General features: G+C 35.1%; 1 protein-coding gene across 2 annotated transcripts; it reads left to right on the top strand.

Annotated features, from left to right (window-relative positions):
• The first annotated feature begins 18,413 nt into the window (after positions 1–18,413).
• On the top strand, positions 18,414–67,346 carry LOC149567559 (Ribosomal L18p/L5e family protein). Of its 2 annotated transcripts, none has more exons than XM_089820772.1 (3): positions 18,414–18,549; positions 18,746–18,890; positions 66,919–67,346. In XM_089820772.1, exon 3 carries the CDS (start codon positions 66,961–66,963, stop codon positions 67,303–67,305), a length of 345 nt encoding a protein of 114 aa, XP_089676898.1. In that variant the 5' UTR covers positions 18,414–18,549; positions 18,746–18,890; positions 66,919–66,960; the 3' UTR covers positions 67,306–67,346. The 2 variants fall into 2 exon arrangements, with proteins under 2 accessions (XP_089676898.1, XP_089676900.1); XM_089820774.1 differs by having other exon boundaries at positions 18,426–18,549; positions 18,736–18,890.
• Positions 67,347–72,089: the final 4,743 nt, after the last annotated feature.

The following is a 72,089-nucleotide window of genomic DNA, read 5'->3' as shown; positions in this document are numbered from 1 at the left end:
CTCTCCATCATAGCAGAAATTGCACACTAGCTTCCATTCTGGGCCATTCTTGGTAGAAGAGGATATTATCTTAGATGACCAAGGTATGGTGCCTAGGTACAATTACGAGCTCAAAGCCCGGTTGATGTGCCATGTAGGCTTCCAACAGGGGGATTTTAAGTTTCTCGTCAATACTGAAGACCACTTGTTCTAGACCTACCAACCAACTAGGGTCAAATAAGTTATAGCAAAGACTGATTATGTCCCATTTCTCTACTTTGGCCCTAGCTAGGCATTCAATCCAGGTACCAAGAATGTCACTATTGGTGCACCATGAAAAATCATAATTGAAGACACCTTCACCAATAAACCTACTAATGACAACCCTACTCATGTCGTCTATGAGCTTGAGTAAATGATTCCATCTCTTAGGTTTGACTATTCCATGGAAAGCCATGGTTCAAACTTCAAAGGCATGGCACATATAGATATTAGTATCCATGAAGAAAACCACCCTAGACAAATTTCCAGACATAATGAGGGAAAATGTAATGAGAAGGGGACCTAGCTTGCATTTATAAAATAACAATAGAGTAGGGAAGGATCTAGAAAACTGGGTGATGACATCATCTCAATGCAACTGGATGATTATTCATACCACTCGAAATCATAATTAAAGTAATGCAAAAGATCACAAGATCTCAGGGTGATAAACTCATATATGCTGAAAAAAGTGAGCCGAGATTCACACCAATTGGGAAAATCATGGGACCAAGTGTTAGGAGAGATTTCAATAGAGATCTAAAACTTATGATTACCACTGCTAACTAATTATGTTTAACAATAAAAAGTTTTCTCCATCCGTTCCTTTATTTGCTAAAAGGTTTGCTTCTGTATTACCTTCTCTAAATATATGTGTAAATCTTACTTCAAATTTATCCAAAAGTTTGATAGTTTTTTCTAGTCTAGAGTTTAGTATCCAATTAGGAGTCCTTCCTTTTCTAAGCACATTAAGGACAATTTGTGAATCTCCTTTGATTATAATTTTCTTGATTTTCAAGCTTATGCATTGTTTTAGACCTTCATGTACTGCTTTTAATTCTACCATACAGACTATTCCCAAGGGCTTAGCTCTTTTTATGAGCCAGTTTCCAGATTCCTCCTTGATTATGTACCCTAGTCCTACTACTCCTAGATTACCTCTAGAGGCTCCATCAAAGTTGAGTTTCTTCTAACCTTTTGGTGGAGGTTCCCATTTACATTCTTTTCTGGCCAAGCTATTGTTACTTTTGTAAATGAGGGGTGGATTAATTAGATGTTTCCAATTCTTTTTATTTTTGGCATCCCAATCTAACAAGGAGCCTTCTTCTTTTGAGGTTATAGTTTATGACCTCTATAATACTAACTTCAATCTTATTGTGGAGAGATGTTAGATTGAGTTCTTCATTCTTGAAGATTCGTATATATCTTTCCTTCCATATCTCCCATGCTAGGATTGCTGGAGTAATGTTCTAGAGTTTCTTGTGTACTTTATTATGTGATTTTTTTGGCCACCCTATTAGATGGTCTTGCCATTTTTTCGATAGAGGAGTTGTCTAGTTCAGTTTGGATTTGAGTCATTTCCAACATTCGTTAGCCAATTTGCATTGGTATAGGTGATGCTTTGTAGTTTATGATTCTTCTTTACAGAGGATGCATCTTGATGACCCTTCAAATCCCATTTTCCTAGTTATATCTACTGTTAGGATTCTATTTTGGGAGGCTGCCCAAAGAATGATACCTACCTTGGGTAGACCTGCTAGATCCTAACAAAGATTTACAAGGATATTTATTACTTCCCATCTTTGTGAATTTATAATTTGATTGTATCCCTCCTTTACTTTGTAGATTCCATCTTTAGCAGTCGTCGATAAGTTTGTCCTCCCTATTGTATTTGTTAATTGGGCGCTCTCTAAGGATATTTTCTAAGATCTCCTGGTCTATAGGGTCGAGATCTCTATTTTCTAAGAATTCCTATTTCCAAGGGGTTTCTTCATTAGACGCATCAAATTGGATGTAATCTTCTACCATAGTTCCCCAAATTGTTTGTAATTGAATTTTTGCATTGTAGGTTATGTTAGATTGGTTGAGAGGGGGATACCCATTTCAAGAATCTTCCCAAAATAAGGATTTATCTCCTCTACCTATATCCCATGTAGTGTATTTAGTTATTAAGGGGCAACATTTTAGTTTAAACTTTCATGTTGCAGAGCCTCTAGGGGGTTCCTGGTTCTTAATAATGACGTGTTATCTGATGTATTCAGATATTTATTATACATAATTCTAGCCCATTTGTTGTCTTTTTCTTGATACATTCTCCAGACTTATTTTGCACCTAATGCTTCATTCTGCCAATCTATATTTTTTATTCCTAGTCCAGCTACTTCTTTAGGCCTACATATTTTTTCCTATCTTATTAATGTTGCCTTCTTCTTATCTTCTATACCTTTCCAAAAGAAGTTTCTTAATTTCTTTTCTATTTTATAATTGATATTCTTTGGTAGTTGTGAACACATTAGTTGATAAGTATAGCTGATAGGAATGCTTCGATTTTTGTTGCTTTTCCAGGTTTGGTTAACCATTTTCCTTTCCAAGCTTCTGTCTGATTTTTTTTTTCAGAGCTTGCTCCCAACCTTGATTCTTTTTAATCCCTTTATCCAAGTATATTCCTAGATATTTGCAAGGGAAGGAACCTTTCTTATATCCTAGTTCCTTGTAGATGTGTTCTTCTCTATCTAATGTTGTATTTAAGAAAAAGATTTCAAATTTTTCTACATTAATTTTTTGACCTGATGCTTTTGTGTAATTGTTTAGGATTGTTTTAATGTAGTTTGTCTCTTTTTTATTGTTGACTCCGGCTAGTATTGTATCATCAACGAATTGTTGGTGTGTAGTATTAGCCACATTATTAGTAACCTTAATTCCTTTAATTTTGTTTTGAATTTGTGCTATCTTAATTGATCTCCCAAAGGTTTCTGCCATGATGATGAATAAGAATGGAGAGATAGGATCTCCTTGTCGGTTCCTCCTAGATATACTGAAGAATCCTTCCAGAGTTCCATTAATAAGGAGCAAGATTTTTGGGGTAGATATGCACTCAAAGATGATGTTGATCCATTGATGTGAAAATTTGAATGCTTCGAGGGTTTTACATAGGAGTCTCCGGTCTACTTTATCATATGCTTTTTGTATATCTAATTTTAGCAACATGCATGCTTATTTATTCTTCATTGCTGAATGTATTATTTCTTGAACGATTGAGATGCCATCTAAAATAGATCTCCTAGGTGCAAACCCTGTCTATTCTTCTGATATTAATTTAGGAAGATATTCTTTGAGTCAGTTTGCTAAGGCTTTCGAGAAGATTTTATAGATAGTATTGTAGAGAGTAATAGGTTTGAAGTCTCCTAGTTCTTCAGCCTTATTTTTCTTTAGGATTGGGGTAAAAAATGTGTGATTGATTTCCACTAAAAGTTTTCCCCCCATTTCTTGATGCTTCAATTTTTTTCCACAAATCTACTTTATTATTTCCCAACATTTTTGGAAGAAGAAAGCTTGAAATCCATTTATTCTTGTTGATTTATCTAATTTATATTAAAGAGAGTTGCTTTAATCTCTTGCAGTGTGAAAGGTTTATTGAGGGATTTATTATCTTCTGTTGTGATAACTTTGGGAATTGCTTTCATCATCTCTTCTTGTTCTATTCAGTTAGAAGTTTCATAATTATTAAGGATATCTTTAGAGTAATCTACAAAAGTTTTTGCTATTTCAGCTAGATTATTTATAAAATTACCTTGTGAGTTTTTAATTTTTGATATATTGTTAGAGGCTCTATGTTGTAGGGTATTTGTATGAAAGTATTTGGTATTGCGATCTCCTTTTGCCAGCCATTTCTCCTTAGACTTTTGTTTCCAAAACACCTCTTCTTTAGCTAAAATTTCTTCTTGTTTTAGTAGGTATTCTTTTTCTTGCAAATAAGTTTAGTTATTCATTCCCTTTTTGATAACTTCTTTATTTAATTTTTCCAGTTTTTATTCTATATCTAATTTTTCTTTAAATATATTTTTGAATTGTACTTTATTCCATTTTAGAATTTTTTCTTTTATCATTTTTCATTTGGATACAAAGAAAAACATTTTTGAACCATGTATTTGTTCTTCTTGTCACCTGTTTTTATATTATTCATGAAGCTTTTGTCAATAAACCACATTTTTCACACTTAAATAGGTTTCTAGTGGGTTTGGATGATTCCTTGATTTCTATTTTTACTGGAAAATGATCTGAGCCTGCCATTGGTAGGATTTCTGCCATGATTTCTCTTTATGGACTGCTTAAAATCTCCTTTAAAAAAGAATCAGTCTTTCCTTCTATTATTCCATGGGTATATTCTATTTTTTGTTGGAATATCTATGAGTGAATTTCTCTATGTTCATTCTCTAAAATCTTTTGTTGCTCATGGGATTGTCTGAATCCCCCCATGTTTTTCTTCCTTTTTTAATATTGCGTTGAATTCACCTCCAATGATAATGCTCTTATTATGTACCATATCTAAGAATGTGTTGATCTCGTTCCATACTACTAATTTGTCTGTTGTTAGAGTAGGCCCATAGACATTTATAACTATGATTTGGAGATTATTTTTTGTGCTTGAAACTCTACTTCCCATCCAATTAAGATTTGAGGTTATTATTTCTAGGTTGATTTTTTTGATGATTCTATACTATTCCCAATCTGCCTAAAGCTCCATGTGATTCATTGAATTCAGATTTAGAAATTCCTAATTTCTGTCCTAGCTTTGTTCCTTCTTTGTTTAATTTTGTTTCTTGGATTAATAAGATTTCTATTTCAAATAGTGTGAGGTTACACTTCAATAAGCGTTTCTTGCTAAGGGCATTTAGTCCCATAGCATTCCATGTTATAATTCTCATTGGACCTTGGGAAGGTTCTTCCCTTTCTCGCCTTGTAATATTTCTCTTATCTTAGTTTGTTCATTTACTTGTCCTACTGCCTCCCTAAGCTATTTGAGTGATTTTTGTCCTCGTTTCAATTTTTGTTTTCCACAATTAGGTGTTTTCAGCCCTTCCTGATTAATGGATATACCTAGATTTTCCAAATTTAATTGATTTCTAACTTTTACTGCAATTTTTTATTCTTCTATTTCTTGACCATCCTCTATTAAAATTTCTTTCATTAATTGATCGTTTATTAGGTTTTCTTCTACTTCTATAGTCTTACCCTCTCCCTCGATTCTACCTCTTTCTAATCCTTCTACCTTGTGGGTTTTTTTCCTCTAAGAGTTTGAATTCTTCCCAAGGTGAATTGTCTTCTATCTAGTATTCTTGTTCTTCTCCTAATTTGCTTATTTGACTATTATTATGTTCTGCTTCTTTGATTATAGTTTCTATCTCTACTGGTATCAATTGCTCTATCACTCTTTTGTCCTCTGTCCTGCTTGTCTCTTCCTTATCCTGATCAAACATATCCATCCCATTGTTATGTGTCTACCATAACTTATAACTTTTTTTCTTTGATTTTTTACTGATGGTAACATTACTCCATTGACTTGATTTAGCTAGCGAGATGCAAGGGCTCTGATATTCTTTTTCCATTGATGCTTCTCCATCTTCTATATGGTTTTGTTCTTGATTAACATTTTCCTCTAATCCCATTATTATATTGTTCTCTATAGTTGTCTCTCTATTTCTATCTACTACATTATGATCTGTATATGTCACTTCTTCTAATAGTTTTGTCTTTGTATTGCTTTCTCTTTCTATATTCTTTTTTGATTCAGACCTCATGATTGCCTTGCCTTTATGTTCTATATGATTGCTATCTGCTATGATAAATTGGTCTTCTAGATCATTATGTAGGACCAACACCTCATGGGAAAGCATATTCAATTTTTTTTCAACTTGAGCTCTATTTCTTCTAGTGTTTCCTTTGTTATTTTGCAGTCTTTGCAGTTTCTATATTTATCCATTAAAATTTGGTAATCCATATTTGTCTTCCATCTATACTCTGTATCTTCTACACTTCTTATGTTTTCCCTCTGGTCTTCTTACTCTGCCTCTTTTTCCTTCAGATCTTGATTGTTTGTGTTCTCTTTGTCCTTTGATTTTCTTTTTTCCCTATTTTCTTCTACCTTTTTCTCCCTTTTCCTGATGATTCTCAATGCTTCCTTCAGATTATTCTTTATGTTTATTATTTTAAAGTTTACTCCTATTATTTCATTTATTTCTCCTATATATTCAGTAAAGGTTAATTTATATATTGATCTATTCGTTATGATTTTTCTACTTATAGATTCACTTTGTTTTGTTTTTATTGAGACTAAGAATCTTATCTAACTTGTTTTATAATGATTTAATTCAAATCCTATTAGATCTCCTAAAGATTGCCCTGTTCTTTTTATTATATTGATATCATTTAGTTTTGATGGAATATTTGCACATTCCAACCATTTAATTAACTGTATCTACTAATTGTTGTTTTCATTCAAATTGGGTTGCCATGCTATAAATTTAATAGGATGCCCTTTATAAAAAATAGTTTGATATTCTATCAATTCATTCCTTATTTTATGATCTTGACATTGTACATACCAATATTGATAATCATGAGGAGTTATGTTACTTACCTTTGCTCCGCAGATTTTTGTTAGGTTATGTTCCAGATTAGCTCTGTATTTTGTTGGACCAGTCCATATCGTATAGATTCCCAAATTAGAGCATCCTTGCCATTTTGCTTCATTGTATTCGTTGCTAATGATAATAGTTTCAATGTTTTCAACATTGTTTGTTTTTCTTTGATGAGGGTTTGTAAATTCAATCTGCTTATTTGCTTCAAGCTGCTTTTCCCTATGTGGGGGAATATAAACATATGTTTGGGGCGTCTTTGTTACCTTCTTAGTTGATCTATCTATGAGGTTTTTTAGTACATACATAAATGATTTTTGCTTTTCTACTAGGGCTTTAGACTAGATGGGATAGGGTTTGGAAGATCCTAGGGGTATATTATTAGGTTCTGAGATCTTTATAGGTCGAGATATCATATAAGTGCTCTGCTTATTAAGAATAGGGATAGGCTTATCTTGTTTACCTCCGCCGATGATATATTTGGTTTTCTTGAAAAAGGTTTCTTGGTTATTCAATCACTGATCCAAGCCTTCTTTCTTGGTGTTCGATTTTGAGATTGACTTTTCATTGTCATGCTTTCTATACTTTCTATTTCTAACTAATTTCCAACCATCTTCTTCGTTACTCTTCTAATTTTTGATAATAACTGCATTTTGCTTTGCATGAAGCCTGATTAGGGTTTCAAAACCACTAGTCCTTTATGATGTTTTACAATTTTGTTGTTCCTCCTAGATCACTGAGAGTACATCAAAATGATTTTTAACTTGTAGAGCACTCATCCCTATTATTTGAGATTGATTTGCTGAGTTAGGAAGCCTGCATCTGGAGTTATTCGCAAGTGAACTTTTTTTTTTTCTTCTTGATTTTGATGAAATTTCCCGAATGTCCTGCTTTTGTCGATGCTTTCATCATTTTTGCTAGGCAGAGCTGCACTACATATAACAATGTTACAATGAAAAACATTATTACATTTGTAGTGATCTTAGAAATTAACAATTTTATATAATTAATAATTTTTATATTATAATTTACATAGTAATTTTTTTTTTGAAAAAAAGGGTAAAAACTTTATTAAAGATTAGAAAGCACCAATATTACAAAGAAAGCAAGGACCTAAGGTCCCAAGAATGCCCAAGCACCTCCCCACATAGAAAAAAAACACACCTCACCATCCTCTGTCACCATTATCCACCCCATCCACATCCAAAATACTCATTAAGTCCCGACGACACTCTTGAGGGACTAACTCCCACTCCTCAATTCTCCATCCCTCCGCATGCTCAGAAGCCCACTTTGCCAAACAGTCAACAACCCTATTCCACTCCCTTGGAATATGGACAAAGTTCACCATTTCCATCAAAGAGCTAATCCATAAAAATTTTTGCATAATCCTAGCCAACTGCCAGCTAACATCAACAACATTTTGTTCAATAAGTAGATTGATCAAGACTTGGGAATCAGATTCACAAACTATCCTTCTCCACCCTAAAGCATGAGCTCTCTCAAGAGCAACAAGAATAGCCAGACCTTCCACCAAGTTGATGGTCTGAACCCCTTCATAGATCGAAAGGATAAAGATCACAGAGCCCCGAGAATCTCTACCAATCCCACCAATACCGGCTGGACCTAGATTACCCCTTGAAGATCCATTAGTATTGATCTTCAAAACTCCAAGGGGGGGAGCTTTCCATTTGCCAACCCTGTCAATTTTTTGCTTCTCACGATGTCTTCTCTTAGTCCTGACCGAGGCCATAGAATACCCGGTAATCCCCAATCTTTCAACCAACTCTATATCTCTCTTCTCCAGAGGGAATTCCACATCACACTTAGCTGCAATTGTCTCTTGAACCATGCCCAATATCCTTTGCCAGATTTGTTGCATGAGCCTCTGCTCCCCACAAAAAATTCGCCGATTATGCTCCAGCCAAATTTGCCACAATAAGAAGATAGGCCCCACAAGCCATAACTCCTAAAGAAAAGGTGCCACAGAAGGGGGTCAACCCATTCTTTGCCAAAACTCTATCAAGGAAGAAGCATGAACACAAGGAGTATTCCAAACTCCCCACCAAAAGTGCCAAAGCTGCATGACAAAGGAGCAATGAAAGAATAGGTGAGTTGAATCCTCCTCATTAGCCCCACACATAACACAAATAGAAGGACCAAGAAATCCTCTCTTCTGAATATTATCCCAGGTCAAACACTTATTCCAAGCTAACATCTAAACACAACAATTACATTTAGGCCAAGATAGTTTATTCTAAACCTGTTTCCACCACTGCATTTTCAGCCCAACCAACTTATGAGACAACAACTTGCTATAACCAGAAGCAACAGTATAGATCTCCTTAGGTTGGGAGACCAAGCAAGCATGTCATCTTCCTGAAGGGAGAAACATCTTCGATTGGAGAGGATATTATGTAGCACATCACACTCATCCTATAACCCAATAACTGGTCATTCATCTGGGGACTTCCATTTTGCCATCTCCATCTGACCATAGAAAAATAAGGACTTAAAGTCCCTCACTCGTGACCAACCAGCCTCTTGAAACCACTGACAAAGAATCCCCAAATTGGGGAACTGAGAAGTGATGGGAGGAAAACCATCCCAAGAATTTGACCAGAATTGGGCCTCCTCCCCTCTCTTGCAAATCCTAAATAATCCATCCTTAATAAGCATGGCCCCTTTCTTAAGGGTGTCCCAAATCGTAGATCCCTTTCCCACAAGGGGGTACCGAGAGATATTGAGAGGGGAAGTTCTAGGGAGATACTTTTGAGAAAGAATCTTGGCCCAACTCTTATCCTGCTCATTACACCATCGCCAATAAAGTTTTGCAGCCAAAGCTTCCCCAGTTAGAGCCAACTACCTCAAGCCTAATCCACCATATTGTTTCGGGCTACACACCACTTCCCACCTAACCAAACTCCATTTGGAGGTCCCCAAGCATCTAGCCCATAAAAATTGGCGCACCACAGAATCTAGATCCTTTAGAAAGCCCATAGGAGCAACCTGGAGCATACATCTATAAATGGACAGAGCCTACACAATAGATTTAATCAACTGAACACGACCAACAAAGGATAGCCAGCAGCGAGTCTAGTGATTAACCTTCACTTGAAATTTATCCAAAATAATCTGCCAAGACTCTCTAGGTAGTCTACTCACCGAGATGGGAATACCAAGACACACCAATGGAAGACTCTCGATTTGGAATCTCAAAGTTTGGGCAATCCTATGCTAGATAGGGCCTGGAGTGTTGAAGAAGAAGATAGAAGACTTTCCTTCATTAATCTGTTGACCAGAGGCAACCAGGTACACATGCAAGACCCTTTGAAGATTAGAGGCCTCCCTCATATTGGCTATCCCCATCAAAGCAGTATCATCCATAAATTGCAGGTGAGTTTGCGGAGGTAAGGTGTCGCCCCACTTCTAACCTTGAATAAGACCCAATTCCACATTTTGTTTAATCCATCTCCCCAAACCTTCAGCCAAAAGAATAAACAAATAAGGAGAGAGAGGGTCTCCTTGACGAAGTCCCCTTGAAGCCCCAAAAAGCGTAGAATGACTCCCATTGATAAGCACAGAAAAAGAAACTGAGGTAACACAACTCCTAACCCATTGAATCCAATCTTCCGCAAAGCCAAAGCACTAAGAATCCGCCAAAGGAAGGACCAACTAACTCTATCATAGGCCTTAGCCATGTCTTGTTTGATAAACATTGCTTTTTCTTTTGACCTGGCCATAGAGTGAATTACCTCAGTTGCAATGACAATCCCATCCAGAATTTGCCTATCAACAATAAAACCACTTTGCTCTTCAGAGATCAAATCCACAATCCCCTTCTTCAACCTGTCAGCCATAAGTTTAGAAATAATTTTGTAGATAACATTGTATAAAGAGATGGGTTGAAATTGACTCAACCTGTTAGCCCCCTCAATTTTGGGGATAAGAGCAAGAAAAGTAGCATTGAGAGCCCTTAACATCTGCTTATTGCATTGAGACTCGTGAACCACCACTAGGAGATCAAATTTGATGATTTCCCAGAATTCTTGAAAAAACTCAATTGGGAAACCATCCGAACCTGGTGCTTTCCCCTTCTTTATATTAAACACAATCCCTTCAAGCTCTTCTAGCGAAATATCCCTCATGAGTTGTTGATTCATATTATCAGAGACAAGAGAAGGGATACAAGAAAGAATTTGCTCCTCTTCAGGAGACCCCCCTTGCGAGTCCTCTCGAAAGAGAGACTCAAAATGCTGCACTGCCTCACTAGAAATTTCCAGGAAGGAAGAAAGTTGGTCACCCCTTTCATTAACCAATCCAGTAATAGAATTGCCCTAGCGCCTAGCTTTCATAGAGTTGAAGAAAAAAGAAGTGTTTTTTTCCCCTTCCTGAAGCCACTCAATCCGAGCCTTTTGTTTCCAATACAATTTCTCTCGTAGTTCCCATTCTTCCAGCAACTTCACAGCCCGAGCCTCAACCTGAAGTAGATCAGCTGTGAGCCCCTCCTCCCTAATTCTCCTAGTAGTGTCATCCAGATCAGCTTGGGCTGACACCTTTTCTTGGAAAACATTCCCAAAATACAGATGGTTCCACTGTTTAAGCTCAAATTTAACATATTGAAGGAGTTTAGCAAAGACATACATTGATGTGCCATAAGCCGATCTCCCTCTCCTCCACTAGATAGAAACCAAATCATTCAGAGATGGATCCCGTAACCACATGAGTTGAAACTTAAAAGAAGGCTTACAAAGCGCTCGAGTTGATACTATAGTCAACTTAATAGGCCAGTGGTCCAGTCCTCTCAAATCCAAGATCTCAAAGCAAGAAGACCACATCCCTCCGACCCAGTAACAAGAAGCCAAAAATTGATCTAACCTTTCTGCAATCCAAGACTCACCAACCTGATGTTTGTTCCAAGTAAACCGACCATTGCAAGGTTTAACATCAACAAGATTCAAGGTATTGATTGTCTCTAAGAAGCAATGCAGAGGGCTCCAACCTTCCACTACCACCACACTTCTCAGCCAACTCACAAATAGCATTGAAATCCCCAGCCATAATCCAGGGATGGAAAGGCACCATACTACGAACCAATCTAATGTGAGACCACAAAACTTGTTTGCCCTGAAAATCAGAAGGAGCATAAATATTGGAAAATAATATGACTTCCCCTGTCTCTAGGCTAGTAGCAACCATAGACATAGAGGACCTAGAGGAAATCCACCAAAGAGGTTGGATTCTTCTAGGATTCCATAAACAAGCCAGACCCCCTGAAGCTCCCTGAGCTCCAATACTCTAACTCTCCCCATTTCTCCACAACTTAGGTGTCAAAACTTGCATATTCTCTACAGATAACTTAGTTTCCTGCAAAAAAATGACATCAGGACTTTGCCTTTTGATTAACTCATGAACCGCTTTTTGTCTAGGGCCGCTATTCAAGCCCTTAACAGTCCATGACAGAACAATCATTTCAAGGGGCTTGAAAAAATAGAATCCAAAGGCTTAACAGCCCCTGACTCTACCAAATTCTCACCAGCAAGTTTAATCTTTTCCATATCCTTTTTTCTGCCAGGTTTAACAAATTTCACTGCCCCACCCTTCTTAATGTCTTTCTGCATAATGCCCAATTTAGGCAGAGGCTTAAGCTTCGTTGTCAAGTCTGAGCCATTCCCCCCCCATAGACGAAGAATCCACTCCTACTATAGTAACAATGGCCAAGGGTTCCTGCACCTCAGAGATACCCCTTTACGGATCTATTTCCAAGTGTCGACAGTCCTCCCCTTGTGGGTCCATAGAAGCCTCAATTACAAGATCATCCTGAACTAAATTCGCAAGTCCCTGACCCAAGTTGATCAAACTCGGGTTCACTTCCTATTGGCTGAGCTCATCCAGAACCTCAAGCCTGTTGAAATTACCATCATCATGCTTCTTATTAAAGGGCCTCTTTCAACCCCTATTCTAATTTCGAGACTTGACCGGCACAAAACCATCACAAGTCCCAGCCTCCTCTGAAGAAATACCCTTTTCCTTATCTGTTATAGGAAGATTACTTATAGGCTGTGAAGGTTGGGTCTCCCTAGTCTTGAACCTTGGGCACCTCTGTTGTAAATGGCCATATTCTTGGCAGAGCCGACATCGAAAAGGGAGGGTTTCATAGTCTAATTGCTACACCCAAGAATAAGAGCCTACACACATTTCTATTGCATCTGGTAAAGACCTACTAAGATCAATTTCAACACAAATACGTGCAAAAGTCATTACCTTTTTGCCCAAGGTTTGCGATGACGTTCCTATAGGGTTACCAAGCACCGAGGCCAAAAGATGCAGCACATCCTTTCGACAGCACTCCACCGGTAGGCGTGGTAAACGAACCCACATTGGGACACGGTTTGGAAGTTCCTTTGCAGGGTTAAATCCAGCATGCCATGGCTTGATAAACAACCCTACCTTATTATAAAAATAAGGCCCCCCCTCAAATACCTGATTGCGATTAGCAATGCAATTAAAGGTAACCATGAAATAATTGTTTGCTAGTAACATAATCTCCATTTCCCCTTCCGGCTCCCAAGTCTTCTAAGCCTAAACCTCCAAAAATTGCAATGAAACCCTCATCCCCAAAAACTTGCAGTATAATGAGTGATGCGAAAAATACTCAACATCTTCAGCAATCATCGCAACTGGGATAACCAATTTTGGCATCTCTTTGCACCTCTTGAGACATCCATTAGTCTTCGTAACCCTTGATCCATTAGATGGCTCCAAACCAACATTCCTAGAATTCTGCACAAATAAGTTATTATCAAAGGTCTTCATCCCTTGATTTGAAGACATCAAGCCTATTGTTGCTCGAAAATCCAAGTGAGAGCTCCTCCCAATCCTCTCAACCTTGGATTCTACCATAATGCGAGGTCAACAAATCCACACCAAGATGATGAAGAGGCAGTTCGCCCCTCACCTTAAGTCAAAATCCAACAAACCCTTCACTAGTAGTCCTTCCCTTCCACTCAACTCAGAAAACAAGAGGCGGCGGGTCAATAGGCCACCAGTGGCAGCGACACCCCTCTTCCCGTACGCAACAAAAGATCGCACCAAGTGGAAGCAATAGCCCGTGCACCCACCAAAACTCGCCTTCCCAACGCTCAGTCGGCCCCAAACATAGGAAGATGAGCTGCCCAACGCCTAACCCTGCAAACACCAAGAACCCACCTGCACAACGTAGAGAACCAAAGAACAAATGAAGCTAGGGCACAGATTGTTGGATATAATTTTTCAATTGTGTGTTGTCTTTGATGTCACACAAATGTCATATCAGTCATTAGGACAGTGTCTACCGAGCTCAGAAGGTCAGCAAGACAAAGGACAGTGTCTACCAAGCTCAGAAGGTCAGCAAGGTAAAGGATAGTGTCTACCAAGCTCAAAAGGTCAGTAAAGATAGTTCTACAGTGTCTACCGAGTAGATAGTTGATTACCAAGCTTTCAAGGTAATCAAAGAAGTTTAGTTCTTACCGAGCTCACTCGGTAATCAAAGAAAATGTGACAGAAACAGTTCTTACTGAGTTCACTTAGTCATCAAAGGTAATTTGGAAGAAGCAGTTCTTACCGAGCAAACTCGGTAGCCAAAGGATTTTAAGGATATTGCAATGTTAACTGAGTCAAGATGGTTAACTCAGGAAATTTTCAGAAGCAATATTTATCGAGCAGGGTCGGGCAATGAAGGATTTCATTGACTTATGAAATAACATTTATTTGTTCAGAGTAATATCTGTAGCCTTGGTAAACGTAACATATAAATAGGTCGACTTGACAATCTGAATGGTATAAGTAAGAAGTCAAGTTGCGAATTTTAAATAGTATGAAGTGGAAGAATGTGGAATTAATGTGATATGAAGACTAATTGTTGTGGAAGCAGATTTGAAGGATGATCAAAGGTCATTAAAGAGCAGTAGAGCCATATTTGATCAAGGAGGATCTAATGATGCTGAACAGAGACTTGCAACTGGCAAATTCAGTTGCATCTTGTTCAGGTCAATTCATTGTTGCTTTCTAACCATTGTAGTAGTGATATCAAATCTCTTAACATAGTTGGTTTAACAACCATTTTGTAAATCCTCTAACAAGGTGACAGTTCAGTTGAATTGTTCTAAAGACCTCTAGTAAGGCCAGTCCTAACAAGGTGATTAAATCCTCTAATAAGGTCACACCTAACAGTGTGTATTGTAACCTTTAACAGGATTGGCTCCTAATAGGGCTCACTTCAGAAGAGTGAAAAATTGGTGACTAGTTACTTGGTGGTTTTTCCCATATTGGGTTTCCACGTTAAATCTAGTGTATCTTGTGTTCACTTTATTTTCAGTTACATGCATGAATGCTTGAAAAAGTAATAATTTAATCTTATCGAGTTACAACATTTGTTTACCGAGTAAAAGTAGTAACTAGATTTTTAAGACATCTAAGGGAATTGTGAATTAATTTTGTTAGTAATTGATTCACCCCCCCTCTCAGTTACTCTATCTTGAATTCGAACATAGATGACCTAGTTCGGAACACAGAGCACCACCCACACCATCATCCTCATCTAATTGATTTACATTTACATAGTAATGTTATAATAATAATAATATTATTATTTTTGATCGATAAACAACCGAAGCCTAGATTAATTATTGTTATTTATTGTAATTAATTATTTTTATGTTTTAAGCGAATTCGAACCCAAGATCTTCCTCCCACATAAGAGGCTCACAAGTTACTATTATAATAATATTATTATATTTATAGATAACAATATATTATATTAATATATCATTGTATCATTATATTATTTAATTTTAAAATAATTTATAATAAAAATAAATTAATATCTAGCATTTCCACTCAAGATTAAAACTATAAATTTGGATGATTAAGATTGTTTAGAATAAATAGACTTTCTATATTAGTTTTACAATTAGCAACTGTGATACATGTTACATTTTATAAGGAAAAATAAAACTATTTTTAATTGATTATATTTTTTAGCATAATACTTCAAATTCTAAAATATGAAAAGTATATTTCAAAATTTGGCTTTATTGTTCTATTTCATTTTCTAATTTTAATTTTTTTCCTAAATAAATTAATAATATAGATTTTTTAAAGAAATATTAAAATTATATTTGCATTATGATATATATATATATATATATATTTGATCAGTAAGAGGCCGAAGTCAAGATTAATTATTATGTATTATTATTAATATTATTTTATTAAGCACGGGTAGATTCGAACACAAGACCTCTTCGATAAGAAGCTCACAATTTACCATTGTGTTGTAGGCTCTTGCCTTTTACTGTGATAACATTATTAAAGTATATATATGCAGAATTATGTGATAATATTATTAACGTATATAAATAGATAGATAAAATTTTAACGTCCATGAGACTAAAGTATATATAAAAAATTAAGAATTTCACTCTCTTGCTTTTAAAGAGTTTTGTTTGGCCAAATTAGTCTATAATTGTGATAACCAAAATCTGGTTTTGACAAAGTTGGTGTTTTGGGCGAAATTTTCAAAATGGAATTAGAATTCCAGTATCTTAATTTTTGCTCAAAATAAGGTTTCTAGCCTTCCTTCTAGATAGCTGGAATTGAGAATTCAATTTGAGGTTTAGATTTTCACCATAACAAAAGAGACAAGTTGGAGAAATCACCTAAGAGTGACTAGGAGTTTTATGTGGATCCCTTAGACTTATGACGTGTTGGACGTCATTAAAAATCAATGTGTTTTGTCCATGCTCTCTGACACGAGCTATTGTAGAGGTAATTTATTAGTTCTTGCCTACGACAGGTAACTTATACTTTCGCTTAGTCCATTGTATTAATAGCTGCACCAATCAGATTTTAGATTTCATTCATATAGTAATGTTTGCAAAAGGTTTTGTAATTTGCATGATTTTTTGGAATTGAAAAATACAATTTTTTGAAAACCTTATTGGCTCATGAGAAAAAAGGCAATGAAAAAATTAATTTTTCTTCAACAAAAATATAACTATTTTTTCCAACACCTCTATTAATGCAAGCATTAATTGCAACTTTATCTTTTCTTTTCTTGTGACAAGTGGATAAATTTTATTAAAAAATAATCATTTTCCTAACACTTCATGAATGCATTAATTTCAATTTTACTTTTTCCTCATTTGTGACTAGTGGACAAACTTTTTTTTAAAAAGACAATCTCTTTTAATTGATGTTTATTTTTGTAATTTGTAAAATGCTATTAAATATAGATATTTTAATAAGTATAGGTATTTTAATCAAATATAGACATTTTAACTCTTTTAAATTGTCAATTTCCAAAAATTATTTTTTATATAGCTTAATTTCATATTTATTTTAATTTTAATTTATATATAAGTTTAAATTAGAATTTAGTTTCTTTTATTTTGACATATCTAAACCAATGCTTTTAATAGATTTATTGTTTATTTTTTATTTTTATATATAATTTTTATTATATTGATATTTTTAATTTATACTTTAAAATACATAATACTAATTTTGTATCAATTTTAATAAAGTTCAAATTGTTTAGCTTTGTCGAGCTCTAGGAGAGCTTAAGTCCCTGTCTTACATTATAGGTGAAACACATTAGGAATTTTTAATAGTATAAAGTGTTAAATGTATGTGCAAGAAGATGATTTTTTACAAAAATGATTGGATATTAAGTAATTTTGACGAATTAATACATTGATGTTAAAAATGTAATGTGAATTAATTAATAAGTATTTTTGATAATTTGATTTTGATAATGTAATGATGAAAAATTCAAGAAATCAATAATAAATATAAATGATTTGTGAAGAAACTAAATTAATATGTGTTTAAATGTTATATCGAATTTTGAATTAAAAATAAATTTTTAAAAAAATTAAGTTGCAAGTTTTAAAAACTTTCTCTAATTTTGACTCCATTATTGCAATTAATTTAATTACCATTTAATTGAATTTATTTTAATTTTGATTTAAAAAATGAAAATCACTAAATTTTGAAAGTTAATATAGAACTATTTCTGTAATTATATTTATTTATAACTTTCCTTAAATCCGAAGTTTAAATTTGATTTTAATAGAAAATTAAATTTCTTGGTAATTATAATTAATTAATTTAAATTTGAGTTTAGAAAATGTTAAAATTAAAATCAATATAATTATAATTAAAAGTTAAAAATATTAAACTAATTATCAAAATAAAAAACAAAACACTTACATATCATATGTATTAGAAGTTCACAATTTTAGAAGCAAACTAATTTAATGTGTTTATGGCTGGTGGTGAAAATAATGTGGCAGACACTGTCAAAGGAGGTATGATAAGTGTGTTTGGTTTTTTTAAAGCATAAATGTTATTTTTAAATTAATTTATGTTTATTTATTTTTATGCATTAGATTTAAGCTTAAGAATATTGTCCACTTCTTCAATTAGATGAATTTATCGCTTAAACAAGATATATCAAACAATTTCATCATTAAAATTAATCAATTTAACTTTTAAAAAAAAAATTATATAATTTTATCTATATCTTATATATAATTAATTCATAAATATCTTTGATCTTATAAATTTCTTTACGATGTCATTGAATTTTAATTTACCATAATACTATAATATTTATTTATATATTCTTTTACTATTTTAATTAATATATATCATTACAGTTATATAATTTAATAATATACTGACTATATTCTATAATTTAATTTAGCTTACCACTATAATATTCTATTTGTCAGCAGGAATTTGGCGCTTGCGCCCCACGTGTTTGGGATTTTATTCATGGCATCTTCTCTCCCGTGCAAATGTTCAGCGGCTTAACAAAGTGTGTTTTCGGCTCCATTATCCAGCTCTGGTTAGGGTTTCAACATTCTCCGCTTCTTTCATTTCAATGAAGCTTTTGATTTTGTTCCATGCTTTTATGAAACCCGAGATCATATATTTTAGCGGGCATTTGGTTGGCATTGTTGATTTTTGCGGGTATTTGCTTGGCGTTGTTGATGTTTACGGGTATTTGAAGGGCATTATTAATTTTTGTAAGTATTTGCAAGATGGAAGAGGCGGATTAAAGAAGCCCAAAAGTATTTGCACGCAGTCTTACATTGCCTAGCAGTATTTGGAATTTCATCCGCCATTCTCTGAAATATCCGCAGTCTTCTTCCTGAAATTCATTCGCCCTTGTCTGGAGCATTACAGGTACAATCCCTTTCTTAGCATTATATTCCTCTTTTTAAATATTGTTGTTTGATGATTTCTTGGAATGGTGTACATAATAGGGTACCGTGAATTAGTTGGCTCATTTTGCAGGCATTTTAATTGCTGGGTTTTTCTTTTCAAATATATTGTTGTGCCGATTCAGGGCAAGTTGTTAGAGGGGTTAAAATATGGTTGATTCAGATCTTTATTTGCAGTGAAATGGAGGTTTTTCCGCTTTTTTATCACATTTCCGTGGAAAGACTGATAGACTTCTTTGTGGATCCGTGTCTATGTATCAATACATTGATAGTTATTTATCTTTATGGTAGATAAATAAGAGGAAATATCTATATAATTATTTTTGGCTGTTCCTGGTTGCCTATAATTGTATGACGTGAGTGTCAGGACACGATCCTTTTAGTGGATAAATGTGTTTGATATGTGATAGTTATTGCTTTACTTTGTTCTTTTATCATTGATGAATTGTGAAAGAAATGTTTAGTGTCTATTTGCTCTAGAACTGTGGACTGTGCCAAATGGAATTTGATTGTCAGGTAAAAGTCAACACCTGGATTTTTCTGTTATAGTCCTATTAGGTATTTGCTTTCTGCTTGTACACTGCAGACTGACATTTTAACTTTCATCTTTTAATATTTTATGTGATTTCTTCACCATCGACACCTTGGACACAATTAAGTGAATTTAAATTTTATATACTCTCAGTTCTCTTGGCATGCTAGCTTGTTATACTTGCAAATAGTTGATTGATGATCGTTAGATTTCTATTATTTCATCTTTCTAAGTTGATTGATAAAAATTCAGTGGGCGAAAGCAGCTTATTTAGCTCAACCTTTCCTTGGCTTTGCATCTGCAATTATAATAATTGCTACTCATGGCTTTGTGGCAGCTTTGGGATAACTAGAACATTGATTATAATGGGAGGTACAAAATCTCCTTGTTTTTGTGCTCAACTGTTTTACAAATTTCAACTTTTCTGTTCATTCCTCTTGATCTTTTTCATGTTATTTCTGGGCGGGTTATTTTAATAGCAAGATAAATAACATTTAAACATTTTTTGATGCATAGAATTTCTGTTGATCTGAAGTGAATAAGTGTTGCATTTACTACATAGTTCAGTTCACTCCACTATAAGAAGATTGATATGGTATTCCTCAAATGAGAGTACAGAAAATAGTAGCATCTTGTCGAGCCATGAAAGCAGTGCAGCATGAAAATAAGTACTAGTGTTCACATCACAAAAACCTACTTTTATGCATGAAAGTTGGGCATTCTGTTTATATTTAGTTGGTAAGCACACTACCTGTATAGCTGCATGTAAACCGTGTTTAATGGTCTTCTTCTGCCTTATAACATCTAGAGGTGCTGGCAATATACCACAGATTCTTCTCGGCAATCTGAATAGAGCCTAGAAGGATGTGCATTTTCTTGCATTGTAAATCTAAATTTCTTTCCTGCCATTCTACAACTAGAAACAAAGGTCAGTAACAGAGTGAAATGTCCCGAACTAGGATATTATTTCAATCTGACCTGGTTTTCAATATTTGCCATGTTTTGCTTCATTTAATGCACAATGACCTTGCCATATTTTGAGGGTTGGAGTTGCATGTTTTTCCATGACAATTTCGTGAAGATTTGGATGTTTACAAGAGGGATACCATTGCATGTTATTTCTGAATAATCCTAGTTAGTGGATTTGCATTGCATGTCAGTTTTGTGGATACCCCGATGGTTTGCACCACTTTTGATCAGTTTGTGAAAATGGGTGTTATCACTTGTCAGATTTTTAGTTGTATGTTGAACTTAATAGTTGCATAAGTTTAATTGTTCCATATGGGTCAGATGGTAGTTATCAGCAGTAATAGTGTAGGTATTTGAATTAATTATATGAGCTAGAAGTAGAAAAGAACAAATACAACAGCAAGAAGCAAATGAGATGATGCAAACCAAATGTTCTTTTTTAAATTAAAAGTTTGTAATAAAATGAAAAAGAGATACAACCATATATTGGACTTGGGAACAAGGAAAAACAATTGATTTGGATTACTTTACAGATGCAGGTCTGGATGGATGTGGGAGTCCAATTGGATAAGAGATTCCCTATAGGATATCATTTTTAACTTTTTAGGTTACATAGAATTTGGAGATAGTAAATGATAGCCCCACAACCTTCAGGGAAATGCTCAAAAGCTGTGATATGAAAACTAATGTTTTTTCTTTGTAAAATTGTTAATAAAAGAAAAAAGAGGATGTGCCCTTTTAAGAGAATAAGGTAAACATAACAGCTATTGTTTTTTGCTATTTTTCTCTGCAAATATTTATGTGTAGGGAGTAGGGATAGTAAGTTGGCAGACAAACAGAAGGTGCAATTGGATAGGGTTCTATGTAAACATCCCCAAATCTTGTCAAGGATGTCCATAAGTGCAACCGTAAGACATTAAGTATCCCATAAAGGAAAGTAGTGGGAAAGTGTAGAAATTTGTTGACCACAATGAAGTGAACAAATATGGGGAAAAAACTGTCCAGGGAAAAGTTATAAATTATTGCCCAAAAATAAGGATTCCAGCAATACGACTTATTTACAAAGAGTATTCTATGAATAAATTGCATGACAGCAAGTAAACTTGGAGAAAATTATAATTAATCAACATCAAGCATTATGATAGAGAATAGTTCCTATTTAAAACAAAGCATTCTAAATGCATTGGAGCCATTTCATAGCATATTTCTAAAAGCTGACCACATTAGGAATTTGATAGGAAAGCACAGTAGGATGATCGGAGACTGGCCCCCACAACTAAATCCCCAAGAGTGTGGAATGACCATCCAAGATAGTTGGACCCCTTGACCCACAAGTATATCAAATTCTAATGGGCCATTTAATTGAAGGAACCGATACTGTTGCATCTCCCTACCTTGTTTCCTCACTAATCCCAGGTATGATTGCTTGATGGCAATCAGATAAATAATTACTAATCTTATAATTCTTGTTAGGATTAGGAGGTGAGGTCCTAGTCTTGTGTTTATATGCGCTTGATTTTGTTATGTATCAATCCATGTTTTTTTCTTTTTCTTTTATGGTGGTAGTAAGAGAAAATATTCAATAAATACTTTTGGTTGCTCCTGGTTGCCTGTAACTGTATTGTAACTGCAGGACATCAATATTGGCTTTTTTTTGCTGCTGCTGTCTTCTTTTTGCTGCTACTCATTTATGTATAACCTCTTCTCCATAAAGTGACCCTCGGGATCAAGATTAGATGTATCCTTAGAGGGCGATATATAAGGAATCTTTTGCCATTCATCTATCCAAGAAATAACCTTCTTCATTCTTCCAAGAAGCAACAAGTCAATGTGTCACCTTCATTCATAATTGACTCAAACTCCCTTGCATCTGATCTCAAGTTTTTCACCTTCATCTCTTTAAAGCAAGGCTGTTGTTGCTGATTAAAGAAGAAAGGTCTTGTCTAGGACCTTATAGGTTTATTGGATGTACCTAATGTCTAGAGCAGTTTAAATCTCTTTGATATCATTTTTTACTTATTTTCAGGTTATTGATGGCTCCTATTAAAGATATAAGAATCCAAGCAGTTGTTGTTAGGAAGAGTAGGCTTATTCGTGTTCTTGCTGCTATTCTTGCCTACCTTGCAGTAGTCATAACAAAATTTGCACAAGAAGGTAGAAGAGAGAGGCGTAAGCGCCAAAGAGATGAAATTCCCTTTTATAAGAGAATTGTCCACTCCAATGAGACAGATTGTCATGATCAAATTCGTTTGAGCAGAGGAGCTTTCTTTAAACTAGCCAATATTCTAAGGCAAAAAGGAAGCATTGAAGATACACTAAACATGACAGTAGAGGAACAACTAGTGATGTTACTCCATACCCTTGGCCACAATTTGAGGAATCATAAGATAGCTCACAACTTTGGTCACTCAGGAGAGACAGTTAGTCGATATTTCCATAGGGTGTTGAAGGGTATCTTAAGTCTCCATGTTGATTATTTGGAATCCCCTGGTCCTAACACTCCTGCAGAGATTGTTGCGAAGGATTGTTTTGATCCATACTTCAAGGTAAATTGCCTAGTGCCACATGTTTGTTTTATATTTAATCATATTGTTGCACATTTGAACATCCTAGTGGTTATTATAGGATTGTATTGGAGCAATTGATGGATCCCATATACCGGTTACTGTTGATGTGGATATACAAGCTAAATATCATGATAGAAAATGGCTCTTGTCACAAAATGTTTTGGGTGTGTGTTCATTTGATTATAAGTTTCAATACGTTCTTGCTGGTTGGGAAGGGTCTGCTGCAGATAGTCGTGTTCTTGCTTCAACTCTCTCAAGATCAGATCCGCTAGTAGTCCCCCCCCCCCGATATGTCATCTTTTATATGGCTATATAGTGACATTTATGATAAATGAAGTAATGATTATAAAAGTAACCCAACTTGTGCATTTTTGTAGGAAAAAATTATTTAGTGGATGCTGGATATCCAATGTACTAGGATTTCTTGCCCCTTTTTGGTCTACACGTTATCACCTAAAGGAGTTTTCAAGAGCGAATTCCAATAAACACTCCACAGGAGTTATATAACCACCGGCACTCCTCGCTTAGGAATATAATTGAGCGTACATTTGGGATTTTGAAGCAACGTTTTCCTATCTTGAGGCATGCAACATCTTATCAAATCATGACACAAACTAGGACTGTTTTAGCATGTTGCATTCTACACAACTACATTACAATAGAGGACGATGTTCCACTTGAAATAGAAATTGAAGAGGATGATGATCGCAATGCGATAAATGTACCAATACTTGAGACGTATGGAATGACTCAGCGAGATTGAGATGATTGGGGAAAATTCTGAGATGAGATAGCACGAAGAATGTGGGAAGACTATAGATCTCGTGCATAGTTTTGTCAAAGAAAACATGAACATTGCATTTTGTTAGTGAACTTTTTAGGTCAAACATTGCTACATGAACTGGGTGGGCATTTATTGTCTTGCCAATTGTGCAAATGTTAGTTTCATATGTAAGTGATTGCCAAATGAGCCATTGGAGACTTCACCTTTAGTCTTATAATCAAATTTAGAACACATTATTTTAAGGCCTGTTTGTTTCGCAGAATTAGCAAAATTGGGTTTTGATTCAAAACTTGGTTTTGAATTTCAAAATCAAGTTTTTGAAAAAAAGATGTCCTGTTTGGTTAACTTGGAAGATGAGTGGGAAGATACATCTTCCGCGTTTAGTTCATAAAATTGGAATTTAAAATTTTTTCATTTTTTCATAAATTTAAATATATTTATTTATTAAATTTGAATATTTATTTTATTTTTTCTATTCATTAATTTTTTTATTATTTATTAAATATTAATTTTTTATTTAATTTATGAATAAGGTTAATTTTTCCAAGTTATAAATTTAAGCTAAATTTTATTCTTTGACATTTTATCATACAAAAACTCTAATAAACAAAAAAAAAGTTCATTTTTATATTTATATTGATCATACAAAAACAAGTGATAAATGAAATAGCATGTTAATTTTATTATTAATATTTATCATACAAAAACACATAACATCGTGACATTACAAAACATTTGTCCAATGTGACGGAACCCATAAACAAGTTTCAATTGAAGTCATATCTGAACAGTTAGCCATATACGGTCCAATTATGGTTCAAACGAAGAAGTCAATCTCTACACAATCATAAGTTTATGCACATTTTCGCATATGATCCCAGCAAAGAAGTCCAAGCATAATTCAAAGAAAGCATCGTAGAAAGATAGTTTTTGCCTTCGTCATAGAAGCAACCATGGCCCTATCCAACTCTCAAGCCTTACATAACTTGCACTCAATTTCCTCGTTACATTGTATAGTTGTAGTTGGGGCATCCTTGACCCAGTGAAAGTGTTCGCATCCATTATTCCCCTACAACACCAAATCTTCTTTAGTTCTTACAGTGTCAAACTTGATACAATATTTTTAAACAAAAATATATTAACCACCGTTTTTCCATTTGAGCAACACCAAAATTGACGTCCGGGATTAGTTGGGGTGTTTGATGTCTTTAATAAGCACAGACACCACAGTGACACCTTGGCACATTCAACATAGCCATCAACCTATTATAATTATTGCAATTTCAAATATTACATTAGATAGATGAATATTATGATAATAATTTTTAATTAGGATAGGGAACCATTAATATTATACACATACACATAGTAAAGATGTCATGTCCCCAATTTTCAGGTGGCAGTCCATTTAATTAATTTAATTAATGGTTGTCCAAGGACGACTAATTAGTTATTTTAATTAAATAAATAAATATTAAAAGATGACCTTGTATTTAATAAAGTGACTTTAGTATTTAATAAAGTTACTTGGAGTATTTAATAAAGTCACTCGAGGGATAAGATCAAAAAGGGTTCTAGAAGTCTCTGGAGAGGATGGAGAAAAGAATAAATAGGCACCCCGGGGCTCCATTCGAATCAGGCAGTTGTGTTATCTATCTTGTTTTCAGATTGTGATTCAATCACAGGTGCATTGTGGAACCTAGGGTTTCGACAATTGACACAGTTGGCCATTGAGAACGATAACTCTCAATTGGTACGCGATTTTGAGGGTGTGAAATATCATCCGAATTATTGCAGATTGGAGGTGACGCTGCAGTCATTTCATCAGGGCATCATTTGTGGCTTAAGGCCAATTTTGTGGTTCCGACATCACGGTTCATTGAAGGATCAACGAGGGTGGAATCTATTAGCGTCAAGTAAATCCTTATTCATTAGTTGATCAACAAGGATAGAGCTAATCAATGTTTCCATAAATTATTGCAGAGTTCAAGAGAATTCCCCAAAGCATTCTGAAATCAGACTTCCTCCCTGAACATTGAAGATCGCTAGTGGAGTGAGCTGAAGATTCTGGGAATTTTGGAATCCAAGATCTGGATTCCCAATGAAAGAGCTGGCCGACGAGTTCCATGAAGACGGGCGAGCAAATATTATCACCGAGTTCCATGAAGGCGGGCAAGCAAATATTTAAGCCACAATCCTAACCTTCAGCGCCCATCACCAGTTTGGGAAAGGCATTTCCGAGCGGAGTGAGGCATACGCAATTAACAGAGAAGGGACTTTCACACGGGTGTATGTACTAACAACGACTGTATAAACTGGTGCGACTTCAAACCTCGGGTTCTGATAACACTTTCGCGCAGTAACAGAACTCCTCACGGTGGCAACTGTATCAGAAGTTCCGCGTGATATCGTTGTAGCTGTTGACGGTGGAGCCTTTGCATTGCATAAGTTTCCTTTGGTCTTGCGCAACCACTGTCTCAAATATTTGCTAGGTCTGTTACCGCAAACCGGAGGTCGTGATTCATTGGACTGCAGGTGGCAGACGTTATCCTATACCAAGCCGAAGGTGGGACGAGTTAATTGATAGAAGACTTCAGCTTTTAACATCTCTGCCGAAGACAGAGTTATAACCAATACCACAAGGGCAGCTTTATCCGATTTATGTGCAATAGCCGGGCCACGCACTTTAGGCATATCGTGGAGGCAGTCTTATACATAGCGGGAGATGATCTATCATCAAATCGCCTTGGAGAGCTGTCATTTCGGGTCAGTTGATTGCTGAAGCTGATCATCTTATATTATCAACTGAGGGCATGGCATACTGAATGCAATTGGCTATAAGGGCATTCTTCTTGGTTGGCTGTGGAGACTTTCTTCTCAGACTGTGATCTCCTAGGTTTCGCTGCCAGAAGTTAAAGGGGATTGATAGAGACGTGGAATCAGGTTCTTATATTTGAAAATGTAATTTGTAAAGAAATTAGAGTTGATGATTGAAGTTTTAGATAATAGAATGATGATCCCTTATTGCAAATTGGCCATCAAGAACAATTTATTGCAGCCTGATTCACTTAATCTCAGTATTCAGCATATCCGTTGTGGTTTGCATATTTACTTTTAACATTACTCAAAACTCTAAAACAACAAACTTGCACAAAGCAGCACCTTCTTTCGGGTTGAGTTTGTTTGCCAAGTAATAGGTGTTTGTCGAAGTTTAACGGGTGGTCAGAGCTTGATTTGCTAATTGTTTGACGCAATGTCAAATCATTGAAGTTTTAGTATTTTGGTGTTTAAGAGGCGAATATCCTATCGGGGATATTTCAGTGGTATCAGAGCTCGATTGTTTGAAGAATAAAGAGTTATTTTTGGTGCTGGAGAAAGCAATAACCTGTCAGGGTTATTTCAGTGGTATCAGAGCGGTTTTCTTGCCATCCTGTGGGGTGAGAACCGAATTACATGAGTGATCAGTGCTTTACTTCAAACAAGATGGACAGTGGTGGCGTTTTTAATATGTGAAACCAGAATTGGCATATTCGTAGCCGCAGGGATTCGGATCTGGATCATGTTGGATAACACAGCTTGCACAGAATCTGACCCCGAAAATCTTCTTTTGTCCGCTTTTGCACTCACGGGTCCGATATGATCCCCAAGCTTCGTGGCCAGAGAACCTACCTTGACATTCATCTCTTTGAATATGGTGGGATTACTGAATGGAAGTCTCCCTTGTATGACATCTTGTAGGTCCATGCTATTGGTTTTTGCCCATGAATTGATCAACTAGTAAACCACCTCATACAATCTCAGACCGCTGATATTTGTGTATGAATAAGGGAGCCGGCGGTAGTATTCTTGGTGGAGGTCTCAGGCTTGGACTCGGGCATATGAGAGCATAGCTTTGATGATGATATTTGACAGCACCGAGTGACTCCTCTGCATGTGTATGTTTGCGGGAGCAGGTAGCAGCACCCTTCATCACGGAAGTTGACCTGTCACTCTCAAGGCTATGCGATGGTGGATAGCCAAAGCTGTGGAGACATTAGGATGATGATGCCCGACTTCGCCCTTGCATCCTCATATGTCTTCGTGATTATCAGTGTTGCTAGAAAACATCTCCTTTTTCCTTAAATGAAGGAAATATTTTAGCCTGCCCATTCTATGTGTTTCGCCTTCAAGATCAGAGTAGCACAGATCCAATGTTAGTAATGGTGTCATTTAATTAGCGAGGGTTACCTTAGAAGGTCTTTAAAACTCTTGAAGTTTGTAACCAGTTTGGGTGCTAACTGTTTGACGAAATGCCTAATCATTGAAGTTCAAGTTTTTGGTGCTTAAAGAGTCGATAATCCATCCGGGTTATTTCAGTGGTATCAGAGCTCGATTGTTTGAAGAATAAAGAGTTATTTTTGGTGCTGGAGAAAGCAATAACCTGTCAGGGTTATTTCAAAAGATTTAACATTTGGCAGATTATATTACAAATTGACTTATAACCCAATTGAGCTATTTCAAATAGCATAAGATATGGAGCTGTGAAACTTTATAGTAGTGCATTATATTCAAGTATACAAGTCTTGTACAAGAAATCGTTGAAAACATATGCAACTAGATAGAGATACACCCAAAAACAACGGACTGCACTAAGAATGAAAAATAACATGCAATATAAAACATTGTATATTTGTTCATCATGTTAACACAATAGTCAAAAAATTAAAGCCAAATGAAAGAGAGGATTGAAAAGGACACATATTGTGCACATTCATAGACAAAATAAAAGCACATAAAATACCAACCAAAATGGATATGCTATCATAGGAATGAAACCCGACTACAATCCAACCAACTATAAAATAAAAAGCACATTCATAGACAAAATAAATAACTATATAAGAAATTGATATTGTTAAAGACAACAACACATAAAATATGAATATGATAATTATAAGTCATCACTTTAATGCAATACGATTGTTAAAACATTGAAAAGTGGTTTTCTGCGACAGTGAATCTAGCGCTGTCATGTCAAGATATTCACACAAAATGTTAAAATAGTCTCAAGAGTTTTAATCCATGCTCAATCTATAGTCCCCCAAACTTTAGTTGTACATATCTCGCTCTTTCCCCTTTAGTCATTCTTAAGAACCCTTTGGCTCTTGCGCTTTTAAGCAAAAAGCTATCATAAGCCTGTAGCAAGTTATCTTCATTGAGATCAGCTATAACTTTGAGGGCATCATACACTTTATCATAAAGTGAATCTAAGTGCCCTTCATCCATTCTGATATTTTGAGTTTCCTTGAGACCAGCGTTTAAAGAATAGATAGCATTAGATATAAGATCCATGGAACCAGCCATGCTGGCCTTCTTTCTCTTTACCTTCCTTGATGTTGTTGGTGACAAAAATTGTTTGCCAGTTGCACTAGATTGATTGGAAGGATTCATGTCATTATCCAAATCAGTAGCATTGTCCATTGTTGTATTAAAGTCCCCATCATCATCTAGATCTGCCGCCTCATCCATAAGGTTGCCTTCTTCATTGTCATGCGCTGTTGCAGCTGCTGTCCCTTCAGCTATGTCATTGCCCACAATGTAGGCTAACTCATTGAAGTATTGAAACGACTGCCTCTTATAAACTTTCGCATTTTTGAAATCTTTTCGTTGCATGTTGGCATAATCAATGAATTAGTTTTTGAGTAAATACTATATAAGATAGCTTATACTTTAAATCATAAGAATTTGAAATAATATATTACCTTGAGAAGCTCATCCCAAACACTTTCATCGACATCCATACATTAAGTGGCTTCATTCATCATTGTTTTGTAACAAACCCGAAATACCTCTTCCTCAATGATGAAAACCCTTGTGTTATTAAAATACTTGAAATGCATCATGAAATGCTGATAATATCTTGATTCAACTGTATTAGAGGTGACCAAACTTGACCCTAACTGCGTTTTTACTGCCTTTTACACACATTCAACTCATCATCCTGCTAGAAAACAAATTTGAACTTCGATACCCGAATGTGGTTGCAAGCTGAGAATCTGGGACAAAACCTTGTATAACCTGAGCAGATGGCTTCCTGTGCAAAAGCAAACTCCAGAAACGGAAAGTTCGTTCTCTCTCGGTTTCGGCGATATATAATATCAGTATATTTGCTTATTAGAAATGCCCATAATCTTAGTTTGAAAATCATGCCCCTTACTGGGTATTTGGTTTGAATTTTATTTTTCAAAAATTTAAAAATTCTAAAAGTTTAAAACTTTAGCTTTTATCCCCTTTTGAATTTAAAAAATTTTGTATGAGATTTTGAGAAAAATATTTAAAAAATCATCTTTTCCTCTTTTATTTTCCCTCACCTATGAATCTGAGTCAAACTTGTTTGACTCCATGTGCCACGTGGCAGAATGCTATTGGTCAACGTCTGCCACGCCATCTTCCACTGGACGCCACATGGCACCCTCTAATAGGTTGACACATCATTGCCACGTGTCAGCTTCTTATTTGCTGCCCGACCGCCCAGTCATTGCCACATCATCTGTTGACTGGACCACCACATCACCTCCGACTCGAGGCCTGCTACTATGTGGCAGCTAGGCGCATTACTGCATTCACAGTCAACAGTTGATTGTGAATGCGGTAATGCGCCCTTGCGACACGTGGCACCTTGTGCCACATGTCATCTCGAAATCCAAGCTCAGTTTGGGCCGTCCTGACATGCGTCACTTCCTGGTTTGTCCTTCCTTTGCCACGTCACTGCCACTTGTCGATTCATGGTTGGTCCATCTCTTGGTTTCTATGTCATGCTGACGTCATCTTCTCGGGTGACGTGTTTGGTTCAAAATTGTTGTATGGTCGCCTCCATCTCGCTGTGGGCCCCATGCACCTGGACTTGCCTTCAAAAGGCATTGTCTTAAAGGTATCTTACTAAGTGTGTGGAGGAGCATTTAAACATTTGAAAGAATCCAAACACAACAAATGTGGGAGATTTGTTCTTTGCTACGTCTCCACACCAACAATCGGGCATCTCTCCACTTGGGACTCAACAATCTTCGGTGCTTTCAATATACGACATTAATACAGTTTGCTCACCGCACCCATAATGCCTCCAGAACCATGCCTCTTTTCTTTCCCTTTTGGCGATTGGAACAAACAAAACATCTCCAAATGTGGTTCCTTCTAATTAAAAACGGGCCCTCTTCTTGATGTGTCCTATAGCCTAGTTTGCCAACTTCCACAACATTTCGCAGTAACACAAATCTATATGCTGCAGCCTTTCTAACTTCCCAAAGTCAAAGGGCAATGACGTTTGGCAACATCCACAGCATGATGCATCCTTGAAATGCTTGCCAAAGAGATTCTGCAATCTTCATTCTCGCTGCGCAAGAGCTTTGCTCAGCCATGTTTTTTAACCAAATCCGCCGCTTTGCTGCTCCCACACTTCAACAACCTTGCTAGCAATCATCACATCAGTGGCTCTCATCAGACCATTGGGAAGTGAGTGCCTGCAGCCATACAAGTTATCGAACTTGCTCTATCATAACATGTGTCCTAAATATCAAACAACATGCAAGTTGTTTGAAATCTTGCCGCCAAACCTCCTCTTGTGCCATGCTTTATTTTGCAATTGATGTGCCATAAAATTGCTCTAGAATGTTATGAAAGACTAGAGCTGGCATGTGGGATGCTCTCGCAGCCTTCCAATGTTATGGAGCTTTGTTAACATAGTCCTTCACTATCAAACTCCCCTTTTGTAGAAAGTAGAATCCTTTTTCACACTTTCTTTGTCTTCTGCTATGTTGACTGGCTTCCCTCCTGCGTGGATGTTTACACACATCATGAAATACATTTTTTAGCAGCCATTTTTGAAGTGCTGATTAAAAATGCCATCGAAGGAAGACTTTAAGATAAGCATATTATATTGAGAAGCCTCCATAAAATGGCCTAATCGCATACCTGACCTTCACCATACTACACTTAGCGTCAATACATCCTTTTGTGAAAGGTAAGCATGACAAGGCATCAACTAGATGATGGAAATATGGTTTCGGTCTTTTGCATGAGGCCATTATATAGTTGACTCTCAACTTATAGAATCTCCATTAGAAAAGAAAAGAATTATCTTCTCTTTGTATTGAAGTGAGTAGTCCTCCTTGAATTGTAACCATTTTCCTTTATTAGCAAAATCATTAAGATTGAGCCTATTAATCATAAAATTGCTCTCCTTCAAAGGGTGTCAGTTACAAACTAAGGCCTTTTGGATGTAACACACTCAGTCCCTTCCTTGAACAATCACTTCCCACTAAGAGTCACACGATTCATTTGATTTTTAAAGCTTAGCATTCATACTAAAATAATGTGGCAATTAAAATATCTTAGTATCGCTAAAAAATCTTTTATCTCCAAAATCCTAGTCTTTAGCAATCTGATGAAATTACTCGGGCCTCAAAGCGGGTCCGACTAAAAAATTTTCGTTTCCAAACAACCAAACCTTTAAACTGGCCCATTCACCTTTTGGCATGGATTTGAAACAAATTCGACCATTGGAAACAATTTTAAAACTCATTTTACATCTTTTTGCAAACTGTCAAATTCGTGCCAAGAGGTCCTTTGATTGGCTTAAAAAATTTACCAAAACACCTGACCGGGTTCTGAAAATAGACGCATTGATTCTTTGTTCGACATTCTTGCACCATGTTGAATCTCGTCTCATGACGAATTCTTAGTCAAAGTTGCCCTCTCAGAACTACCTACAAGAAAACATGTCAAAAAACAATAAATCGCATTCAAAGTCAGCTTTGAAAATAGGGCAAACTGACACTTGGGGGCACAAAAATTGGGACATTGGTTCACTGTCACGAAGAGCGTATAAATTTGCAATTAGGGCTCATGACGAATAACAGGACGCATTTGGCGAGCAGTTAAAGTGGGCTACTAAGATTTACAAATTGGAAACACTGGCAGAAAAACGATTTTTGCAAACGGAATAAACTTGGGAAAGTGTGCAGATGGATTCGTCAAGACTTGAGAATTGGCACGCTTAAAGAATTTTCAGAGTCGAACACAATGGTACAATCCATTCGATCTCGCCTATCACGGATTCAGAGTTATGACATCATGAACAGGGATGTCGACCCATCTGCACTTTATGACACAAGTAAAAGTTTACAAATTGCAAATGGAATCATGTTCGAAAATTGATCAAACGGATTCATCAGAAGCTCAAAATTGAAACATAACAAGTCTTTGACCTCTAAAATGCAATGCAAAAGGAATTGTCTCATTTCGGTCAACTAGGGCTCATATACCATTGGATCGTTTAGGGCATTATATGCCACTGTATCATTTAGGGTGTCAGATACTGCTGTATCATTTAGGGCTTCAGATACTACTGAATCATTTAGGGCTTTAGTTACCGCTATATCATTTAGGGCTTCATATACCTCTGTATCATTCCTCTCCTTTCGATTTCTTAACTGTGGCAATAACATAAGATTAGAAGATATGCTCATAATCATTATTCTTATATATGACAAACTGAATTAACAATCCTATAGATATATTCCATATCTAGTTAGAAGATCAGTCGCTCTAACTGGTTGCCAATTATATTGACGATAAGAATTGCTTTCATTTTAAGAAATAACTATCACGATGATACAACTCAATTAATCTTACCTTCTACTTGAATATTCATCATAAAAGCAAATTTACTTGTTTTCAACAAACGTTTGAATGCCTAGCTTATCTTTGTCTGTTGCACATCCAACAACTTCTGGAGAGGTGAAATATTGTTAGGGGCTTAACCACCCAACCTCGGACCATAACTTATCCCCACACAATCTCTAACGAGAAAGGCCCTTTCTACCCGGAATATGCATGGAACAACTTGTCATCCACTGAGCAATCTTGGTATCTAATCACACCACTCAACTTGACAACAGGGGAATACAATAAACATGACCACGCATAAGCTATTAAATGTTTCCTTCTAAATAATAAACATTGTTATATAACATCTGATTTTTGTTTTCATGTTATTGCATATCTCTTTCTCTCACCTCTTCAACCTTTGCCTTGGCTATACAGTTGGGTGAGTCCCAGGTGTTTGAATTCTCAGAACAACCAGTTCTTTCTGTTGATTCTCAATTGTTTCATAATTAACATATATTCCAGCTTATCACAATCTGTGATTTGAGAGAATATATTCTTTAAAATTTTTAGAATTGATTGTTTAATTCTAATATCCATTGGCATAATGATTTATGAATCCATACTTTGGTTACTTAGTTATCACTTGCCATGAACAAGGCTAAATTAAAAGAAGTTCAATTTGTAAATTCAAACAAGATATCGTTATGATAAATGCTGAAACTTGCTGCCATGAAATTTGATATTATCGTACCTTTTATTTCAGGTTTTATTGCATTTGGAAAACTCTCTCGTAAGAGATACTATTCGACTCTTTTTATGATGATTTTGGAAAACTATGAAAGTTTAGAAGAAAATCATTATCAATGACATGGATTATACAACAAAGCTTATAATGTGATACTGGACAAGAAGGAAGTTTCTGAGCCTAGCCGACTGCTATAGAAATCGAATATAACTTGCAATCTATTGTTATGGAATTTGAAAGCTTTACTGATTATGAAGGAAATATATTTAACATGGAAAGACTGATCATTCACATGACCTAGTATATTATTTGAAGTATTGCAAATCGACTTGGTAACCAGCTCCTTTTTAGTTGCTGTGGACGGATTACAATGCAGAGATACTTAAACCTTGTGAAATCGAACACCTACGGCAGAGTTTATGGCTCTGCTTGTGTATTTAAAGTGCAGATTGGAAAGGAAAGAGAATCGACTCAAGAGAGAATAATGAAGGTCGGATGTTATGGGGAGGTGGTAATAATATTGGAAAATAAAACGTAGCCAAGAAATAGTCGGGTGAATGAAATATATATCCGCCTCTTCTCACGGCTTCGATATAATAAGAATAAAATCGTGACTTCTTGGCTTCCGCAAGTTCAAAGATTATTTTCCAAATTATCATGCAAAGTGTTTAATCGGTTAAAAGCAAGACAGAATAAAATTGGAATTAGAGTTGGAAGGTTACAATTCAAATATTATTATAATTCGAGTGTTATTATAGTTTGAATATTATTATTGTTTTATATTTATATATGTACATGTAAATATATTAATGAGGTGACATCATTTTATTAAATTATTATAATATAATGGTGCCATTTCATTTTTATATCTATATGTACGTATATACATATATTTTATAATAATATGGTGAAAGATCGTATAAAATCCTTTGAAGTACATTTTATAATTCAATTAAATTATTTTATGTTTTAAACTATTTATTTAATAGCTCATGTGGTTCCATTGATTGTATCTTAATGTTCAAGTCGCTAGGTCCTCAACCCATTTGCCCAGTGATGGTGATGCTTTTGTGCCTAATTTTTTTCCGACAATGCTTCCACCCCTTCAATGTGCTTCCTACAATGAAATTCTTTGCAGTTAAATCATATTATCTTAACAAGTTATAAATAATCATAACGGCTAACCGCCTATTCAATTTCATGAATTTGTGATAAATAATTATAACGACTAACCATCTTACCATTTCGCAAGACTATAACAAATTTAACTGTCAATTTACTTCATTTGAACCACAATGGCTATATTTTAAATTAGGTAAAAAATTGGGATGTAACAATCACCCTTTTACATACTGTTTGAATTGTGTACTCGTGCACAACTTTGTTGTTGTAAATTCATATAGAAGTTATAGTACTTGTTTTCAATAATAACGTATATATGTTTCTTTTCCATAGATCCAATATCTTAGTCAAAGGTGTATGAGAAATTCAACAAACATTCTTCAGTATATTATCAAATTGGACCTAGCAAAGCCAATTGTTGGTCCTGATCACTCTCTAAAAACCTCTTAAAGGATCACTCTCTAAAAACCTCTTAAAGATGTGTTGGTGAGACTCTTTTTGAAACAATCCTATAATTATTTGAGCCACGAGATCTATTTATGGGATTTAGGCCAATTGAACTTGGAAAGGCCAACAATCTTTTTGAAACAACCCTATAATTATTTCAGTCATGAGATCTATTTATGGGATTTAGGCCAATTGAACTTGGAATGGCCAATTTTTGGTCCCTTACTACAAATCACATTGCTTGAGCTGAATTAACAGTTCAAGTTACAAGAAAACAAAATCTCCAGTACTAACCTAGATCATTGACAAGGATAATTTCATGGAGTTATATCATATGATGTTATGTTGAATGCGTGATATTAAATTCTTAACCACAGGCATATTAAAAATAAAGACCACGAATTTGAGGTTCAAAACATTGCAGCAAATGAAGCAAATTAGGCATTCAACAAATGATTGAGTTCCAAATCACATTTCCTTGCATCTAAAATTAAAGGCATTATACTATACTGTCATATTTACTTTGACCTCTTGGTCAATCAGTTTTTAGTCGTAAACTGTTCTCAAACCAAAATCATGGCATTTGATTTTTGTCTTTAGGGGATCTAAAGTTTAGTTTAACAATGTGGAGCTAGGCTCCTTACAATAGACCCTCATCCACACTGCAAGAAAATAGAAAATAGAAAATGATAAAACTGAAAATGTTCAAAGCTCATATATGAAGAAACCCACTGTTGGGATCTGTCAAGGAGGAGAAGATTTTTATCAGGTGAAGGTGTTGATTTCTTGCCATCTCATCTATCAATTTGATTCTTATAAAAGTTTCTTATAAACTACAGTTAATCTCTGTAAATTTTCAGCTCTTAAATGTTGACAAGAGGGATTTTTCTAGGTACTAACTTGTTCTAAACATGTGAATTCCGAGCAACATCAATGACACATTTTTCTGCCAAGAATTCGTATCCTACAAATGCTGGTTGATTTGATCTTTGACAGTTTGCATATAAGGCTCTGGATTCTACTGATCACTCAATTGGTGATGTCACTTGAAACTTTCTGAGGATTTAAATATTTGGGAATATACTCAAACAGCTATACTTAGGTCTCTATGTGGGAAATGTAGCAGCAAATAGAGCTGATACCGCTTAACATATGTCTCTTCTTTTGGGGTTTTAGGTTTTTTTTTAATACAATTTGTAATGGATGGTTCACATATTTATCTGAATTTTTTTAATCCTTTGTAATCTCTGAATACGGAGCAGTATTTGTTCACAAGATGTTCATATTTAGCTACTGATGGTTAGTATTATAATCTCTTTCTAAAATAATTAAGACAATTGAGACATATAGCCATAGAAGCATCCATCATAACCATATCATATTACAAGGGAGTAACCAAACAAATTTTTAAAGATAATCATTTATTGAGCCAAGCTGTTAAGTTACACCATAGAGAAATTTGTGTTAGGTAATCGAGGTCTTCTATTGGCTGCATTTACACATCTCCTACAAATATCTCTGGTTAGAACTTCATTTCAAATTTTTTTTTTTAATAAATTTAGTCATTGCACTCGATTTTCAAACTGAAATCAAATTGAATCAACCAAGGGCAGCGATTTGCATCTGTAGGAAATATTGACTCAACTAAACATATAATGAAGCGCTATGAACAGAAATATCGATTTCGTAAAGAAACAATTGCAGGCATACCTGTGGTGTCTAGAACCAGCTGCTCTAATGGAGAGATCCGTGCATAAAACAGTAGTTGTTGATTTTCAAGGCCACACATCTTCTAGCCCCTTTTCCAATTTCAGACTTCTGGAAATGAAGAATTGAACACACTATGATCAAAATCAAGTGGAGAGTTTCAGACAAATAAATATACGCAGTTATTATATATCAAAATCAAGTGGAGGATTTCAAACAATTAAATATACACAATAATTCCGAATTGGGGTTATAAATTAAAATGTTGAGGGTCCTCTGGTCTAGGGCACAAACACGAAACTGTATACCACAAGCATTTGAGGTTGGAAGCACAACTGTAAGTTAGTTTGTTGTTTTCTGTGAGCACCTAAACAATCTGCAAGACTGGCAACACTTCAATATTTGACGATTTCTTCCTTCTAAGTAACTGTAAATGTGTCGTAGGTAAATGTGATCATAATAAAAAACTAATCCCCACACATTCGTTATATATTTTCTTGGCAAAGTGGTAACTGGAAGCAAGCACACTGTTTTATGGCATGGTCAAGCATGCTGTTTCACGGCATGGTCCTCGAGCAGTGTGTCGGATGAGAACAAGTCCAGGAAAGGAGGCTCATATCAGGGTGCAAGATAGACAGGCTATTGAAGGGATTATTCCAGCACGCAGCTCTGAGGCAGGGTTGAGCGCAGACAGGCATCCACGGGAGCCACACACACAAACGAGCAGGTCACTGGCAGAAGCTCGTCAATCGGACTGGTCACGGACAGCGTGATGGTCAGACCAGACTTCATGCGGGTAATATATTGGCTACATTCTGGTGCATTTGGTTAATGTTTCCATTTTTTATTGCGAGGCTCCCTTTTAAAGGAGCAGGGTTAGCCCATTTATTAGGGCATGGCATGAAATTTCATGTTACCTCCTTCTGTCCAATAGTTATGCTCGACTGTTCTTGGTATTCTTGTGTGGAACAATCATATTTACATTTGTATATCCGATAGTTCCTCCATGAAGTTATTCTCGGTTGTCGGACATTGTTAGAATTCATTTAGAGAACTACGAGGGAAAAAAGATTGATTCTGGTGCATTTGGTTAATGTTTCCATTTTTTATTGCGAGGCCCTGTTTAAAGGAGCAAGGTTAGCTCATTTATTAGGGCATGGCATGAAATTTCATGTTGCTTCCTTCTGTCCAATACTTATGCTTGACTGTTCTTGCTATTCTTGTGTGGAACAATCATGTTTACATTTGTATATCCTATAGTTCCTCCATGAAGTTATTCTCGGTTGTCGGACATTGTTAGAATTCATTTAGAGAACTACGAGGGAAAAAAGATTGAAGAAAAGTACTTTTATCCCTCATAGTTCTCTAAATGAATTCTAACAATGTCCGACAACTGAGAATAATTTCATGGAGGAACTATTGGATATACAAATGTAAATATGATTGTTCCACACAAGAATAGCAAGAACGGTCAAGCATAAGTATTGGACAGAAGGAGGCAACATGAACTTTCATGCCATGCCCTAATAAATGAGCTAACCTTGCTCCTTTAAAAAGGGCTTCGCAATAAAAAATGGAAACATTAACCAAATGCATCAGAATCTAGCTGATAAATTACTCGGGCGAAGTTCAGTCTGACCATCACGTTTTCCGTGACCAGTCCGATTGATGAGCTTCTACCAATGACTTGCTCGTTTGTGTGTGTGGCTCCACTTATGATAAGGAGATGTTGGCTATTTTGCATGCTCTAGCCAAGTTCAAACAGTACCTAGTGGGGGGCAAATTCACAGTGAGGACAGATCACAATAGTTTGCGCTACTTCCTAGAACATAAGGATCTTAATGTAATGTCCCCTTTTTGGAGGTAATTTGATTTAATTAATTAAGTTGTCCAAAATAATAAATATTTTATGAGGATGACTAAATGACTAATTAATTATTTTAATTAAATAAATAAGTGGTATTAAGTTATTTATTTATAAATTTATCAAATAAATAAATATTAAAAGGTAACTTTATATTTAATTAATTTAATAAAGTGACTTACATAAAATAATATATCATAAAGTCAATAAAAATAAAATAATTTCTGGAAGTTTCTAGATTTTGGGCCAACCTCTTGAGGAAAAAGTATAAATAGACATCATGGGCCTCATTCTCATCATCTAGAAATTGTTGTTTGTTTGTTGTGATTATTTGGTGGAGAAGCCAGCTAGGGTTTCAGCCATTGAAGGAGCTTTGGGGATGAAAACCCTTATTGGTTACGCAATTTTGAGGTTGTGAGATACCAGCTGAATTATTGCTGATTGTGAGTTTTACTTCAGAAGTCCAGTCTTGAGCTTCATTGTGGAGATTATTTGAGTACAATAGCTGATGTATTATTGTACTTGCAACAACTGATGTATTGTTGCTTTTGAAGCTACTTCAGCAGCTGATGTATTGCTGAGATTCTTACTTCAGACTTCATTAGTTTGCATTTTTATGCTAAGTCTTGCATGATACTACTTGGAGCTAAATTGGAGGTATTTGTGGATTGGGATTTCATCATTCAAGAGTTTGATTGCTTCATATTTTGTTACCAGCAGTCTGATATTCATTTTCAGACTTTGCATCAACACTTGGAGTCCACGTTTTTCACTCTTGGGGGCTCAATCTTACATCAAACTCAGCTTACATTTGGAGCACTTGTTTCTTCAAGGATTTCTTGAAGCTTGGCAATGAAGATTGATGATAGTAATTGAAGGTTGCAGCTGTGATATATTTATTTTGAAGGTCTGAAAGTTACAGCAGGGGCGGCTCAGCTTTGGGTCATTATTCATCACATACAAGGTGTTCATTTATTGATATATGCTGGCTACTTCATCTCCCAAACAAGGCGACTCAACTAGGTTCTTATGTTGTCTTGTATTCTATTTTATGCATATATGAACATGTGTAAGAGGCCGCAATTTGTACTCAAGAATTGTTAAGTTGCATAAGTATGATGCCAAGAGTCTTGGCCAATTTGTAATCAGCTTTGTATTGAATAAACATTGGCAATCAAGGAGTGATAATTAGTTTCTCAAATTCATGTTGCAATTGTATGCATGCCAACTGTTTGACATAATGTCAGTGGCTGTAGATGTTCTTATCAACATATAGGTTGCATACCAACTATTTGTTAAAATTACCAGTTGGCTGTAGGTGATCATTTTTCATGATTAGAACTCATAGATGCATTCAATATTGTCAAAGTGAGTTACACATTCATGTTAGAACATTGTTTAGTCAATTTAGAGTCTTCTTGCAAGCATTCTTATTGATGTTAAGTGAAGGAAAGAGCCATTAAAGCAAACTGAAATGTTATATTAGTTATATGACTCTTATATGCAAAGTGTTTGATGAAATTCCTTGAGCTTTCAATCAGCATTTTGAGGTCAGATTTGAGCAGGGTCATTACACTTAATGAGAGACAACAAATGTGGGTCAGCAAGATTCAGGCACATGATTTTGACATTGAGTACGTCAAAGGTAAGAACAATGTGGTTGCTGATGCACTTTCCAGGAGACCCTTAGTAGCGGAATGTTGGGCTATATCTAAGATTTTAGCAGATTGAAAGTCTCAGTTGTTGGTTGAGTATTTTAAGAATACTCAAGCGTGCCAGATTAAGGATGGACAACTTCAAGACAACAGGTATAAGGTAATAGATGATGTTATTTTCTACAAGGATCAGATTTACCTCGTACCAAGGTCTAAACTCAAACGAAAAATTATGGAAACTCTACATGACACCCAATCAGTCGGTCACCCAGGGTTCTTCAAAACCTAGAGACAAGTTAGGGGAACATATTCATGGAAGGGCCTCAAGGACAACGCCCTCTAGCATATCGGGGATTGTCAAACTTGTCAGCAGAACAAATCAGAGCATGAGTTTCTAGCCAGGTTATTACAACCTCTCCCCATTCCGGCACAAAAATGAGAGAGTATTTCCATGGATTTTATTATAGGGCTGCTTAGGGTGCTGGGCAAAGATTCTATTTTTGTGGTGGTGGATAGATTAACGAAGTTTTCTCACTTCTTTGCCATAGTTGCAGATTGGTCAGTTATTCTTTTGGGAGGTTTTTCGTTTGCATTGTCTTCCACGCACTATTGTGAGCAACATGGATAGCAAGTTCCTTAACACTTTCTGGCAGGAGCTGTTTAGATTGACTGGTATGGAATTGACACCCAACACGATAGTTAACAAATGGGTGGAAGGTTATTTCCGGAGCTATGTAGCAGGACAACAGAGAGCCTGGGTTAAGTGGTTGTATTTAGGAGAGTATTGTTACAACTCTTGCTACAACATGTCCATTCAGATGTCTCTATTTCGTGCTCTCTATGGCAGCGAAACCCTGTCATTCATAGACGTGGCTTTACAGGACAACAGGGCGCCTCTAGCAGAGGATTGGATACGGGGTCAGCAGGATATCCTTAGATCTCTTCGAGAGAACATTCTACAAGCCCAAAATCAACAAAAGATGTGCACTGATCGCCGTCGGACTGAGCGGAGTTTTGAGTTGGGTGACGTGGTTTATCTCTGTCTCCAACTATATAGGCAGAGTTCCTTGAAGAAGAGTGGCTCTCAGAAACTTCAACCCAGATTTTTTGGTCCATACCGCATTACTAGGAGGGTTGGTGAGGTGGCCGATGAGCTAGATTTATTTGAGGATAGCAAAATTCATAGCGTATTCCACTCTTCATGCCTCAAGAAAGCGATTTGCCAACATACAGTACCATCCATGGAGTTGCCTCCGCTTGATGAGGAAGCAAAGCTTGTATTAGTTCCAGTAAAGGCGATAGAGGTCAGAGAGAGAAAGTTGCGTAACAAAACCATTAAGGAATATTTGGTTCGCTGGAAGGATTTACCTTACGAGGATGTTACTTGGGAAAGCAAGTCAATTTTACAGCGTCCGACATTGAGATTGCTTGAGGGCAAGCAATCTTGGGAAGGGAGGACTGTAATGTTCTCTTCTCTGCACTAGCATTAATGGCGCCTAGTTGGTCTATCTTCCCATCCAGATAGGCTAATGACATGTGATTTAGGATGTCGGTTAGTCACAGTTGTTTGTTTTCAGTTAAAGAGAATTTTTAATTGGGAAATCCAAATGTTAAAGTCACTTTATTTTATTAAGTTGAGATGTAAAATACTTTATTGTGTAAAGTTACTTTAGGATCAAATGACTAAGTGACTAAAAGACAAAAGAAGTCTTTATCCCACATTGCTAAGAGATTTGTTCTCCACTCTCTTCTCGGTGATAAAAGAAAGCTTTTTCATTGGGATTGAAACACAACGAATATAGGCTATTATTCAAAATTTTAATTAGGTTGCTTCAATGTGACTGGATTCCTCCTAAGGACAAAACCCCTTATGAGAGATTGGGGAAACTAGATGAAAACCTAGTAACTCACATTTTATTTACAGAGCTAAAAGTTCGATTTAGAGATATTGTACGTATGAAGGAAAGCTGGAGAAAGACAAAAGGGTAGAGTGACAAAACACAAAGAATACTAGCAGATTGACCAAGGTTGAACGTCAAATAGGGAGGCTTTCCATACTAAGCAGAGGTAAGACACCACGTGAGTAGCATCCTTTGAGTTTGGATTTATACTGCCTGCATCTATATTGTTATAGCACAGGAGCATAGTTCTGGAATATGACAACTGGTTGCCAGCGGGTTACTCCTTTCAATGGGAACTACAAATGAACATAGTGATATAGGGTCCGTGGGATATTAGAACCAATAAGCATGTAGAGTCGGGAGTTTTGTAGGGCGACATTGTGTTGATAGGTCGTCGGATGTTTGTTACCCGAAAGTAAGGAGATTTCTGCATAATTATTGGCCCGTCAATCAATATAATTTGCGTGTGGCAGAAGTTTGGGAAGTTGTGGGTGATACAGTCGGAGCCAATTATAGAGGCAGTCGACCATGGGTTCACTGTACAAGGTTTATGAGAGTAACGTTGGACTTGCAGACTGCACAGTGTGGTTTCTTCAAGGGCATCACCATATCATTATCGGGTCTATACCAAACTCACCCAAATTTGCTAATTAATTTTCTGTATGTCGATGCATAGTTATTTGTAATGAGACCATTATTATTTCCAGCATAGTGAATACTATCTTGATTTACTGTCATAAATGTCAAGTGTTATTGCACTCATTTGGAGTCAAGTCTTCATTGATTTATATCTTTAGTTCACATCTGTATGCTGGAATAGTAGGGTGGTAACTCTGTGGTAATTGCTTAAGAAATTTGTTTACTTGACAACCATACAACAAAATTCCTGTTAGTTCAAATCTAATAATTCTTACCAAATCCAGCAAAAAATGTTAGAATTTATGTATCATGAGTATCTTAGATATCTATTTTCATTCAAAAACATATAGTCAAAGCATGTCATAACGTATAAAAATTATGTGAGGTCAAGTTGATACAATGTGTGTATCAGGTAGATGGTAAGAATATTAAATAGTGCATTAAAAATGTGACTTAACAGTTTGGATTTCATGAACATATTGCTACAAATCTAAGCCACAAATGGGTTGTCTACACTAATGGAAACTCCATCCATGATCACTATTTAGCACTAACCAGATATTCTCCATTGGCTGATACCATTATTCTTATATGCTTAAAAAGTTAAAAATACAAACTTATAATTAATATTGGCTAGAATCTTGCATTGTTTAGTGCAAGTGCTAGTAATATTACATTAATAAGCTACTCTTCGAATCCCAGGTAAGCAACTGGTTACCAACATGTACATTCAGTTTTGAGATAAATCCCTTTCCTTTGCATCTCGCATTTCAATGTTTTTATTGAAGTATGAAGTATGCATGTGATATGGCAGATCAGATACATTGTAGACATACCTAATTTCTCTTTCTATCTGCAACTTCCACACTCCATTTCTAGTTTTTAATTTGATTTCCTTTGGAACATCCTTCCATTTCCTCTGTTGCCATGTTGTCAATTCGAAACCGTTCTTGATTTTTCTCCATGTTTTCTTCCCAAGGATCGAAGAAGGGTTTCCATTCTTGCTCAACTTTTTGTTCCTTAGGGGGTGCAACATGTTGTTTCTGATTTGATCCTTTGCCCAATTTGTAGGAAAGATCAGAAGAAAATGTCCATTGGCTAATGGTTTAATTTCCACTTATATTTCCAACTTGGATTCACATCATAATATTTGTTCTTCCTTACCAATCCAGCCACCATCGCATTTAGTGAAGAGCCAAAGGATTTTTAAATTCTCCATCCTATTGGCTATATATCTATCAGCTAGTGGGATTAGGGATGGAACACAAACTTTGGGCTTATTTTCCTCCTATATGCACCTCTTTGAGCTCCATTACTTGCTTATTCTGTATGGGTGAGTTCCTTTTGCTCTCCAATTGGTACAGTTCTCTTTAAGAGGATTCTTGCAAAGTCATACGTTGGATTCAACACCAAAAGTTCAAAACATTAGGTATACAATAGTCTAAGCAACACTTATTTACTATAGTTGAAGAGTTGGCCAAAATCAGGATTTATCACGTGTAAAATGTATAATGGCCAAAATGTAGTTGACTATGTAATCTGTTCGCAAAATCTTATAGCTAAAGTGCTTGAGTTTAAAATTGATGTTTGCCCTTTAGAGTTGAGCTCCGATCACATGCCTCTTTTTTTAAAGATGGACGTTGCCTCAAACAGCCCACAATATAAACATGTCCCTTATGCACAAAAGACAACAATCAGCAAAGGCGAAGGCAATATCATTTTAAATCAAGAGAACAACGCTATTTTCAAGGTAGTGCTGGAGCAGCAACTCTGTGAAAGTAATAATCTTTTGGTGGATGGCAATTTCAATGAGAAATGTGAACCGATTCATAGCAGCGTACTGATCTTTAGTATACATAAGGCTCTAGATGCGTGTAAAAGATCAAAAAAACAAGAAGAGGGCTACTAATACTTTTCTAGCTGACCCATGGTACGAGGAGGAATGTAAAACAACAAAGAGATCTATGAAAGGGAATGAAACAAACAAAGAATTCAAGAAATGGTATAAAAAATTGATTCACACAACGAAAGAAGAGTATGTCACAATTAGAAGGCAAAAGTTAAAACCCTCGGAAAACATGACCCCAAGAAGTTTTGGAGAGAGTTGCACAAGGAGAAAAAACAAATAAATAACAACATTACGGATGCTCAATGGCTTGGGTATGCTAAGGTACTTTATGAGTGCCCACAAGAGGAGAACATCCCTCCTTTTGTGAATACAATGAACGAAATCTTCGCGGTTGAGGATATCAAAATAGGGATAAAGAATCTAGCAAATGGTAAAGCTAGGGACATTGATGGGTTGCAAGCTGAGTTTTTTAAATAAGGAGTGGAAATCCTTACACCTTATATAAAGGATATCTTCAATCGTGTTGCTTGTGAGGGTTTTCCATTAGATTGGACAACTCGTGTGTGTGGTTATCCCCCTCTTTAAGAGGGGAGATATCAACAACTCATCAAACTACCTCACTATTATGGTTAACTCACTTTTGGGAAAACTTTTTGGGAGCATGGTAGAATGTCAAATCAGCAAATGGGCAGAGAAGGAAGGTAAGAGAGCAAGAGGGTAAACCGGTTTCAGATCCAGACACTCCCTAATTGATCATTGCATCACTCTTCGGCACATAATAGAGAATATGTGGGACAAACAGAGAGAAGAAGCCTACCACTGTTTTATAGACTTCAAGAAAGCTTTGGACACGGTACCTAGAAACAAGTTATGGAATAAAATGAAAGATTTGGGGATTCCAGATGAGTATAGAGCAGTAGTGCATAGATTATACGACAGAGTTAGAACAAAAATCAGAATTATTGACGGAATGTCGGAATGTTTTGGGAGTGACATTGGTGTTAAAACAAGGATACTCTTTATCTCCTACCTTGTTTGGGTTGTACATTGATAATCTAGAAGCTTAGTTAGATAAAACCGAGGGGGAGGGTGTTCACCAGGCAGGGTACGTGGTGAAGCTTCTTCTGTACGTTGATGATCTTATTTTGATATAAAAAACAACGCAAGGGCTGAGAGATCATTTAGGGGCCTTAGAGTAGTTCTGTCAAGAAGTTGAGATGCGGGTTAATATTACTAAAACCAAAGTCCTGATTTTTTCTTTAAGGAGAAAAGAAAAGCATATCACATTTCTGTTTGAAGGCAAATTGCTGGAAATTGTGAAAGAATACAAATATCTGGGGATTGACTTGCATTATAAACTCAACTGGGAGACTTGTAGAGCCAAGAGGATTCAAGGGGGCTGGAAAGCTTCATTTTTACTCCAGAATAGATGCAGGACAATGGAATTATGGGAGTGGAAAACCAAGAAGACTCTCTTTGGTTTGTTGGTCACACTAGTGGTTCTTTATGGCTGCGAGGTATGGGGGGGCAACATGTCCAAATGGGGTTGGAGACAAATAGAGAGAATTCAGAAATAATGAATCACAAGTAATCTCATAGTCAAAAGTTTTGTGCCTTATGAAATTCTTTTGGCCGAGGCCAGGGCTTTTTCTTCAGAGGCTTCAGTGGCAATCCAGTTGCTTAGCTACTTAAAAAAGATTGAAAACATGCAGGATCATCGTTGGCCGAAAACTGTGAAAGGAGAGGCTCTTAACCGAAGGAAGAAAACATGGATGAAGCAAAAAATTAAATGGTTGGCTAAATGGAACATCAAGTTACAAGATTGCTCAAACACAAATGTTGACATAAGAAAGTTTGTTAGATGGAAGTTTCACAATGCCATGTGGAATAATAATATGAGTGAAAAAAAAGCCTATTATATTAAAGAATTTAATCCAATCAGGGAACTTGGCCAAAAAGTGTACCTTGGGGCTGCTATTAAAGGAAAGGCAAAGTTATTACTGGCACAACTGAGGACAAAATCTCATAACCTCAGGTGCGAGACAGGGAGTAGAGAATTTGCATATTTTGTAGGTTTGGAGTGGTTGAAACAGAATGGCATTTTCTCTCAGAATGCGTGGCATACGACAATATACTATGATGTCATCTTGAAGGCAGACAACATGCATAGCTTATTTGAAGGGGACAAGATAAAGTAGACAATTGGTTTCTTGTTAAGATCCATATCAAAAGATTAGAAATGGAAAGGAATTTGGAAATTATCTAATGCAGTTGTTCTTTGGTCCTTAGACTGCTCTGTTCTGGTGGACATCATTAAAAAGCATTCATTCATTCATTCATTCAATTGCAATGAAGGAGGTGGATTTGTCACAATTAGTCGGTGGATCAAGTTTCTTTATATAGACAAATTCACGTGTAATAATATGTAGTTAAAAATTTAAATCACAAAAAAAAATGTATTTCAATTTACAAACTATGAAGTTTCAAACAATCAACATTAATTTTGTATTTGTTTTTGAATCACACTGAGACATTGTTTTGTAGCCTCTAATTAACAACATAACCCTACTTAATTATTGATTAAATTCTCATAGTTCCAATCCCTTTAATTTTTTAAAAATTTGAATATCTTTGTAACTTCCAAAAATGATCACCAAACCTTAAATTCCTACAATTCACACTAATACAAAATAAAGACATCAAATAAACACTAGAAATTGAACTTATTAATATCTTGAAGTTCTAGAATACATACACATGGAAAAATAATCAATACAAAAGAAACACTTTCAATAGTAAGTATTTGGTAGTTTGAAGATGACTCATTAAGGTGGATCATCATTGAGAAAATAGAGGGGCTAAAATCAATCGTCCGAGTTTGAAAGAATTTGCTAGTATTTGAAGAATATTGTGGTTGTCTTGAAATTCATTAGTTGCTTTCAAGAGAGGTTGTAGGTTGAATTATCAATCAAGGAATTTATTTGATATCTCTTGATAGTATTTACACAATTGTTTAAAATATGGGTTTCTTAAGTAGATTTACTCATTATAGACATAAAAAATCAAGGCTTCCAAATGCACTTCACTAAGAAATCAAAACCAAACTATCATGTGAGGAAATTGTGATGGGCATTAGATTCCTCTGTGGATTGTGGTGGTTGGTAAGGTTGATTGACCCATTGCAAATTTTTTTGGACATTTTTAATGTCATCTCATATTTTATTGGAGTATAAAGTTGGCAAATTATTTCATAGGAAAGCAAAATCAAATTTTGTTGTCTACCCTAAACCCTATGAGAGTGTGATAGGTGCCAATAATGTGGAGGTATTCTTTGAGAATGGATTTGTATTGCTTTTGGGAAGAGTTTGATAACATTTTTTGGGGGAACTAATTTTTTTAAATCTATAATTAGAAGTCATGGCTAGGATAGAAGAAATTTACTACTTATAATAAATAAATTGATGATTTTACATAAGTATGTCGTTCGAGTCCATTTTTCTATATATAAATATATATATTTTAAAATAGTTTAATGAAGATGCTTTTAAACTGTGATTTTTTTAATTTTAACTGTGTAATCATAAAAAATTAGATAAGTAGTAAAATGCTGTTTTTCAATATCTATTAGTACATAATGTAACATCTTTGAAAACTAGAGGCTAATGATACATAGAATTGAGTTCATCAACTAAAATATCGAATTTGTAGACACTAAAAAATGGTCTCGTGGCCTCCTTTTTAAACGTGTCTTCTATATTGTGTATTTGATCTTATCATTCACCAACATTGTCTCATTCTTTATGTCATGAATTATTAATTTTCTTTCCTATAGTTTTCATTATATCCTATTGATTTGACCTTTTTGAAATGTCCAATTATGTGATTATGTCAATTTTGCCCTTGGTCATTTAATTACATTGATCAATTGATTATTGCATTTAGGGATGAACCACCAATAATTTCTGTTATTCCTAAGCACTGTATTATGATATTTGAACCACATTTTCCCATTGCCAACAATTAATAAATTTTCAAATTAATTCATTTACTAATTTAGCCTAAATATGGTAATCAATAATTTTAAATTATCAAAATTCCCTCATGTTCTAATTTCTAAAATGTGAGGGAATTATAGCTCCTAATAATTTAAAATCCTTGCTTTTGTAATTTTTCCCTAATTATAATTTTACCCACTAATTTAGCCTTTATCTTTTTCTAGTCACTCCTTACACCTTCCCTGTGCCAATTTCTCCTAATTTAGCCTTACACATCCCCCTCAATTTATGTGTGTCAAATTGCACATTCAATTTTGTCATAATTTCTCATAAAATTTTCCTTTGTGTAAATGCATAACTTCAATGTGTCATAGCCATGTCAATTACCACTTTTGAGTCCATGCACATTTGCACGCACCCTTAGCCTTTATCACTGAGAAATAGTAGGGTAGGGGGCCTGATGATGCAAGCAAATGCAGGCCCTCCCCCACATACAATAGTAGGGCCGCCAACCCGTACCTACAAGAATATACCTACCCCTAGAGAATAGTAGGGGCCGGAAGCATCACACACCAGCCCATAGCCCATAGAATTATAGGTAGGTAGGTAGGATTTGTTTAGGGGGAATTACCATCAAATCAGTCATGCTTGTCAATTGAGCTTTGATCCTAACCATCGATTTGAGTTCCAAAGATAGATAATTTGGACTCATTTTTCTCATTCTTGGAAACCACAATTTTGATCATTCTCAGTATAGACTAATCAAATTTTGGGGTTTTTTTCATCTACTTTTAGGATGAAGAAAAGGTGATGTGTACATAAAGATTTGGTATCCCAAGCTTTAACACAACTTATTCCTACAAGTATTTCTGGAGTAGTAATGTGACCTCAATGAAGGAGATGAAGACAAAGCTTCTAAAAGATTGAGTTTTTTATTACAAGGAAATGATAGATCCCTTGTCTTTCTTTATGGTTTCATTTTGATGTGCATAATTTATTTCCTTTAATAATTAATTATAGTAGTCATTATCATGGCTTGCATGGGACTCCAATTTATTTGACATTCATGAATAAAGAAATCACTTATTTAAATATGCAATGTTGTATGATTCATGTCGATTGTAAAGAATTGCATTAGTTTTATGTTCATTATAATATTTTCTTTTAATCAAACACTCCACAATAGCAAACATGCACCCTTTCAAACTATTAAATTTAAATAAATCCACTTGATTGAGATGGAAAATAAAAATGAGAAACATTTATGGTGACATATGCTTGGTTCTTGCCTACTAAGCACCTAGATTAACTAGCCAAACTTTTTTTGTTGGGTGCAAAGTCACTCATTCTAGACATAACCTTTGAAAAATTTATAGTATTACAACTTACTTTTAGACTGCAACATCTTTTAGTTCATCATACACGTGTATGGTTTGTGACAGTTAACTAATAGACTCACTATCATGAATAATATACGTATACTTGATGAACTAAGAAAGGGGAACAACAAGAATGATGTGTGATAATGAATACTTGTATTCATTTTTTCAGACATGATGGATGGCTAATTCATATGACTATATTGTACCATAGCAGGTACCCCTTATTACATGTACTAAAATTAGAAAAAACTAATTGTGCAACTAATAGTAAGGAAATTTAAAACTAATAGTAATCTATTATGCAAAAGCATCTATTTACCACCTACAAAAATGCTCTCTAATATGTACAAGAATATATCATAGCTTAGAAATAACGCTTGAGCCGAATTCCATTAACTAAGATTTTCTCCATGTTTCCATCCAACCTTGACAATTGGAAGACATTAGATTATTTTTAGTCTAAGATAATATAGTGCTCAATCCAAAATTCTTTTAAGTTCATCTCATTTCAGCACCATTTCACCCTCCTGGAAAGTTCTCAGAGATGCCCTTTATCAAAATACCTTTTCATTTGTGTCTGATGGTTCTCTATTTTCTTCAAGGCCTTAGGTCTAATCTCCTCCACTTCAATTAACTGAATTAACCGTAAATTCATAAGTTCTTCCTCTAACATATCAATTGTACTAGCTAAGAAAAGAGTTGGAAGCTCAAGTGAGATAGGCAGTCTTGCTTCCTTTCCATAAACAACCCTAAAAGGTGAATGGGTTGTTTCCCTTTTTAGAGTGATTCTATTAGCCCATAATATTTATGTTGGTTAAGTATGCCATATTATCTCGCTACCCTCCATATTCTTCTTGATGACTCTAATCGAATTCTTATTTGTGGATTCTAGATGTCTATTGCCTTGTCGATGATAATTTGAAGACTTATTCAGATAAATCCCATTCTTGACAACCCAATAAAAAATTATGGAACCATAAAAGGTTAAAGCATTATCTGAAATGATAGCTTTAGGGACTCCAAAATTGTTTATTAATTTGTCATAAAATCCCAAAACAAGACTTTCATTTAATGCTTCCTTAATTGCCACTACTTTGGCCCACATGATGAAATAGTTCATGGCTATAAGAAACAACTTGTGAACAACACTTGATGGGGGATTTATAACTCCTATAAATTCTAACCCACACCATATAAAAGGTTGTTCAACCTGAGTAGGTTGCAAAGACAAGACTACCAATCTTTCTTTACTTGTAAATATTACACATTCTTTTCACTTCCTCACCCATAGGTGTGAATTTTTTAATAGGCTAGGCCAATAATAGGCACCCTTCATCATCTCAAAATTTGTTGCTCTTGGTGAAAAGTGAGCTCTAGCTTACTCTTCATGGAATTCATCAAGCATCTTTTCAACTTGCTCATCTTTAACACATCTTAATAGAATGTCATTAGAATCCTTTCTAATACGATGTAAAATAAAAGTGCATAAGGTGTGGACTCCAATATAAAATACCTTTTTTGGTATTATCCAAGCTTTGTGGATAGTTGTCAGTGTACCAAAATTAAATCATTTACTACACCTTGTTATTGATAGGAGTTGAGATAGTTGTGTGAACTTCTTATTCATATTTTTCCTTATTGCTTAAATCATCAACAAGCTACTCACCCAAACCTATTCCCCTAACCAACTTGGTAACCTTAGCATCTACATTTTACTTTATTACCTATTATTACCTTAGTTATCCAAATGACTGTTTTATCATTTAGTCCTTTCTTAAAAGAAACTCCTTCACACTTAGACGAGAAAACATCAAAATAATAGTATTATTAGACAACTCGTGTTTAATCTCTTCTAACTCTTTGTGATAACAAGCACACATTTCACTACAAATGAGTACCCAAGATCGTAGTATTTAAGTACTTGACTGAACAATGTCATAGGTTGTTCCAAATCTTTATCATTATGTTGTAACAATGTAGCTGAAATAGAATCAATATTCCCATAAGCATACAAAATAAAATCCTTAGAAAAATCAAGATTTATAAGTTTTGGCGCTATTGTAAGTACCTCCTCAATAAATTCAAAACTCATATTGTGATGCAAGAGCATCCTTGGGCTGTTGGCAATCTTGCATTCCCCAAAAAGATATTTGCTTTGTTTTCTATTTTCCAATTATTTGTTTGAAAGTTTGATTCAGCAAACATTTGTTTGTCCTTTCTAGATTTTGTGAGCTCGACTTCTCATTTTGGAGCTATCATGGATCATTAGCCTATGTTACACAGAATTTAATTTTATACTTGGTTGGAGTTATGCTTCATATTCTTGGGTGTTGATTTCCTATGTTCTTCATATGATGCTTGGTATTTGTTTCAGCGAGGTTCTACATTTAAGAGTTATCTTATGGAGTTATCGTATGCGCTCTTGGATCTAGATGGTTGCATAACATGTGGACCTATATCTAAGGTCATTGAAGTTGTTATAATATATTGTGTATTTGGTCATTAATTCATTGAGGGTCAGCCCTATAGTGTATAACACATTTTCTATTATTGGAGATTGTGAACTCAAAGCTGACCTGTGTGATTTGATGGGTATTTAGGTAATGTAATTGAGTCTTGTGAATCAAAATGGATGATAGAGAGAGAGGGAGTTGGTAGTTGGTAGTTGAGGCTCAAAATATTAGATTTGTTTTGTAATCTAGATTGTATTGGTTGTAACTGGGATGGCCTTACAATGCGACACACATATTGTTCAATTGATGTAATTCAAAGTCTATTGTTAATAAAAGGCTTTTATTTCAATTTTATCATGTTATATTTTTATTGTGTTGTTATTTTTTAGGAGTTTGGTCATCTCCTTTGAGGATACACTTGCCTTTTATTACATCAGATGGTATCAGAGAGAGGTTTGATCTGGTTGGACTTATTAGAGAAAAGGTTGATTTTACTGTCACTGATCTTAGTGTGGTTAAGCTTGGTGAATTTGTCAAGACCTGGAAATCTTGGTTGTAAGGTGGAAGATCATGGTTCTAGCTCGCAATTGTAAATGACTTTTTCAAGTTGTGTTAGTCTCTTATTATAGAATTATTGGCTTCTTATTGGTGGACATATCGTTAAAGATTGAGGCAGTTGCGCTTTATTTTGATTCAATATGCCACCTAGAAGGTTAGAACATATGTTTAAAGAATCAAGGTAGAGATGAGGAATGAGATCCAAGATGTCTTAAATGGCTTAAGAAGGAATTCTGAAATAGAGGATGAATATGTGGAAGATGTTGAAGATGTTGAAGTACTTGAAGTAGATATCCGTGCAGAAGAAGAAAGTTTGTTGAGAACTATGCCACAAGTCGGTAAGAGTCATAGAATGGAGATATCAAATTATTCTAGTTTTTGAGAGCCTGAAGAATTGATAGATTGGATCAATGAACTTGAGGATTATTTTGAGCTTGAGAATATTGTAGATCTATAGTGATTTAGGTTAGCACAAACTAAATTGAAAGGTCATGTTACCTTGTGGTGGAAAGAATTACAGAAAGATAGAGAAGATAATGATGAACCTAAGATGAGTAATGGAAAACCATGGTATCTAGATTGAAGGCTAAATTCAATCTTGTAGATTATGACCTTGAATTGTTTAATAAGTTGCAAAACTTGAAACATAAGGTTATGTGTGTGAAGGAATACACTGAAGAATTTTACAAAGTACAAATCAAATCTGGACATCATGAATCTTCTAAGGTAAAGGTTGCAAGGTATCATGTTAATGGTTTAAAATTGAACAATTGAGTATGCTAAAACTTACTTAGTTGAAAATGCTTATCAATATGCATTGAAGGCAGAAGATAAGTTAGGAAGAAAGTAAGGCAAACAATTAACAAAAGTGGATAAGGGTAAGAAAGTAGTCTCTAATAAGAAATATGTGGTAAGGATGGACGTCGAGATTTTGAATGTCCTAGTAAAAAGATTGACAAACAAAACTTGGTAGTACAAGAAGATTAGAAAGTGGAAACTATTGATGTTGATTTGGCTTCACTTGAAGTTGGAGAATCACTTTTGATGTGAAGAATCATGCAGGCTAAGCATGATGAGGAACTAGTGCAAAGAAGGAACTTATTCATAGTTGTTTGTAAATCTAGAGGTGAATGTTGCAAGGTTTTAATGGATGGAGGTAGTATTGATACTCTTGTATTGGAGGAAATGGTTAGGCAACTTGGATTACAAAGATTGAAACATCTCACTCCTTCTGGTATCAGTTGGTTTCAAGATGATCATTAGGTGCATTTTAGAGAACAATGCTTAGTTAATTTTAGTATTGGACCTTTTGAGGATGAACTTTTATGTGATCTGGTTAAGATGAGTGCTTGTCATGTTTTATTTGGAACACCTTGGAAACTTGACAGAGGAGCTATACGTGATTGCGTAAATAACATTATTACAATTGAGAAGGATGACAAAAAGTTTGTTTTGATCCCTTTGAAGGATAAGGAAGGAGGAAAAGCAAAGAACCTGAGTGTTTTCAAGACTTTCAGTTTGAAGACAACATAACTTGTGGTTAAGGTTAGTACTAATGAAGGATGGTTTGACTTGAGGAAGTTATTTGATCCTTTGGTTAAAAACAGAATTAAAGGAAAGAAGACTTATAATAACATGAAAGAATGCACAAGATATGACTCATTTGATCCTAGAAGTAGCAGCAGTAGTAGATTTGAGATATCTAATGGAATATTTGGTTGCAACAGTAAGTTCGGACAAGCTTTTATGTTGATTGATGAAGATAATTTTTGGGTTAAGAATGAGCATGGTATTTATGTTTTGAATCCTTTTAGATGTTCATAAGTCCCTATGGAATATCTTTTGTCACCTTGGGTATCTAATGCAGGAGTATCCTTGGGTTGTTGGCAATCTTGCATCCCCAAAAAAGGTATTTTCTTTGTTTTTTGTTTTGCAGTTATTTGTCTGAATAGTTTGATTTGGTAAACACTTGTTTATCCTTTTCAGATTCTACAGGATTGGCTTCTTATTCACAAAATTTAATTTTATACTTGGTTGGAATTATGCTTCATCTTTTCTAGAGATGATTTCCCATGTTCTTCTTTATACAATGGGTGGTATTTGTTTTGGTGAGGCTCTACATTTAAGAGTTAGCTTATGCACACTTGGATCTAGATGGTTGGATAATGTGTGGACCTATATCTAAGGCTGCCAAAGTTGTTATAATGTATTGTGTGTTTGGTCATTAATTCATTGAGAGTCAGTCCTATATTGTATAACACATTTCTTATTATTGGAGATTGTGAACTCAAAGTCATCCTGTGTGTCTTGATGGCTATATATGTAATGTAATTGAGTCTTCTGTTAAAGTAGAATGGATGATAGAGAGAGGGATTTGGTAGCCGAGGCTCGAAGAGTTAGAGTTGGTTTGTAATCTAGAATGTATTGGTTGTAATTGGCCCGAAGGCCTTAGAACACAACATGTATATTGATCAATAGATATAATTCAATATCTATTGTTAATAAAATAGTTTGTTTTAATTGTATCTTGTTATATTTCCATTGTGTTATTATTAGTTAGGGGTTTGATCATCTCCTTTGGGGATACACTTGCCTTGTACTACGTCATATTCCCACATTTAGTCTAGATAAAAGGTGTTAGAGTAATTAGATATTTTCTACTTAGCTAAACTTTAGGGATATAATAATTAATTATTTTATTAATTATTATCATGAAATTGATTTCTCTTTGTAATATTCATTCACTCAATATATTTTTGTTTGATTCAATTGCAATGTCTCCTATGTGGATTTGGGAATTCTAGCCTTCATAGCTTTTGCTTCTCTCTTTCTGTGACAAGTGTTTGCATTCAAGTGATTCTTGGGAGCTGTGGGGTTGATCTTTATCAACTTCAACGTGGTATCAGAGCTAATAAGTGACTTAATAATTGAATCATATTGATTTAATTAATAAGAAAATACTTTATTAGCTCCGATACAATGTTGAGGTTAATGAGAGATCAACCCCACAGCTCCCAAGAATCACCTGCATGCAAACACCTATCACAGAAAGAGAGAAGCAAAAGCTATGGAGGTTGGAATTCCTAGATCCACAGAGGAGAGATTGCAATCGATTAAAACGAAAATATATTAAGTGAATGAATATAACAAAGAGAGATCAATCCTTATAAAAGGAGATCAAAACCCCTAAAAGTAACTAACCTAGGTTGCATGATAATAATTAATTATTATATGCCTAAAGTTCAACTTAAGTAGAATACAATTAATTAGAAAGTATCTTGTTACTCTAACACCCCCACCCCTTAAAATAAACTTAGGGAGTAGGTAAAAACCTAGAAACTTTTGTTGAAAAAATATTTGGGTCCTGACAACAAAGCTTGATGAGATACCCAAGCACAACCAAATGGGAAAAACCCTACTCCAAAAAGAGATGGAAAGAATGTTGGAGAACTAGTGAAGGATTGAAGAAGCCTCTAAATTAAGGAATGTCTTAAAAGATAGGAACAAAGGATGATCATGTAGAACACATGTAGAAGCTACAAACCTCTGTCAAAAATAACTGCTTATCTGAAGAACCTCCACTGGAATAGAACTTGACCAGGTAGAGAAGACTTTAATCTGCATCTCTGCTTTCAGAAGACACTAATCAAATCAAGAGGCACACAAAGACAAACAATTGAACTTGAAGATACAGATGACATGAAACACCAAAGCTTGAATAGTTGGTCAACCAAACATGGAACGCTGCAACCAAAGTAAGAACGGAAAAAAAATTGTCTTTATGCTAAATGATCCATCCACTGAAATGCATAGGTACCCAGCCACTACATCCGCCTAGTACATAGAAACAAATATTGAATACATAGCTCACTCCATCGAACCAAGGAATCATAAGAACCAATAGAAGAATGACATGGAAGGCTGATGTTTTGCCTTTGTTTGCCATCTTCCTTTGTTTTCCTTTTATTACATTAGTCTCATGACATATTTGAGATTGATCGCCTCAGTATACGCATATGTATTCTTTTGTGCATCTTGATCATGGTTCCTTGGCATGCAGTTTTTTTGGCTCACTTTTTCAGTTGCTTGTCACCTCACCCTTGTTTACATTAGGGCGGTTCTTCTATTGGTTCTTATGTTTTTTTAGTCCAATGGAGTGAGCTATGTATTCAATATGTGTTCCTATTGTCGGAAATGTAAGCAACTAAGAGGGTGAATTAGTTACCACAAAATTTTTTTCTTGTCCCTTGGATCTCAATACAAATTTTCACTGATCTTGTAATACTATCTCGCTAGTTAACACTAAAATATAATTGATACTCGGCTAACAAAGCAATCTTATGATTATTACTCTGTTATAGCCTTTAGTAACTTAGTTTCAAAAACTTAAAGCATAAAGCAAATAACATGAACATAGATGACACCAAGATTTAACGTGGAAGGAAATTGTCGAAATACGAGGTACATAACACAAGCTAAACAATCCTCTAGAGGGGTAAAATACAATGAAAATGTTGCCTTGGTGATATGGTCCTTACAAAAGAGAGAAGTCTAGGCAATAAGAGGCCTCTAACATAGACCAAGTAGGGAGCCCAATGGTGGCAAGAGTTGGAGAGATATAATGAAGAAGCTACCCTAATGAATAAAGAAATGGTTGACTTTACTCCAGCGATTGCTAGGAAAGATAAACAAAATTGATTGATTTAAATGTCAAATATGAAAAGGTGATGGAGACCTATGATGAGAGTAGGATAAAGATTAGTGAGATGGCAAAGACACTCGCTATATATGAGAAATAACAGAGAGGACAGAGCTTGTAGGTGAGTTTTCTCAAATGATGATTGCCTCTTCATCGACTCCACCACCCCATACTGGCCCAAGTGTTGAGCTCCCTCAAACTCCATTACATGCTGAAGAATCATTTGATGAAGGAATTGAAGAAGAAACGAATAAGCTTGAAACATTAGAAATAGGATATCGGAACTTATGGCTATCAAGAGATCTCTTAGTGAAAGTGAGGATATCCTGAGACAAGTTTTGGACAAATGTGATCTGAATTGTGATTCCGGATTACAACACTTGGTGTAATATTTGCGGTATTGTAATTCTAATGTGAATAGAACAATTTCAGTACAACAGATTTTACAAGCCAAAAGTGCTTCATTTCATTCAAAACTCAATATTATACAATGTTTGGTGAATCTTAAGGGCTACCAATATCCCTTCAAAAAGAAATGAACAATTCACATAATGTTTATTACATTATAAAATATTAAAACTATGAAAACTATTTTAAAACTATTTCAAATTTTATGTCTACTTGTAGGAGTCATAACTTTCAACACATAGCTTGAAAATGTATGCCATTTACACCGTTGGAAAGGTAATCAAATTGTCCATCTCTAAATGTCAAGAGGTACAACTTTCAGGGCCCATAAATGCTCCGAAGGCCTCAAAAAATGCAAAATATTAAAATATACAAAATACTAGAAAAATAGATTTTGGTATTTACCCATTTTTGCTTTTGTCGGTCTAACTGGATCATCATGGACCATGGTCTGATCATAATGGGTCATCAAGGAAGAAGAGTTGGGTCATATATGTGTAATTGTTATAGATAAGCCCAAGGTTGAGGACTTAATTGAAAAGACTTATGATCAGGTAGCAACCTTGGTAGAATTCAATATAAACATGGAGTTATTATAGATAAGGGTAATATTTTATCTTTCCAAGTATGAAAATAAAAGTTTTGACATTTTCCCTTTGACCTTCAAAAGTGAAACACATTTTAAAGACTTCTAAAGAGTGGGATGAAGAATTAATATTAGAATGAATTACACAGTACATAGTAGAAGCAAGTAGTTTTTACAATTCTCTAAACTTTGAAATAAAATAGTTTAAGGCTAAATTGAAAGGTATTCCATATAGAGAAAAAGAGGTTATGGAATTTAATTGGCCTAATGATGTTGTTTATAATGAATGAGTAACAAAATACACTCCCAAAATAGAAGAACCCCAGTTGGCACTTGATGATTAGGCTTGAGGTCAGGAAGAAACACAAAACGTACACCACAGTCTAAGGATGTTACCCAAGAAACAAAGAAAGATGATCAGGCTCAAGGTCAAGTTGAACCAAAAGAAGTTGCACAACCACCTAAAGATGCAACTCAAAAAGTAGAAAAAGATAGTTAGACAATAGGATGGAGGAAAACAGTGGATGCCAAAAGAGGGAAGGCAGTTAACCAAAATAGGGTATCTTACTTTTGTGGTTCACCCACTATGGATACACCTGCATAACAAACAACTCTTGAAGATTCAGACTACCAGCTGTGATTCCACTAACTATTTTCTACTTTTTTTACTTCTTTGCAAAGCCACGGATGTTGACATTTTCTCTCTTTTGTAACTATGTTGTATATGCAATTGTTTTGAAACATGTCTATTCCTTCCATCTTGAAGCTTGTTGCAATCTTGGTTTTGTAAAAGGATTTCTAGGGCTTGGAAAGGGGGGTCTGAAAAATCTATTCTGCTGAGTCTTTTTGTAGTTGTTCATTCTATTGTTGTCAAGTTTGGTATACTTATAAATGGAGAATCAATGAAATATAGGAGTTTGGAGTCTATTTTTGGGTTGTCTTGAGTTGTTGTCTAATACTTTACTTGTATAGTTTCAAGAAAATTAATACAAATGCAAATTCTGGAGTTACATCATTTGGATCTTGTCTCTTTTTGTTTCGTCTTTGATTTTATGTAAGTCAATAAAATGTTGATAGAATTTCAGTTGCAATTCTCCCAGAATTATATTTCATCTCATGTTTTTCTATTAATCTAATGGGTTATGTAAAAGTTTAATGTGATTTGAGAAGGTCATTGAATTTAAATAAAAAGATTGTGATAAGCATAGGATTCCAAATATGTATTGATCTTGTTTATAAAGTAAATGAGTAGATGATAAGGTTTAAGTGTGAGATTTATGAGGAGAGTTTCCCAATGAATAAAGCACTGATCAAATTATCATTTGAGTGGATTTGAACTCTTGGAATTGAAGGATTGACTTTCTTTCATTCCTTGTGTTATCCTTTAAGTTAGAATAATTAAAGGCTATTGTCTGCTTTAATGGGATTAATGTTAAAATATTATTGTAAAAGGGAGTTGTGATTAATCTTAAGGCGTACCTGTCTGAATCTTGCAAAATTGATCTTGTTTATAAAGTAAATGAGTAGATGATAAGGTTTAAGTGTGAGATTTATGAGGAGAGTTTCCCAATGAATAAAGCACTGATCAAATTATCATTTGAGTGGATTTGAACTCTTGGAATTGAAGGATTGACTTTCTTTCATTCCTTGTGTTATCCTTTAAGTTAGAATAATTAAAGGCTATTGTTTGCTTTAATGGGATTAATGTTAAAATATTATTGTAAAAGGGAGTTGTGATTAATCTTAAGGCGTACTTGTCTGAATCCTACAAAATTCAAAGTGTAGAAGATAGAATGGCCTTGCCAATTGGTCCTATTGGTCTTTTTGGAAGTACTTGTCATGGTTTGTACCTTATCCCTAGGTATTTTCCACATCCCAAGAGGTGATTGATTAAAACCTTGTCAAATTAGGAGCCAATAGATACATGGGCTCTACATTATCTTACTCCATTTGTATCTCATGCCCTCTGTCAAAAATGATGACACGGAAAGTTCAGTTCAGCATGACCATCCATCAGATCTTATTCAACTAGGATAGGTCTTTGCATTGGTTACACCACAGGGGAATAATGAGAAATTAGATTATTGGTTAGCATGTTGTGTAAGATGTAAACAAAAGCTTGCACAACCAATTACAAATGGTGATGCATTCACACATCCTATTGGTTCGGTTATTATTCCTAGAGCATGACTGCGGACATATATGCTTAGAAGGAATAGAAATCCTACATTTGAAGACTATGAAAAGCACAAAACCATTCTCATATATTCACACCTTATTATAGCATCAAATGTAAAGTTGGTGAAGCATCAAAGAGAACACAAATTAAAGAACTTTTTATTAATGCTAATGTTGATCACGAAGCCCTATTGGAGACCCTCAAGCAGAGAGATGACCCTTTAGGAATACTTCACTAGGTAATACTAACTCTCAACAAGGTTCCATATGTTCGTTATATGCTTTAAATTTAGTTTCATATGTTAATTATATGTCTATACTTGTACATAATATTAAATGCCTATAATATTGACATTGAGTACGATATTAAATTGTAAGTGTCTTTAACATTAGCAGTGCATGCAGATAGAAATATTTTAAGGAGCAGAACGAAGATAATTCTATGATAGTCTAGTCTCTATGCTCTTTGATAGTTGTATATATAATATGGTTGTATGACTGATATACACAAGGAATTTAATATGCACAATGATGTAAATTGCGTACCTTTTGTGTTACATCCCAATTTTTGAGCTAATTTGAAATATAGCTGTTGAGGTTCACATGAAGTCAGTAGGTAGTTTAATTTGTTGTAATCTGGCGGAATGGTAAGATAGTTAGTTGTTATGATTTCAAGTAAAGATAACATGCTAGTTGATCGTTAATCACGAATTCATGAAATTGAGATGAAGGTTAACCGTTATGATTATTTATGATTAAATAATTTATAATTTAACTACGAAAAATTTCCTTGTAGGAAACACATCGAAAGGGCAGAAGTATTGTCAGAAAAGAATTAGGTAGGAGCATCACCATCACTGAGTAAATGGATTGAGGACCTGGTGACTTGAAACAAGATACATCTGTGGGACCCGCATGAGCTATTTAAATAAATAAATTGAGAAAATAATTGGGTTAAAATATAAAATGTATCCAGAAGGATTTTAATTTATCTTTCATCATATTATTTTTTTAATAAATATTTATATACGTGCATATAATATAAAAATGATTTGGCAGCATTATAATTTAATAATTTAATAACATGATGTTTATATGTACATATAAGATTTTAATAATATTCGAATTATAATAACATTTGAATTATTATAATTTTCAAATTACAACCTTTCAACTCTATTCTTTCCAATTTACTATTCTTTGTTTTTAAACGATAACACTTTGCATAATTAATCCATGTAATAGTTGGCAATTCAAATTGTCTTATAATCTTCCAACCTTCTAATCTTTTCCTCTCCTCTTCTTTGTTTTTTTCCTAAGTTGTCGGTTTGGGTTTGGTTCCAAGTTTGCGGTTCGAGAACCGGTTCGCTGATTCGACAAAATTTTGGAAAGGGGTTTGGGTTCGTTTGGGTTCGTTGGTACAAAAACATGTAAAAAATATATATATATATGGTTTTGGGTTCGTTAGTACAAAAACATGTAAAAATTATAAATAAGTAAAATATACACACACACACACACACACACACACACACACATCTTTATGAAGCATGAGTTAAAATTAGAATGTAGCATAGTAGCATAAACACATTTAAACAACAAAAACCTAAGTTGCCGGTTCGCGGTTTGGTTCCGGGTTCGGGTTCGAGAACTGATTCGCTGGTTCGACAAAATTTTGAAAAGGGGTTTGGGTTTGTTTGGGTTCGTTAGTACAAAAACATGTAAATTTTAAAATTAAAAAAAAAAAAAATATATATATATATATATATATATACATCTTTATGAAGCATGAGTTAGAATTAGAATGTAGCATAGTAGCATAAACACATTTGAACAACAAAAAACTTTAAAACAGCATAAACAATATAGTAGCAAACCACAGCGATCATTGGAACCCCTAGCGACTAGATCTCTTCCCTTTCATTTAAAAAATTCATAACTGTATCTGATTAGTTTATGCAGATCAACAGTAAGTTTTAATAAAAATTTCTTCTTTTCATAAATTTATTTACCAAACTCTTATTATGATTAACATAATCGATTGAACGTGGTTAAAAACTAATTAGATCTAGCTTGCAGAAGTTAAATCCCTTTGACCAGCTGAATATTCTTCAATCTCTTTCGGCACAATCTCCCAAGCACTGATCAACAATAGTAAACTAGAAAAAGACCATTCATGGAGGCCTCTGGATAACACAGTCTGACGTCCCAGATTCAATATTCTTTAATACAATTTTTAATATACCTAGAGGAAAAATAATCAGCCAAACAGTTATAGACAATGTGGTAAGTAGCTGCCCCACCTGACCATATTCATGTGACCGTAACTTTCTTCTGCAGGGCAACATTTCCCAGTAAAACGTTGTTTATTGTTTAGTGTTTGAAAAATTCATATTGCTACTCAAATAGGCCCTGAAATTCCTCGAAGTTGGTCATGGTGGTCGCCACATGTTGAGCATCTTCTCTTGTGGGTGTCTCAAATTTAGTAGCATTTTGATTCAAATAGAAAGTGTTTTACAGCTAGGGATTACTCAACACTAAAAAACTGTGGCATTGTAATGCCTACCAACCCAGCCCCAAGATGTATCAACATAAATTATATTAAAACATGCTGTAATGTGGAAAATTTATATGTGGTTCTCCTGGGTTCGAACCCTGGTCCGAAATTTTATATGTGGTTCTCTTGGGTTCGAACCTTGGTTCGAACCAGATCGAACCAGGGCTCCAAAAACGAACCTAGGTCGAACCGGACCAGAACCACGAACCGGTATGTGGTCCGGAGGGGGGGGGAGGTACCCGTGCAACTTAGACAAAAACTTTAAAACAGCATAAACAAATAAACAATAACATATCATGGTGATCATACCATCATATAGTAACATAGTTCAATCAACTTCAACATCAAAGATGAAAGATTCAAAACATTTAAAATATCAAGTTCAAGTATCATTGTTTCACATTCAGAGTTTACCAGTAACTAATGGAATGAAAATCTATTAAAATTCTGAATTTTTAGTTCTAAGTTCTTTAATCTTCATCTTCTTCATCTCCTCCTTCTCTGCCTCTGCTATTACTTGCACCAAGGCCAATGGGATCAGCAACAGAATCAACAATGGTATTGGCATCAAATTCATCAAAATCATCAATTGTAAGCCCAGCAGTGGAAGCATCCAAGTCCGCAATCTCTGCATCTACATCCCACTTCTTTGTCTCCCCTTCTTTGTATTCTTGACTCTTGTGCGAAAGAAGGTGCAAGTTGTTATGCACAAATACCAGGTTCTCTTCTTTTTTTGATTGCAACCTATTGCGCTTCACTCATTGCAAGTTTGCAAATGTGTATGAATGATGCACAAACATTTGAAAAACACCAACAAATCAATCTTCAAACTCCTTGCACAACCGGATGCTTGCTAAAAAATTTATGTGCTCTCCTTCAAGACAAGATAACCTATTTAGAAACATCAAATGACAATGAGAGGGCACAAAACCAATTGATAACACTTTTTTAGGTTACATGGATGCCAGAAAATTATGCAAAATTGCAAATAAAACAGTCAAAATCACGTCCGTAGCCGCGGATTCGACCTTGATTCGAATTTTTGGACGTGGTTCGCCCGGGGTTCGAACCAAATCGAACCAAGCCTGCAAAAAAGGACCTTGGTCAAACCAAGTTCGAACCGCACCCGAACTTGGAACCGGTTCGTGGTCTGGAGGGAGGGGGGGAGGTACCCGTGCAACCTAGATAAAAACCCAGTGCTGCAAAGAACTGTATATGATACAGTTGCCTTGACTTCCCCACGTTTATTCATCGCTTTGGATTGGGCCATCTTCATATGCAGAGCTCTTTTGTTGCCTTAGCCATTCAAATATTAGGCCGTGGTCCAACAGAGGTATATTAATTGAAGGTTCCAGGTTGAGAGGTTCCTTTCTATCTCTCATGATCGCTGTTTAATTGATTGAATTGTAAGTTCCCAACCGAATCAACATTTGCCTTTTCACCAGGTTGGACCGACTAATATTGCCCCTTCATCAGGAAGATAATAAAGGTACACTTCTCTAGACACGTCAATAACAGTCTTTTTATATTTATAAATTAATATTAAAGTATATTAGATCTATTTATTTGATTTATATTAATAAATTAATAAACAATATCAATAAAGTAATTATTAATTTTATATTTCCTGTATATACGTATACTATATAATTATATTAAAATGTAATATATATATATATATATATATATATGACATTTTTTTCATTATATTTTTTATTATTCATTAAAGAAGAATCTTATATATAATTGTTATATGTTTTTAATTTTTGTTTGAGGGAACTTCCAAACCCTTGCCTCTGAGCCTGAACCCGAACTAGTAACTTAGGTTATAAAAGAAAAAGATATGTCGAAAAGGGTTTCCAAAAACAATTAAGAACAGGGCCAAACTGCTATGGTTCGTAGCAGATTCTGAGAAAAAGTCATCAAGATTCATCGTGGTTCCTCCCAGGTTTGTGTGGGACGAAACCCCTGGCTGCATCCCTGCTACCACTGGATCGGGATCTGGATCTGAAAAGGATTCTGGACTGGCAATTTAACAGGGCTTAACCTGGGCACTGAGAATTTATCTTCAAATTTAAATGAAAATATCCTATTTTCTTAGGGAAGATCATTTCATTGTTTTCTTTTAAAAAGGATCAATTCCAATCATAGACTGAATGTGTTGTTCGATTTTCTGCTAAGCTCTTTGTTGGAGCAAAGCCAGCTTTGCTATTGCTACCTTTGTCTCATTGACCGTCATAACGATCAATAAGATCCTCTTCATAGTTGACATATGAATAGTCTACATAGGATTAATCTTGTTTCTTTTGGAATTTTGTGTAGGGATTTTTTCCTGTGTACAACAATGGAATACAAGATAAACATTTTAATTTTTAAATCTGTCGCAACATTTTTTTTAGGGTTTTTATTATTCAGACGTTAAGATGTACCATATAAAATCTTTTGCTTCATGCCGTCAGCACTTTTTGTTGAGTAAAAAATTACTCCTGAGAACCAGTTGTCAGAGATCTCGTTCTTAGTAGTTTACAAATTCGATATTTTATGACTACAATATGTTATAGCAAATAACAGAATTGCATTCATTTAAACTTCTTTAATGACAGTTCTCTAACAAATCATGATATGAAAAAGATATTAGCTACATTTCATTCTTCAATTTTGTAACAATGTTTCAGCAGCAGAAGTAGATAGAGTTTCCTGTTCTAGTGCTGTAAGTTATGTAGGCTAACAGTAAGTTCTTTCGTGCAGTGAACGAAGGAAAATTGTATAAGGGAATTTTGTGCAGAGAAGATGGTGATTCCTCCACCTCCTCCTCCAACAAGAATCATAAAATATTTAAAGCCATATGTTTTAAAGATGAACTTTTCTAACAAATTTGTCTCAGCCCAAGTTTTTCATCAGCCAACGGCTACAGTTGCCTGCTCTGCCTCTTCACAAGAGAAGGAGCTCAGGTCTACAATAGGATCCACTCGTGATGTTTCTGCTGCTAACAAGATTGGGAAACTCTTGGGTGAGCGCCTTCTATCTAAAGATATTCCTGCGGTTTCTGTTTTCATGAAAAGAGAACAAAAATACCATGGCAAGGTGAAGGCCCTCATTGAAGGTGTAAGAGAGGCCGGTCTTAAATTTATCTGAGATTCTTATATATATATATATATAAATATATTATTTGACCATCATCTGCTTTTTGATTGGTACATGAAGTTTGTGTTCAACTTTTATATGCCTTCTGAGTTGAATTTTATTTCGATTTTGAATACTTTTAGGCTACAAAACTTTGTGAGCCGATTTCTAATTTATTTAATGATTTGGGCCTGTGAAGTGACTGTCGTGTTGTAGGAAAATAGTAGTAAATAGTCAAGCAAGTATGGTAGATTAAACTTAGACTTAAGCCATGTTTATTATTTTCTTTTCTCCTTTGTGATACACTCCCGTTGTATTTGTTTTTTTATTTAAAATTTTCTCAGTTACCATGTCGTGTTGTAGGAAAATAGTAGTAAATAGTCAAGCAAGTATGGTAGTTTAAACTTAGACTTAAGCCATTAAACTTAGACTTAAGCCATGTTTATTATTTTCTTTTCTCCTTTGTGATACACTCCCGTTGTATTTGTTTTTTAATTTAAAATTTTCTCAGTTACCATGCTTTACTGTTTATATAGAACATAAATATCCCAAACACTTGGTCAAATCCATTTGACGATTTTTGTTCTCTGCAATATTCTTGTATTTTTGCAAGCAATATCACGAAGACTTAATGATTTATACTCTTCGCATTAGTAGTACTTCATCTATTTTGAATCGCGATACATGAAGAAGATTTCCGTTGAAATAAACTTGGCATCCCAACTCTAGAGTATGATCTTTTGAGACTCGTGCATCACAAGGTATTTGTTTCCTAAGAAAAACTAATGATAATGCTAAATGTTTAAAAGAGTTCTCTTTTCTTCTATTATAAGAAATGTCATGTTCCCACATGAAAGATAGAAAGAGTCTGATCTTTTTGAAGTAATATTGCTTGGAACTACCATTTTTATTATTAATCCTTGATAACATTTTGATTAACCAAGCAACTTATCTTTAGTTCGAAGAGTTGGTTTCTCAACTTTGCTCAACCATAACATAGGTTTTAGTTTTACATTATGAAGGTCAAATCTTGTTGAATGAATTAGATAAGCTTATAAGAAGACAAATCCTTAGGTGCAAATCTAATCCGTTAGGGCCATCAATAACGATAGCCCCACCTTATGTATCCCACTTTTGAGAATTTTAGGCATTTTAGTTCACGTGCCAATTAGAAAGACTCTGTGCATAATTGATTGAGATATGTCACAATTAGTTGAGGTTATACTTCTGTTTGAATTGAAATGAAAATGAGAAATGAAATGAATCCTCAATTTGTTTTGGTAGATGCTGTTTGGCCATGCACTTCAGTGTTCCTACATTGTTTACATATTACATTAGTTAGACCACTTTGGTCATATGTTAAATTATTATTTTTTTTTGTCACAATTAAGCTGTAAAATTTATTCATTAAGAACTTGGACAAATGGAATAATTCATTGAATAATTTCGTTAACCTGAATTCATTATGTCCAGTTGAATTTTTATAACCATATATATATATATATATATAAATAATTAAATAATTGAGAAAGGGCCGACGCTGTTGAAAGTTTAAATTATTTTAATATAATATAGTTTACATCTTAGCAGAAAGGTCAAGCATGGCTACAAGCGTCTTGTTGAGTACATCTGAGGACCAAACTGTCAATATAATCCTTTTCTCCACTAACCTATCCTCATATCTAGACTGCATATATATTAAGCTGCTACAGGTATATACAATTATATAAAAAATTGTCCTGTTCTAATCCAATGATGCTGAAGACGTTATTTACAAAACAATCTTTGGAGACAAACCCTATATTCAACTATCAAGATACAAACTTGATATGTCTGTTACTAAGGCTATTCAATGGACACGTAAGAGCGAAAAATAGTTACACGACGACTAACGATTTCCTTTTGTATCTCGGGGGAGCCATGGTTTGGCAGCTAGACCTTGGTTGCTTGGTCCTGACATATGTCCTGCTTTGGCATTATGTTGGCCTTTAACTCTGAACTTGACTCTTTCCTCATCATTGGAATCAATCCCATCCTCACATATTTAATTGTGGATCCAAGCAACCCCATTATTTTGTTTTAGAACAAGGAGCTTCATAAGAAACCCCACATCGCGTTTGATGATTGCTTTCTTGGTTTGAAAATACCTAGCATCCTCAATTGTCAAGATTGCTATTCTAGGCATTGACTTCTAGCCTCTTTTGATTATATAGTAATCATTGGATAGGGGATTGTCAATTCTTCATTTATATCATTCTTATCCAGGTCCAACTCTTTTATAAATTCCTCCGTGATTTCTTTTCTACATAGTTGTGTTGTATCTACTTTAGACTCCTTTGCATGTAGGGACCGTTGCCACAAATACAGTAGGGTTATTCATATGGACTGTGTACTTGGGCTATATAGATGAATCCCTTGCCTAAGACCCTTTTCATGGCACGAATAACTAGTCGATGAGGATAATTTATAACTTCACTCAACCTTTTCTTATTCTTTCAAACTTCTCTCTTGAATCTCTCCTATGAAAGACATTTTCCTCCTATTGGCAAGGAAATGAATGGGGGAATCCATGCAAAGAATACCCGTAGAGGAAATATATTTTACTTGAATGCAATTGAAACTATTCTGTTTCTTCTATTTATAATTTTTTTTGAGAATGATGCCCTAATCTTTTAGAGATGAGGTTAGTTAATGCCACCATTATGTTTTCTCCATTCATATCTACATGTCGTTTGATCTCACTCAGTTGGCCTCGAACTTTTGCTAGTTATTTTCCACCAAGCTTTGCTATGAATGATATCAAAATTGTTCAAAGTAATGACTTTATAATTTATTAGACTTGGTTGTATTGCTTATCAAATATTGTTGAGAAACATGTGTCTCAACCTTGCAATCCTTTCTTAGAAAATTTCAGAATTTGTTTGTGAAAGTTTTCCACTTGTTAGTGAGTTGTTAAAATGAGTCTTGTCCATAGTAGAATATAGGTAGGTCATTTTTAGAGACTTGATGACTCATTTTGTGACTTTTATGGGGGTCTAGACTAAGACACAAAATTGTGGACGGGATTACTATTTTAACCTGGTTGTTTTTCCATATTGGAAATGTAGATGTCAAAAATGGGTAACATGTGGCATGGTAGTTTTGCCCATGGTTTTGTAAAACCATAAGTGGTTTTCAGGTTGTAAAATCACTATAAAAGGAGGGCTTGGGGAGGTGTTTGTGTAATTGAGTTCAGTTTGCAAGACTGGTGCTAGAAGGAGTCTCTCGAAGTTCGAGTTGTGGTGATGCGCTCTTGTAAGAACTTGCATTGCAAGTGTATTGTAATCATCTTAGTTTGATAATACATTGTGCGAGTTTTGGAGGGTGGGGTTTTTCTCCCGGAAGGGTTTCTCCACAGTAATCACTGTGTTGTGTGTTCTTTGTTATTTTGATTATGTTATTATGCATTTCTTGAGATCTTTGCAATAGTTACTTTGATTTGCATAATCGTCCTCTCAAAGATTAGCGTAGGAAGCGATTCCGCGCACCTTTCCTTCCTTACAAGTGGTATCAAAGCTTGGCCAGTTTTGGTTCGATTTGTTGGGTACAGGGTTTTTTGAGCTAATCAAGGTTTGAGTGGGAGCTTGTGTAGAGCATTTCATTTTTGTGTTGCAAGATTGAAAAGATGGCAAGCATGTCAGGGAGAATTGATGTTGAAAAGTTTTTTGGCACAAACTTTGAGATGTGGAAGCTGAAGATGGAAGATCTGTTGTCTGATCAGGATCTATGGGATGCATTTGATGAGAACAAACTGAGACCCACAGATTCGACATTAGTCGCACAATATGATGTGACTGATAGAAAAGCTAAAGGTCTCATCAGATTGTGTCTTGCAAACTCGATTTTGATTAATGTCCATGAAGAACCTACCGCAAAGAAGCTTTGGAAAAAGCTTAGTGAGATCTATCAAGCGAAATCACTTGTGAATAAGATTTTCTTGAGGAAGAAGTTGTATTCCTTGAGAATGGAAGAAGGTGGACAAATTTCTGAGCATTTGGAAAGGTTTAATATGTTGGTGACTCAGTTGACCTCAGTAGGGGTGCCAATGGATGAAGAAGAAAGGTGTCAAATCTTGTTATGTTCGTTGCTAGACTCATGGGATAGTCTTGTGATGGCTATAGGGAGCACTTCAGTTGTCTTGAAGATGGAGGACGTTGTTGGTTCTCTACTTTTTGAGGAGATGATAAGGAAGGTCTCTCTGAATGCCAAAGAGGCTTTGAGTGTTCGCGGAAGACCAAAAGAAAGAGGCAAGAACGAAAAACAACATGACCATTCTAAGTCCAAAAATAAGGGGAGATCGAAATCCCCTAGTAAGTCCAAGGCAATTTGCTGGAATTGCGGTAAACCTAGACACTTCCGAAAGGACTGCAAAGAGGAGAAGAAAAAGAAGAAGAAGAAGAAGCAAGATTCTGATTCTGAGTCAGAGAAGGAAGATGGAGATGCTTTCATTGCAGCCTTGGCCACTCATGCAGGTGAAAATGCATGGTTAATAGATTCAGGTGCATCTTTCCACATGACTCCTAATAGGAACTAGTTTAGTAAGTATGAAAATTTTGATGGTGGTAAGGTGTATATGGGTGATAATTCAATACTTGATATTGTTGGTCGTGGAAGTATTTGTGTGAAATTTTTTGATGGTAGAATTAGAAGATTTGATGGTGTCTTGCATATCCCTGGACCAGCAAGGAATTTGTTATCTGTTAGTAAGCTAATAGATGCAGGTGTGCATGTACAGTTTTCTGAAGCAGGTGTAAAAA

This window comes from Cupressus sempervirens, chromosome 3 (genome assembly GCF_028749045.1).
Source record: "Cupressus sempervirens isolate cs-2001-9-10 chromosome 3, ASM2874904v1, whole genome shotgun sequence".
In the NCBI taxonomy this organism is placed as follows: Eukaryota; Viridiplantae; Streptophyta; class Pinopsida; order Cupressales; family Cupressaceae; genus Cupressus; species Cupressus sempervirens.
Note: the sequence above shows the minus strand (reverse complement) of the source record. Positions and strands in the feature narration are given on the sequence as shown.

Bases quoted from the DNA above. Each gene is read 5' to 3' on its own strand.
- LOC149567559 (XM_089820772.1), top strand. From the start codon at position 66,961: ATGGTGATTCCTCCACCTCCTCCTCCAACAAGAATCATAAAATATTTA.